This window comes from Colossoma macropomum, unplaced genomic scaffold, assembly GCF_904425465.1.
Source record: "Colossoma macropomum unplaced genomic scaffold, Colossoma_macropomum, whole genome shotgun sequence".
Classification (NCBI taxonomy): Eukaryota; Metazoa; Chordata; class Actinopteri; order Characiformes; family Serrasalmidae; genus Colossoma; species Colossoma macropomum.
Window position 1 is genome coordinate 33,254,886 of NW_023494804.1, and position 66,063 is coordinate 33,320,948.

At 38.8% G+C, this 66,063-nt stretch overlaps 3 protein-coding genes across 3 annotated transcripts; all 3 read left to right on the forward strand.

The window, feature by feature from the left end:
• Positions 1-10,571: 10,571 nt before the first annotated feature.
• LOC118824851 lies at positions 10,572-17,706 on the forward strand. The gene is made up of 6 exons (XM_036595289.1): positions 10,572-10,675; positions 11,268-11,381; positions 11,864-11,906; positions 12,092-12,159; positions 12,725-12,795; positions 17,151-17,706. Exons 1-6 carry the CDS (start codon positions 10,669-10,671, stop codon positions 17,529-17,531), a joined length of 684 nt encoding a protein of 227 aa, XP_036451182.1. The 5' UTR covers positions 10,572-10,668; the 3' UTR covers positions 17,532-17,706.
• A 4,652-nt stretch (positions 17,707-22,358) lies between these two features.
• timm10b (translocase of inner mitochondrial membrane 10 homolog B (yeast)) lies at positions 22,359-25,949 on the forward strand. Its single transcript, XM_036595815.1, has 3 exons — positions 22,359-22,532; positions 22,642-22,737; positions 24,287-25,949. Exons 1-3 carry the CDS (start codon positions 22,506-22,508, stop codon positions 24,941-24,943), a joined length of 780 nt encoding a protein of 259 aa, XP_036451708.1. The 5' UTR covers positions 22,359-22,505; the 3' UTR covers positions 24,944-25,949.
• Positions 25,950-28,769: 2,820 nt separating this feature from the next.
• On the forward strand, positions 28,770-58,966 carry ilk (integrin-linked kinase). The gene is made up of 13 exons (XM_036594618.1): positions 28,770-28,922; positions 31,721-31,978; positions 48,011-48,176; positions 49,242-49,337; positions 49,569-49,665; positions 49,772-49,855; positions 50,183-50,268; positions 50,365-50,474; positions 52,466-52,593; positions 52,770-52,891; positions 55,300-55,399; positions 55,995-56,125; positions 57,182-58,966. The coding sequence occupies exons 2-13, from the start codon at positions 31,890-31,892 to the stop codon at positions 57,329-57,331; spliced, it is 1,359 nt and encodes a 452-aa protein (XP_036450511.1). The 5' UTR covers positions 28,770-28,922; positions 31,721-31,889; the 3' UTR covers positions 57,332-58,966.
• Positions 58,967-66,063: the final 7,097 nt, after the last annotated feature.

Below are 66,063 nucleotides of genomic sequence, written 5' to 3' on the forward strand. Positions count from 1 at the left end.
TGGTATACTTTTCAAATTTAGTGGGTGACTATTTAAAAGTATTCTCCCAAAAATGTACTCAGAATACTGTTATTTCAACATGCAGATCCTTAATTTGTGTATTCTAAATATGTATTCCAAATACTGCTAATAATAATGTACTGGTAGTTTGAAAATTGTGGTAAGGCATGTAGTAATATTGCCCTGGAGCTTGGACTAGAATCAAGGATTTAGCCAAAGCCTTCCAGAATAAACATTATATACAGTGTCTTCCACAAACATTGGCACCCCTGGTAAACCTGAGCAAAACAGGTTGTAAAAACATCATTCATTGCTTATTCTTTTGATTCTTTTGATTGCTTTTAAATATTAACAAAATTCTAAACTTTATTTGAAGTACAATGACTGAAAGAAAAATCCTAAATCTTATCAGGAAATAAATATTTTTTTCTCAAATCTGTGTGTGCCACAATAATTGGCATACCTAGAAATTCTTTTGAGAAGTATATTCCCCATTATACTATATGTTTTTAAGTTCACCTGAGTTATTAGGGACACTTAAATGGCCAGCCATGACTTCATGTTTGACTGGAGAATATATATGAGATGAAACACAGGCCAAATTTCCTCAGTCGTCCATCACTATGAGAAGGACCAGAGAATACAGCAATGATCTGCAACAAAAGTCGTTGAGATGCACAAATGAGGAAATTTGCTACAAGAAAACAGCTAAATAGTTTAAAGTGCCGATTTCCACTGTCAGGGCAACAATTAAGAACTAAAATAGAAACTGGAGATGTTAGGAATCTGCCAGGAAGAGGATGTATGTCTGTACTGACCGCACCCACAGTGAGTCTGACGGCTTCAGTGGACAAAGAACCTCCAAGGATCACAGATGGGGAATTGTATCAGTTAGGTATTCCGGTCAGAACGTCTCCCAAATCACAGACAAACACCACCTATATAACCACAAATTATTTGCGGGGGTTTGCAGAAGAAAGCCTCTGCTGTCAAGCACCAACAAACTCAAGTTCCTACAGTTTCCCAAACATTACTGGAATCTTCAATGGGACTGTGTTCTATGGTCAGGTAAGACCAAAACAGAGCTTTTTTTTGGCAACAAACACCAGAGGTGAGTTTGTTGTGGACACAAAGATAGCCATGCAGAAACGTACCTCATCCACCACAGTGAAGTATGGTGGTGGATCTGTGATACTGTGGAGCTGTTTTTCTTCCAAAATCCCTGGGCAATTTATTTGAATACATGGTGTCACAGACTCCATCTAGTACCAGCAGAAATAAAATCAAAACCTGACTGCCTCAGCCAGGAAGCTTAAACTGGGCTGTAGTTTGAATCTTTCAGCAGGGCAATGACCCTAGGCAGACCTCAAAATCAACACAAAAACGGTTCACTGACCATGGAATCAAGGTTTTGCCATGATTATCCCAGCCCCCTGACCTAAGCCGCATAGAAAACCTTTAGGATTAGCCGAAGAGGAGAGTCCACAAGTGTGGACCACAAAACCTAAAGAAGGATCTGGAGAGGTTCTATATGGAGGAATGATCTCAGGTTCTTTGGCATGTGTTCTTAAGACTCATTAAGCCTTATAGAAACAAACTCAGAGCTGTTATCTTTGCAAAGGGAGGCTGCACAAAGTATTAACTGAAGGGGTTCCAACTATTGTGGCACAAAGAGACTTAAGAATGAAATTCAACTAATAGTAAGTTTTTTGTTTTTCCTTCGATCATTGTACTTCAAACAAAGTTAGATTTTTGTTAATAAATTGAATGGAGGATCAAAAGGTTAAGCAATAAATAATGTTATATATGTTATATATGTTTGTACACAGACATATAGTGCTGTGCAAAAAGTTTTTCCCCTCACTGGATTTCTTCTATTTTTGCTAATTTGTCACATTTAAATGTTTAAGATGATCCAAACAATTTTAATATAAGATAAAGACAACAAGGGTAAACACAAAATGCAGCTTTTCAATGATAAATACTTATTTAAAACCTATGTCACCCAAAACCTATATTACATTATTTTTGACTCATCAGTCCACAGAATATTATACCAAATGTCTTGGAGGTCATTTAGATGTTTTTGGCAAATGCAAGATGAGCCTTTGTGTTCTTTTTGGTCAGCAGTGGTTTGCGCCTTGCAACTCTAACATGGATGCCATTTTTGCCCAATGTCTTTCTTATTGTGGAATCATGTACACTGACTTAAACTGAGGCAAGTGAGGCCTGCAGTTCTTTAGATGATCGTCTGGGATCCTCTGTGACCTCCTAGATGCATCATCAATGCACTCTTGGCAAAATTTTGGTAGGCCAGCCACTCTTAGGGAAGGTTCACCACTGCTCCAAATTTTCTCAATTTGTGGATAATGGCTCTCGCTGTGCTTCGCTGGAATTCGCTGTTGTATGAAGATCAGTTCATTCATTACAGTTCTACAGTACATTACTGTACACAAATGCATTTGATGTTTACAGCTACCATGAAACTCACTTGCAGAACAGCTATGATGCAACCGGCACACTGATATAAGGGTGTGATTTCCAGGCAGCCACGGAAAACTGACCACAGCTTGCGAAGGTTACAATCTACAGATAATGTTAACACTCCCCACTACTAGTATTTACTACTATATAATTAGTAATAAGAACGATAAACACAACTTAAGTAAATTAAAAATATATTTATTAAGCAAAACAGGTAAAAACAGAACTGAACAGTGTACAGATAAACCTGTGATATTTACACATCAGAACACATCTCTGAGCGTCAGTTCAGTAAATATTACCATCATTATTATCATTCATGCTGTCAGTATCAGCGACTTTCAGTGTTTTTTCTGCCTGGTTGAAGAGATAGTGATACAGCTGACCAATGAAGGTGCACCACAGGCGAGGCTAGTGGACTCCAATGCTAAAAGCTAAATTGAGGCTAAAGGCTATCATCACATCAGGAGTCCAGTGGTTCCTTCTGCTCTTTCATTAACATTATCTCAGACTGTAAGTGGCCACACAGCGGCAGACGAGTGATTACTGACAGAAGCAGCTCAGCCGTTGAGGTAAGCTGCTCCGTTAGCATGTTCTTAACACCAAAAAGTGCCGTTACAAATCGTGCCATAAATGTTTTTACTGCTGCTTGTTGTCTCACACCACCTACGTGTTGTTAGGTTCTGTCTACTGGTGCGCAGGCACTCATCAGAAATTGATTTGTGGTGCCAGGCACAGGTATTGGTATCCCCACCACCAATACCGAGACTTCGTTTAAGTGCCAGCTCGGCGTTGATACTGATACAGTATCGGTATCGGTGCATCAGTAATTTTAAACAATGTGCTTAGTTTTCTGATATTATTATTTTTGGCAAGATTTCTGGTAATTCTGAGAATTTACAGGTACTTACTGTACATTCTACAGTAACATCTCTCACTAATAACACTACACATTCACTTGCACTTTGTCACATTTCCTCTACGCTGGATCTCTCTTCTGGCCGTGGGTGGGTATTTTTATGTTGTTATGGAAATTAAAGAACCGTATTGAACATACACTCGAGGCCTAAAGTACATGGACACCTGACCATCACACCTGTGTGAGCTTGTTTGACATCCCATTCCAAACCCATGGGTATTAATATAGAGCCCCCCCACTCCACTGCAGCTACCTCTACTCTTCCAAGAAGGCTTTTTTACAAGATTTTGGAGTGTGTTTGAGGGAATTTGTGCCTATTCAGCCAGTAGAGCATTTGTGAAGTCAGACACTGATGTTAAGAGAGAAGGTCTGGCTCACAACTGGTGTTCTAATTCATCTCAAAGGCGTTCAGTGCGGTTGAGGTTAGGGCTTTGTACAGTCCACTAGAGTTTTTCCACACTAAACTTATCAAACCATGTCTTTATGGACCTCGCTTTGTGCACAGGGGCACAGTCATGCTGAAACAGAAAAGGGCCTTCCCCCAAACTACTGCCACAAAGTTGGAAGCATATAAATGTCTAAAATGTTTTTGTATGCTGTTGCATTAACCCTTGTGTAGTGTTGGGGTCTGTGGGACCCATTTTCAATGTTTACCACAAGAAAAAATTATGTGATTTATTATTATTTCAACCGGAGTTTCCTTGGTCTTTGCTCATTTTCTGTGAAGAACATATAAAATAACCCATTTTCAGTGCCTTCACACTGTTCACCCCCCACAGATTTATATTACACGTGGTGTTGGGTGAACCCGTGGGGAATAAAAGTGTGGAGGTGCTGTATCCCTTCACTCTGTTCTCCTCCTACATGGCCTGCTGTTAGTGTGTGTGTGTGTGTGTGTGAGAGTGGACAACATGGACAGGCTGCTGACTGGCTACAGCTGCTAAAGGGAAATGCTACGCTGGACACTTGTGAACATTTTAAACGTGGTACTTTTACATGAATTGTTTTGGCTGTATTGATTTAATGGGTCCACCAGACCACTGAGTAACAAACACATCAACACCACACAAGGGTTAAATTTAGCCTTCACTGAAGCTCAAACCCTGAAAATCAGCACCAGACCATTATTCCTCTTCCGCCATGACACTATGCATTCATTAGGTAGCATTCTCCAGGCATCTGTTCATCAGACTGCCAGACAGTGAAGAGTGATTCATCACTTCAGAGAACACATTTGCACATTTCCAGAGTCCAGTGGTGGTGTGCTTTACACCACTCTAGGCAACTCTTGGCATTGCGCATAGCGATCTTAGGTCTGTGTGCAACTGCTCAGCCAAGGAAACCCATTTCATGAAACTCTTGACACACAGTTCTTGTGAGGATGTTGCTGCCAGAGGCAGTTTGGAACTCTATAATTTGTGATGTTTACAGTGTATAGGTGATTTTTGCACACTTACAGTTGACTAGGTTAAGGTGTATGTAACTTACAAGCTTCATATGATTTCAACTTTACCTTCCCTCCAAGTCTTCACTGTTAACAGTTACATATACAACTAGATATTTTCATAATTATGTAAAACTCTCTGAGATTCAAAGAAGAGAAAGAGAGCCATTGGTATCCCTCTTTACTTTCAGAAAAAAAAAAATGTTTGTCATTCATAACAAAGACCGCTTTACTCTCGTCCAGTTGGTTAAAAGCAATGCAGAGGCCGCAATCTTTTGCATAGGTTGAAATCTACAGAACTTTTTTAGCAGCATGATAAGGATTTCACAGATTTTGACACAATGCAATCTATCACACATCACGCGAAAGGGCAGAGCTCTCCACTGAAATGAATAGGATGTAACAAGGCCAAGTTGCAAGTAGACAGGTACCATAAAGAACAGACACTGGTTTCTAGAATTCCCAGCAAAATGCAACATACCATTGATTTCAGCAGTTCATTACAGAGCATTGACTTCCCAGCTCACATCTCAGAACGTTTGGTGAGGAGCCCCCCAGAAGGAGATGACTGGACCTCTAAAATGCCAGTCATGTAATGTAGAGTGCCAGTCCCATTCCCCATCCCCCTCGATTCTCTCCAGCTGGCGACTCATGTGAAGATACAGAGAAGGATTGAGAATCGAAGACTAAATAAAATGGAAAAAAAAAAAAACGCAGAGAAGAAAACCGTATACAAGATGACGAGACCTGTAGCTAATGCCGGCACTGAAACCTCAGGTTACACCTCAGATGGTGAAAGATGACAAAAAAAAAACAACCAAGCAAACCACATCAGAAAGAGTGACCAACAGAGACAGCTTGTTTCCTTTCTGTGACGGGTCAGCTGAGCATCATACAGATTCACAGCATTTAACCAACAAAGAATGAAGAAATGTTGTCTGCCTTGTCATGCTTTTGCTCTGGTATGTCCCCATGCATGATTATAGGGGTCGATTTAGTGATTCTGGGGCTCTAGACAAAAATAGGAATGGGGCCTTCAGGATGCATAGTTTCATATTAGTTGAGGCTCTGGGGCCATGAGTGGTGCAACCACAAAAAACTGCAAAAAATAACGCCTTGGAAAGTAAAATCTTCTCAAATTTGGTCAACATAGCTAATATTTCTCATTGTAAGATTGCTGTAAGATTATTTAACTTATTTCTAGACACTTTTTTACCTGTTTTAAGTCAATTTATTAAGTAAAACTACTCACTATATTTGCACAGAATTTTGCTTATTTTAAGAATTTACATGATGCAAGCAAAATAAGTAAACCACTAAATATAACAGCTATTTTCAAAATGTATACATGTTGGGATAGATTGTGTAACATCAGTATATCTGATTTCTATCTTCACAGACCTCTTAGCTTATAGGGGCCCTAGACAGCTGCCTATCTTTGCCAAGAGCAAAGACCACCCATGCATGTTTAGAAGTATTGCTAGTACTAAAACAATGGCAACATCCCAGATATCTTGTGGATGAGGACCGCTTCTGGCAAACGTATGGCATTGCTAGCAAAGTGCATGTGAGCCAAAAGTGGCCCACATTAAAATATGCTTATTTGGCCCTTAAATCTATCAGAAATATGGCAGTATGTTGAAAAGGTAGTCCAATCTACCTCACAACTAGAATCACTATCAAATACCCTAGTTAAAGTTAATTCAAATTGGTTTAAAATGATTTACAGCTAAATTTTGTGTTCAGTAAACACTGAATAGTAAGTTAATGACATCAGTCATTGCCATAGTTCCATAGCGGTATATGAGCCAGATGAAAGTAATAAGTATGGGCCAGAACTGGATTGCTATCTGGGATGGCTCAGAAGCCTCAGTGAGAATGAACACAAATTCAGTGTAGGAATAATAGACAGCTATCTGCAGTGATGATGTAATAATGTTACATTATCTTACAATGAAAGTCAAGAATGTTTTTGGCTTCTCCTGTAAAGATACCAGCAATGATATTTAGGTAGATTGTATGTATGTGCTATGTTTTATTCTGTTTATTGTGATCTTTGTATTATGACATTAAAAATGTCAAAATAATTATATCCACCGTATTTTTTACATGACCACTGCATTTCGAGATTATGGTGGAAATATCCAGTTGGGAACAAAGCGCCATTCATAAGTGTTTTAACTAAGTCAAGGATTGTGTGCTTACTTGTTGAATTATTGTTGTATGTCCCACTAAACATTTCTGGCACGTTTTGGGAAAAGCGCAGTTTGTGGTGGTCACTACAGCTGAAAATGTGGCAAGAATGGGAATGTTACGAGCATAAACCTTTCACGAAAGCGCGGTGCTTCAAAGGACCAATGAATGTGGCTTCATAATCACTGCTTGAAAAAGCCCAGTTGTTATTATTGAAATCTGCGGCCATTAACAACAAAATCCCAGGCTTATTATTCCATAACTACAGGGACTTCTGTGGGCCCTGGCCATTTAAGGGGTTAAAAACTGCTATGTAATGGCATTGTCCCATTGTTTTATGGGTTTATGGCTGTTGTAAACAAAAAAAGTAATTAAAATTAAAAAGTTGATATTAAATGACTTTATCGGTGTAAGTATTTTGTGTAGGCTATAGCTTCAGGTTCTGATTACTAACATCATTACAAAAGCTGTTTATATCCTGCTGGATGTTCTGTCCATAAGTCACTCAAACCATCATGGGGCGCAGGAATATGGTAGATAACAAAATTAACATTTTGAGATTGTGGGAAAATACTGGCAGTTTCCACAACAATGTTTCTAACACAAAAACCAAACTTTACACAGAAGCCAAACTGTCTTTTTTTGGTTATTGAGGTTAAGGTTTAGGTTACATTTAGCTGCAAAAAAAAAATGTTGTAGGTGCTCACAATATATATACATCTGTGGACATCCACAAAGTATTGACAGATATCAGAAAGAGAGAGCGAGCCAAAGAGGGAAACTGCACGCATGCATACTCTAGCCCATGTGTATTGTTAGAGAATGTGAGACTGTTTTGTGCCTTGTGGTTCAGTAACTAAAACAGCAGATACGAGTTTACCCAGAAGGACGTTTCCTGCCCTCACCCCTGTGGTCGGAAATGGAAAATTAAAAAGTAAAAAAAGAAAAATCGATTCTCACAGACTCCTCACTGTGCGTACATCCTGCAAACCCTAAACAACTAGGAATGTGCCATATGAAAATATACTTTATATTATTAAAGTTCTTTCTATTGACTCAGTTGTGGAAGACTGTTATATGGAAATGCACGCTGCTTCTACAAATACAGGTTCACTGCAAACATCTACAAAACGTTAAGGCCCTGTACCAATATATGGTCTTTGTTATGCAGTGTTGATTACATTTCAGTGAGCCATAACATATTGGAAAATGGCCTTAATTTGTTTTTGGTAGTTTGCAATGAACTCTAACCTATTATTCTATATATTTTTCTATTTATATAATTCCATTTTTTAAAATAGATTTTCTGTGTATTTCCAAATAGCATACACAACTGCATCAATGCATGCATTACAGTGTGGGATATTCAATAAGAGTGAACACTTTGAGAAAAGCAGTCAGCAGCAGTTTACTCGAACCCTGCTGCATAACTTTATCATAAACATGTAACAGCCAGATGTCAAATGATGTCATGAGGTGTCATGTCAGATTTGGTTCAGTTATATAACACTGTCATGTTACCATTAGTGATAATATGACAGCTTGTAATATATAATCATTCTTGCTAACAAAAAAAGTACTTTCAGTTTTAAAGTACTGTACAATTTAATGGTAAACTCCTGTTTTTTTTAAAACTAAGGTTACATGTAAATTACCTGTACATATATTGTATTTTAACACTGCTGCTGTTATGTTTCCAGAAATAGAATTATTTGTTTTATAAAAACAAATAATCACCTTTATTTCACAGACATTTGCATTTATTTTAATGACTGCTAATGTTACTACTACAATAAATAGCTCAACTAGTGAAACTATTGAACTACAGTAAAAGGCAGTATTTCTGAGAAATTAAATGACTGTAATTTTACAAACTTTTGAGATTACTGAAAAAAAAATTGTTACATTTTTATTTAGGTAGCAGCCAAAATGTAGACTGAACTGGTTGGCTTTAGTGTTAGGCTGGCTACTGTTAATGTTTGGTTTTCTTATTTAAGTTGGTTTCTCATTCGCTTCTTATTCCAATTTTCCATTCTACTTTAAAGGGTGCAGCAGTAACATTCACGCACTTGGTGAAAAAGAAGCCAATTTCAGCTTCATCTTGTTTTGGCATCATTAAGCCAAGGTGGCTAAGTATCATGCTCACTTCATGTTGGCACACTGTGCAATTGTTACCTTTTCTGATTGCGCTGTGTAACTTAAGAATATATAATTCAAGTTATATATGGTGGTCATTTGAGTTATGATCAGCTAGGGTACCAGTTCATACAGATATTTATTTACAGTCAGGTAAAAATTACACATGCAGTTCAGTTCAATGTAATGCTAATGCTAATGCTAATAGTATTGTCACTTTAAAATAACTAATTAAATGTTGCAGCAATAAAAGGTAGAAGAGGTTGGAGAGGAGTTTACCATAAAAAGAGCTGAGAGAGAGCTGACCATACAAGCAATGGAAACAGTAGAGGAGGTGGGAGCTGGTGCAAAGGTACAGAGAGAGACTGCACAAACTAATGTAATTTGCATATTTTTTATGTTTTTATATGGATGTACCAGCAGATACATATGTGTTTATTTTTAATCAGCTCATAATTATAAATTCATTTCATTCTTTTGTAGATAAAAGTATTGTTATGTTTATAGTTTAAACTGATTTTTACAGTCTATAGTAGAGTCACTATGGAATCTAGAGCACTGGCTCTGTAACCATGTGACCATGTAATACGGGCCACGGGCTCAACCCTTGATGTTGGTACATTCTAGGCAGGCCCATGGTTGTCATAACACTTGTTGAGGTGAAATGAGACCAAAAGTAGCAAAAGCAGCCTTTTTCAAAATAACATTGGTTGGAAAAAGTCCTTTTCAAATGTTTATCGCTGCTGTTTGAGCATTTGTCTCATTTTTTTCAGTTTTTGACATAATTTGAAAATGCCTGTTGCTCTTTACATTGTGTGTACATTTTATGAAGAATGGACCAAAAGAAATGGCCTAAAATGACATGGAAAAAAGTCTGGTTCCATTGACTTACATTAAAAGTCAAGCAAGTTTTTTCCTTCTCCTGTAAAGTTACCATTTTGGAGATACGAGGTTTTCTTCCAACAACAGTGATATACAGGTTTATATCACTTATGAAAGGCCCATGGTGTAGTCTTATAAATACTGCTCTCAGGAAAGTGTTTATCAACTATTATTTGCATATGAAAGTGATGAGATGATCATGACTGCAGAGCTCAAATGTAAAAAAAAGCAAAACATGCTTTCAGTTTCTTTATTTTAGTGTAAATTAAATGTACTGAGCAGAGGGACAACAGATTTAACAAACAAACAAAAATATCAACAAGACAACACCTTAATAAATGTAGGAGTCCAGTATGGATTTTCTGCAGTAAATGATGGAGGTTAAAAGTTCGAAACCCAGTTGTACTCTGGCTCATTACACTGAGAGACTCATTGTGTCTTCAGGTGACGTGAACGTTTGCATTAGGTATCCACCAGATTTCCTGTTTGTAACCGAAAAAGACGCTAGACTGTAAAAATAGAAGCAGATATGGTGTACCTCTTGAAGAACATGCGTAGACACCGCTAGGGCTTCTGTAGAAACGGACGGCTGAAGAGCGGACAATCAACAATGTCAGGTAAAAGCAGGTTTTTTTTTTTATATATTTCCCCAAAAACTGCTTTTTACCGAGCTCGCTCCGCTTCAAACTAGATCATTGTTAACTGCTTTTACTGATTGAGCGTTCTCCAATATGGAGGAAGTAATGTATATCTTTAAATGTTGCATAGTGTTCTAAAGGCATTTTTTCATTTTTTTACCGTACACTGTTCTTAGAAATTGAATCATTTTGAAAATATGACGAAATTTAACTAAAGTGGAAGTCATGAGTAACAGTACCGTACAATCACGTGTAGCGTAGTTAATGTATGTGGAAGCAAGGATGACTTTTTTACTAAATATGTCTTTCCTATTAGCAAAACTTGATATTTTATGTTGAAATACAACTTTTTTAAAATCATACAAGGTACATTTTATATACTATTTTAACTTTCACCTATTATTATTTTACAATGGAAGTCAATATCTTTCATTATCTCTCATGTTTTGCTTATTTGGAGGAAAAACTATTTTTGCTAATATATATAAAACTGGCTTGTATGCATTTTATCATTAACACAAAACAAAACAGTCAATATTAGAAATATGGCCATTCTTTTTATCCTTTTTAGGAAACTGCACGGGACCCTACACAGGTCTGGTACTGACATGCCTAGCACTGCTAATATCTGTATCTTTAAACGTACTGCTGTATTGGTTGAGAAGACGAGAGAGACAGAGCAGAGGTATGTTACACGTTGGTCTATATTTATGAACATCAAAACAATAAGCAGTCAGTAATCAGAGATAAGTTTGCATAAAAGCATTGCAGCACTGTAAAAAAAAGATTCAGTGTTTGAGTTCAGAAAGTAAACTGGATGCCTTTGAGTTTATTGTGATTCTAATAGTAAACTAACAGAATAATAATATGAGTTTAACATTCTGTTAACTTCATTTCAATTAACTCAAAGTTTTAAGGTAACCAGATTTCTAACTTTCTGAAGTTTAAACATTTATGAGTACGATGACCACTGTGACATGCACTTTCCCTACTGTATCATTATAGTGGTTACAGTACGTTTTTGCCTGGCAGGTGCTGTGAATTGTCAATACAATGGTGTTACATAGAAGAGTTAATAGTTAGTGATCAGCATCTATTTTTGTATTGAATTCCAGCATATTGACAAAATAACACAAATCCATTCATGTAATATGGCCTTTCTTATAGATGTGGAGGAGCCACTGTACCCTGATTCTTTTCCTGTTGACAGGTAGGATCTCTGCAGTTTTTTTGTCCTTATTATCTTAGCATGTTTTTCAGCATTACAGTTCGGGCATTGATACGTGAAGAATGGCTGTACGGTTCTGGTGCACACGCGGCTGGAATACAGAATAAATTACCAGTAAATTTTATATAAAATATATATGGCAAATATTTTTCTGAATGATCTCACAGGTTCCAGGAAGAGGAACGGCGCAGTCAAGAGAATCCTATTTATGGGAACATCTGTACAGAAGTAGGAGGTAAATTTAGCTGACCGATTCAAGTACCCTCTTTTATTTAGCACTGATCAAAAAAAATCTTCAGTCAACTGAAAGACTGTAATCTCATACTGCCATTCGTGTTGCGCTGTAGGACTAGTTAGTGTTCCAAAGCACATATCTACAAGCTTAGAAAAGTCTATATTGCAAAGTGTTACATAAACAAATTAGCATATTTTTGCTGTCCAAAAAAATTTGATTTTTTGACATCATTCGCTGTGCTTTACATTATGTGAAAATTTAAATGAATAGACCAATGGAAATACTCCAAAATCACCTGGAACTAAACTTCTTCACATTAACTTACATTATAAGTTTAGAACATTTTTGCCTTCTCCTGTAAAGTTACTATTTTTTTTTTCAGGACAGTGAAAATTAATAAAACTACTACAACCACTTATTGTGTTAAAGGCATATCATTTGTTTATAATATTATGTTTTTTTAGCAAATAATGCTTAGAGTTACTGTAAAAACATTTGCACAGTACTGTACGTCCATTAGGCGAATGCTTTGAAGATTTTTCCATTACCTTTTTTTTTGGTACAGGACCTGTGAGGACAGTCGATTATGGGGGCTTTGTGCCTAGGTCAAACCAAAGCGCAAGACGAGATGAACAGGTATTAACTGACTGACTTAACTATCGCAACACTGTGAAACTGTCTGAATTCCTGTTAGCAAATACTATGAATGATAATAGTCTCTCAATTAGTGTTTTAGGAGAGTCTTGAAAGTAGAACAGAAGCAGCTAAAGGGGCTTTTGTGAATATCTTGGTCCTCAAGCAGATTTATTTTGTAATAGACTCTGTCTAAACCCTCGCGCACACACCAAACGAAAATGGTTCAAATGGTCCGGTGGTCTTAAAAATGCTGCCCTACAGCCTTAGCCTCTTAAGCCTGAGCACTATTTTGTCTACCTAGCTTAAAATATTTGCGATGTGGAGCAAAGCACTTTTTGTAGCAATCGTTTTTTTTGTATTGAAAGCCAAGTAACTATTTTAAGCAGGCCATCCCACGCGTTTTAAAGAAAGCAGCCACATGCACAGAGATACTTCACATCGATTTCACACCGCTGCTGTGGTATTGAGCTCTTAGACCACCGCGCAACAAGCAAAGCCTTTAGAAACATGCATGGGGCTAAGTCATAATGCCAAAGCGTTTGGAGTTTTATGTTTTATACATTATATTAAAGTATCTTGAGAAGTAGAACAAGTGAAATGGTCCACAATGGCTTGGCATAAAATCTTGTTGCATTAATGCATATTAATTAAATTTTTTTTTAAAGTTACGGTTTTGCAGAAACAAGTTTATCTCATGACATCAATGTATTAATGAAGTACTTATAGTCAAATACCTGCTTTATTTGAGGAAATATTGCTCTTAAAGTGAAAGTATTTGACAGAGGCTTAATATTCAGTTATTAGACTAACCTGTAAGATAAGAAACTAAAGGGTAAGTTTTGGAGCTTTGGGTAACTGAAGTCTGGTCCCACATACAGACTCACAGAGCTTAAGGAGTTAAAGTATTTAAAGCCAAATATTAGCACAAAAGCAAATCTAAACTGTAGATATCAGCAGTAAAATTAAATGTACAGTGCAGCCCAAGAGACCACACTGAAAATCTGTGATTTATTTTCTTTTATTTGAACCTGGAAATACTTAAAAGAAATGTTATTAAGGGTAAAACGAAGTAAAAAAAAAATTCATGATTTTGCACTATTTTTTAGCTCACTATTCAAATTTAAGCAATTTTTTGGCACTGACCATGACCACAAGTTAGGCTAATCAACTTATTAGACATTATTTGACCTGCATGCTGTCATTAAAGCAAAAGAGGGGCATAAAACATTCTAAACATATTAAAGAAAAAATTCTAAAATTCATGTAAATCTTCCAAAGATCCTACCTTTCACTCAAATTGTTCTGCTGATAATATAATGTGTAATAAAAACTATATAATGAAATTAGAAAAGAGTGTAAAATAGAAGCTTTATCGACCCCTAGACCCCAATGTATGTACAATGACCAAAGTATTTGGACACTTTTTGAACCATGGTACCATTGGTCAACTTGTGAAGTTCTTTAGGTTACTACAGAAAATATTTAACATAATATTTGTTTAAAAAAAAAAGAGAAAAAAAAACTTTTAGGACAACATGAATTGGCTTTTAGCAGGCTTTTGTGAAGAAGCTTTGAGGAGAATTCCAACCAGACGACACTAAGAGTGCTGTGAAGCACAACAGTGGAAACGCCAAAGTCTGGGACTGTTTTTCTCACAATGGTGTCAGTGAACTTTGGTCATTGATGAAATCATGAACTCAGAGGTGTATAAAAGCACTTCAGATGCACTAGTCTGCAAAGAAATGATAACAATCTGAAACGCACCAGCCGCCTTTTGAAAGAATAGTTTAACAAAAAGAAAATTCACATTTTATTCCAAACACACTGAACTTGCATTTTTTAGTACAGCACAAAATAGTTCTTAGGGCCGTTATGTGGTCTACGTTAGATACGTAAAGCTTCCTGAGGTTTGAGGATGAATTTACATCACAGACACCTAAATATTTTTTTAATTTTACTGGAGTTAAAAATTGCCAAAATTGTGCAAATAGACCAGTAAATTACAAATATGCAATGTGGTTTCTAGAACACAGAAGATATAGAGAGATATTTCTACTCTATTCTTCTTGTAACAGTTGTGTTCTGTTTAACTCAATCATAATTCGCTTGGGTGCTTTTATTCAAAAGCATTGTTGTTTTTACATGTTACTTCAATGGAATGACACACTAACGTGTTCAATCAAGATCAAGATCAAGATCAAGATCAAGATAAAAAATTTTCTCCAACAGCGTTCTAGAGAAACACAGGCTGGTCTACAGTAAGGGAATAGATAATTATGTGTGGGGATTATGTGTTTTGATCATTAAGTAGGGAAAACTCCTAAAAATAAAGATTCCTGCATGATTTTTAGCTTATTTTTAGTTATGATTTTTAGTTCTACATTGATAAAAACAAATTAATTGATTAACTAAAAACAATTGCAAGTAGAAATCTGTTATATAACAGTAATTTCCGTAAATTACTTTCCGTAAATTACCTTTTTAGTTATGGCCAATCCATACCCGCTAGCTAGGACTACATCACATGGTGCGGCTAACACTCACTAGGTCCCCTACCTACAGATGGCATCACTGGGATCAAAGCTTACCATTTCCCAATGATGGAACCCTTTGACGTTTGCAGTGCTCAGTAACGTGAATGCTGTCACTGGGAGCAGTTATTTTAATGACACTGATTGTTATTCGGCAGATATTTCTGCAAATATAAAATTATCAGTCATTTGTTTTATAACCATGTGATTTATCCAATGAAGATGCAAGAGGGTTTGAAAAAGCAACTTGCAAATCATGAAGCAATATTGGAGAGAAAATGTGTATGAGTGAAAATGTGGAGCAGAAAAAAAAAAAACGTTTACATGTTTTAACTGAGTGAAAGAAAGAATGTGTCTGCATTCAAACATATTCAATTATTTGACTTAATTGTTATCAAATTTAATGAAAAGTTTCAGTGTGTCAACCGGTATTACTAGTTCTTGCGTGCAAATAAATTAGCATAGTTGCATTCTACAATGATATGAATTTGGTTGGATGTTTTAATAAGAACAATACAATCAAATGGGCAAGACCTTGACTGACTAGCAAGAGAGAAATCCTGGCCTTTTATTAAAGTTTTGGAATTTGAACTTCAGCTTGTGATGAGTTTTTCTCTTGGAAATAAAATTGAGTAAACAAAGAAAAATTTAATTTTAATAAGCTTCCAAATTAACACTTAATCTTTTAAAAATAATTAAGTACAATCCTTCAGTACAACTACTTAAGTATTTTCCATCCTTGATTGAACTTAAATTTGGTGACCTATTTGGCATTTTTTTAACCTGAACAATGAATTAGATAAATATTGGTTAAAAATGATAATTTTACTTAACTTTAAACTTAAACTTTAACCAAAATATTTACTTAACCAAAAAATTAAATATAAACTTAAACAATCTGCCTTGATACTAGTAAAAAACATAAAATACTTGAAACTTAATAAACTTAAATATCTAAGTTTTGCAATTCAACCTAATTTATTTGTGTCTGACTTATATATATATATATATATATATATATATATATATATATATATATATATATATATATATATATGCCAGTTGAGGCTTGAATCCATGAACTCCTAATAGTGGAGCAAGCTTAGACAGTTAAACCTCTTGGAGGTGTAAATATAGCCAATATAACTATAACTATATATGACGCAAGATTAAAAATGTGTAAAAATGTGAGTTGGGAGAAATTTCACATTTAAATTTTAGGTGATCTCAGGCTGAGTTAACTCAGAAGGCACTGTGAGAAGTTGTGTGAAGTTGACTTATAATTTTAAGTTGAGTTGACTTTTCATTTTTTACAGTGCATTCATGCTTAACGGATTAGCTGTTATCTGTAAAACCTAAGAATTAGATTATACTTAACCCTTTTTACACCATTGCAACATGATGAGAAAATATATCTAATTTTTGGCCTTTACAGAATGTTTCTAATTGTCAGGGTCTTCCGAGGTAACATAGAACAGCAAGCAAAATTACACACAAATACTTACTAACAGTAAAGAACAGTTTACATTTACTTTTTACTGCTGTTATTTTACAGGATAAACAGTCATTTTCTGTATAATTGGAATTTTCTTGTATTCTCAAAAAACAGAAAAACCCTTGACATTATGTGGAGTTTAAAAAGGTTTTTGACATGCACACATCTCTTTTACAAAAAGGTACTTCTTCAAAGAACCGTCATTAACAGATCTACAGAGAATTAAAAGTGGTTCTTCTTTGGCATCACTCCAAAAACTCTATGGAACCTTCATCTATACGAGTTTGCGAATGGTAACGTCTCACCTTTGAATCCTCTCTTTCTCCCAGGACGAGCCAGCTGACATCTCCTATGCCTCTCTGGATTTAAGTGTGGCTCAGAAGCGGAAGAAGAAGCGAAAGTATCAGCAGAAACAGGGCCAGACCCATCAGGCCCAGACTTATCCTCCACCCATGGCCCAGCAGAACTGCCTGGAGGCAGACGCAGACAGCGAGGTGGCCCTGCCGTCCCGCTCCAGCAGCCTCATGATGTCCCGCAACAGCATCTACCTCAACAGCCACCAAGTAGCACTGGAGACAGAGGAGAGGGAGAGAGAACGAGAGAGGGAAAGAAGAAGCAATCGTGAGAGAGAGATGGAGATAAGGAACATGCATGGCGACTATGAGCACAGCTTTGGCCAATCAGAGCTGAGGCATGAGCAGAACAACTAGAGACCGAAGAGCATGTAAAAAGTCCTAAAGTGGACTCATCAGAATGGCCAGTTATGCTGCTCAGCATTTAAACAGGTTGTTGTGCGTGTGAGTGATTACAAACATCCGTATGCAAAAGTGTGAACAAGCTGGTCAAGCTACATGTTTTTTTGTTGATTGTCTGAGTAAAAATAAGTTCATCTTATACAGGGAACACACTTTTCTGCAAATATTAGTGCATAGTTTCTATATGCTGAATTTAATATATTGGAAAAAAATGAAACATAAAATATAAAGTGTGCCATAAATTTTGCACAGGCCAGATTTTATGTTTTCTTTTTTCCCCAATATGTTAAATTCAGTAAATAAACAGTAACTGTGTATTTAAATGTGCAGAACTGTGTTCTCTGTAGAGGACGTGTGACTTATTTTCACTTAGAAAAATAATGAAACATGTCTTGTGCCCAATCTTTGGCTTACTGTTTCCGCCTATTCAGCCTACAACAGTTTAGCCCCGCCCACTCACACTGGGGTTATAAGGAGGGTTTCAGCCCAGACTGCTTTTCGAATGTGGTGCAATAGCCAATCAGAACAGAACTCACTTACTCATTCCACTGTTGTCGGAAGAAACCTTATATCTCCAGAATGGTAACTTTACAGGAGAAGGAAAAAACCTACTTTACTTGTAATGTAAGTCAATGGAACCAGAATTGTTTCCATGTCATTTTGGGCTGTGTCTTTTGGTCCATTCTTCATGAAATTTACATACAATGTAAAGACCAACAATCATTTTGAAATTACATCAAAAACTGAAAAACGACAAAAAATTGGAGATACAAGGTTTTCTTCCGATAGCAGCGATATTCTAGTCTTAAAAAAAGAGGTTGAGGTTGGAAATGGTCGTGCAGAAATGAGGTATGACTGTTTTTCGAACATGAAGCCACACAAACGTTATAACGTTAAATGTGTTTGGGTGCTTTAACAAAGCCATCTGACATGAGTCTGTATGAGATGTTGGCCCATAGAAACATACTTTAGTCGTACAATATGACATTTTCTGCTAATTTTAGTGTGCAGTTTCTATTTATTTGTTTAATATATTGGAAAAAGAAATCAAATATAACATATCCAGTCCACATTTTATGTTTTTATTCCAATACGTTAAACTCAGCAAATAAACCATAGTTGTGTATTAAAATATGCAGAACTAGACTCTCTGTAGAGGATGTGTCAAAACAACAAAACATGACCCGGGGTGCCCAAACTTTTGCATACGACTGTATAAATGCCCGAGCAAACATAAATGTAAATGGGGTTCTGCAATCCTTTCATGCCTCTGTTGTGATCTCTGCAATCGGCTGGTGCAATAATGTGCAGTAACAGACACCTGGAGGATATTGTGCAAGGCTAAGGTAGTTGTGTTGTCTACTGACGTCACAAGGTGGAAATCACCTCTGAATGCGTTTGTTTTTCATACACAAGCTGATCACCACAACATTCAACTGAAGTTCAATTAGCTTATCTGGGCAATAGGTGTGTTTTTGCTTATTTAGCCACTCTATACTATTACAATAAATACAAACAAACAATAATACAGTAAAATGTAACAAGACTTTCTCGTTGAAGATAAAGTAGTACATATATGAGCGGTTTGGTTCTAAACTTCACCTCGATTTCCCCAGAAAGTGCAGAGATTTGATCAATTCTATCAGCAGCACTCCTGATTTAATTTAATGAAGGATTAATGCTGTATAATAATACTGGGCTGCCATGAGGAGAAGTTTGAAAATGGTTAAACAAACACATTGACATACATAAATCACTACTTATGTATTAACAATTTTGAGTTTATCCTAATATTAGAGTTTTTCTGAGCAACAAAGTCTTATTGCCCAATTAAACGGCTTTTTACTTTTGCACAGCACTGCATATTAATGTCTCTGTAAAAGACAATATAAAGGCTTTTATTGGAAGTCTAAGCACATTTGTTGCCATTAAAGTCATTCCAAAAAAAAAACCCTATATGATACATGAATTATGTAATACATATATTATATAAATGATCACAGAGAACAATGAAAGGACAGCTGCCACCCCGCACCATCATTAATAGTATGTTAACTAAGTGATTTGACAAGCATGAAATGTTGATTCTGTGGAAAACTACTTTAATGCTGCACTAAGGAAAACGTGCTCTGAATTGCCTTAATGTAAGTGTGTTCATAATTTCCACTGGACATACTTTTCACAATATATGTGCTGATGCAATAGATGGAACTGATGTTCTCGTTCGAAGGAGTGCTATGAAACTGTTCCTAGGTTGTTTAAAGAGTATTTGTGAATGTGTTTCCAGTCTGTTAATCTGAGTATTTGTGAGTGCAGTGTGACTTCAGTGTATGTTTAATGTTTAAATGTTTAATTTAATTTACATTTTCCATTTAATTTACAAGTCTTCTACATTTTATTAAGTTCACAAGCCTGTGATTCTTTGCATGTTGGAAGTTAATGTATGTGTAGATATATTTAACTTTTATTACATTTGTTTTTTTAAGTTGCATTTTAATTAAATCTCACATTCAGAAGTAACTTTGTATTGTTTCCTTTTATCTAGTTGGTCTTGCATGCTGTCACCTATGTTGTTGTGGCTCTCGTATATGAATCATCTCAGTACAGACCTCATAAGCAATTATAAGAAATCACACCATATCAAAAGTGAAAAGATGATTTAAATGTTTCTAAATTATAAAGTGACAGTAAGCAAAGGTAGAGGATCCGTCTGTTTGCAGTAAAACTGTACCTAAAAGCTTCATACTAAGATTGCTTACCTTGTAAGGAACCTCCACTAGCACCCAACTTACATGACAAAACATCAAAGGCATTCTAGTCACTCACGTGACATAAAAGATAAGAGATCACTATGACATTGTTGCATGCACCCTATCAAGATGTGGAACATGCAGATGTATTAACAGGCCCTAAACCATGAATCATAATAACCATCACTTTTCTCATTAAAAGGAGCTGCACTGTAGAAACAAAACGAAGGTTGGATGATGGTTCTGTTCATTGGGTTGCATTTCTGGTGGCTATAAACTCTTTAATAGCAATGTGCAAAACAGTAAAGGGGAATTCCAGCGATTTTTCAAAATGTCTGCATAATTCAGTGGATGTAAGATAAAACATTAAGAGTGGTTTGATGTGAAACACTTCACTTGTAGAGAAACTTGACTCAGGTTTCTTGACAGCAGATAGGAACTATGTCTATTACACAAATATAGCCATTTTATTTACTACCCAAAATCACCTGTGAACCTGTATGTGTCTTCTGAGTTTTTATATGAAATGTTGATGATGGTAAAATAGCGAAAAATCTGAAATAAAAAGTTTTCTTTGGGGATTATTTTGTCTTAGAACACCCTTCATGTATTCATCCACCATTATTTTGATGAAAGGATTAAAATAAATTGATTAAAATACATTTTTTATCACAAAACCTTTGTAAAGCAACGTCTCAGATGTGTCAGACATCTGGCAGTGTGTTCAAAACAATTTCATGTAATAACTTTCTGTGGGGGAGCTTTTAGAGGTAGACGTCTGGTTCCTATCACCACCATTGTAAACAATTCTGGTTTAACTAGAACAAAGCATTTAACACCAACCACTCTGAATGAGTTCTCTTTAATAATGCAGACATTTTGAAAAATTGGTGGAGTTTCCCTTTAAGCTATTGTTAAACACTTAGAAGTGCTAGTTATTGTTAGCTAATGAATATAGCAAGTTTAACCCAAAGAAAAACTTCACTTTAAACGTGTAATCAGAATGTCAGCTAGTTCATCCATTGCATCCTAACAAAAACAAAAAAGAGATCATATCGCTCCTGTTTTAGAAGACCCGCACTGGCTGCCTGTATCATTCAGGATAGGTTTTAAAGTTCTGCTACTGGTTTTTAAAGCTCAAAATAACCTAAAACACCTGCTTACTTCACAGAGTGTCTGTCTGTTTATGTTCCGACATGTAATCTAAGATCTGCAGATAGTGGCCTTCTACAAATACCCTCTGTAAAATACAGAAAACATGGAGAGGCCTTGTTCAGTTATAATGCATCTAAACTGTGGAACTAAATTCCACCTTTTATTAGACAGTCAAGCTCAGTGCTCACTTTCAAGAAGCATCTAAAAACGTCTCTCTTTAACTCAGCATTTAATGAAAACTCCACGTCTCATGGTGTTTATCTTCTAATTTGATCTTTTTCATTTTCTTGCGATTCTAAATAAATACTAACAATTTCTTGTATAACTATGTTTTATCACCTGTCTGTAAAGCACTTTGAGCTGCCACCGTATAAACTATATAAATATATATTTTATTTTAAGAATACAGCTTGTCCTTGTCCCTTACACATACTGTCCCATATATATATATTATTATTATTGTTATTATTATTATTATTGTTGTTGTTGTTGTTGTCTCCTACAGCTTCAGAAGCATTTTGCTTTAACAGCTCAAAGTATTTTGAACTGCTACCTGTATGAAAACTACTACTACTATTATTATTATTATTATTATTAACTATATTGCTCTATGTTTTACAACAGTTTCAATCATATATCCAATATATTATTTCTTCATATATTTGAACAACAGGAATTGCGTTTAATCTACTGTTGCATTGTTACTTTATTGATTTAGGATTAATGCCTGTAGAACCATTTTGCTAATATAGTCATTCTAAAAACAATTTACGATTAAAAAAAGTCCATAAAATAAAAAATAAAAAAATCTTTTAAAGAAAATGTAAATCAACTCGGTGACGTATGGATTACGTTGCGAGTCGCCTGGTCACGTGATTTCAACATGGCCGCGCTCTTGTGAAAGTCATGCTACAGCTTGTCAGCAGCGTCGTTTTTTAAGCAGCTCGTGAAGGAAGTGTCTAAAACAGGCGAATATTAGCTTCTGCTCGTTTTTAATTGTGTACATATTGTAAAGTATATCGTCATGGATCCTGACGGACAACTACGAAATGTAAGTGGATTGAAGGCAGTGTTGGTCTCTGTACCTCTGAATCTCAGGTCTGTTTTCTGCATTTGTAATTTTTCTAATATTGTTTTTTTTCTACATTCGTGCTTTGTAGCTTCGCGATTTTCTTCTGGTTTATAACCGAATGACGGAGATCTGTTTCCAGCGCTGCACAACTAATTTCAACTACAGAAATCTTACAATGGATGAAGTAAGTTAAGTCAATCACCACTTCACTACACTACTACTTATTTACTCATTACTGTTATTGACTGCTGAGCTATCTGGGTCATAGTCCTGAAGAACAAGCCTTTATTTCAACAAGGGAATTATTAAAAACAGCCACCTTGCATGTTCAGCCACTAGCATTTCTCTGAGACCCATATCTGTAGCTATGTGTTACAGCTCCACTATACAGACAGGAGAACATTAACAGACTGTAGCCTATCAGTTGTATCTGTTGTCAGGAACAAACTGCCCTAAAATATCCAGGCCAGAGCGGCTCTGTGGTCAAAAACTGACTAATGAAGGGACACAGGATGAATAACACACATCGTGCATCAACAGATGGGCTGTACAGTTAAAGTAAACCTGTAGTTAAGTGGCTGATGAGGGTACAAGTGTGCAGGGTAAACCTGCTCTTTACCTCTTAATCACTGTTTTATTTTTCTTCAGCAGTCTTCTGCACTTAACATTTGTGTGATTGTTTCCTTTAATAACCCCTTAAAATCCTTGGTTTATTACATAAAAAAGCTTACACCGATCAGGCATAACATTATGACCTTGTTTCTACGCTCATTGTCCATTTTATCAGCTCCACTTACTATATAGGTGCACTTTGTAGTTCTACAGTTACAGACTGTAGTCCATCTGTTTCTCTGCATACTTTGTTAGCCCCCTTTTACCCTGTTCTTCAGTGGTCAGGACCCCCATGAACCCGCACAGAGCAGGCACTATTTGGGTGGTGGATCATTCTCAGCACTGCAGTAACACTGACGTGGTGGTGGTGTGTTAGTGTGTGTTGCGCTGGTACGAGTGGATCAGACACAGCAGTGCTGCTGGAGTTTTTAAACACTGTGTCCACTCACTGTCCACACTATTAGACACTCCTACCTTGTCAGTCCACCTTGTAGATGTAAAGTCAGAGACGATAGCTCATCTGCTGCTGCACAGTTTGTGTTGGTCATCCTGTAGTCCTTCATCAGTGCTCACAGGACGCTGCCCACAGGAGCTGATAAAATGGACAATGAGCGTAGAAACAAGGAGGTGGTCATAATGTTATGGCTGATTGGTGTATAATTCTTAGGTTATTGAAGTGTGAAAAGTTTGCTTTTGGCCATTTAAGGGGGGTGGGTGGTTAGCACTTAATTCCTCAAGATTAATTTTTTTTTTACTTTTAAAATAAAAATTTAGAAACATTAAAAATAGGTAGATGAAGTTATACCAAAACCCTTGTCATAAATCCTTGCAGATAATCTTAATACTCTGCATGTTGCATTACTTTGTCAGGCTTTCACCATTTGCACGTGTATTCACTTAAATATACATAAACTGACTGACCACTTCATTAGGTACACCTCCTTGTTTTTACACTCATTGTCCATTTTATCACCTTCATTTACCATATAGGATCACTTTGTGGTTCTACAGTTACAGACTGTAGTCCATCTGTTTCTCTGCATACTTTGTTATCCCCCTTTCATCCTGTACTTCAGTGGTCAGGACCATTTACTAGTTGTCTTGATTTTCTACCCCTATAGGAGCACTGTGTTGACAGCTGTGCTGGCAAATTAATCCGCTCTAACCATCGTCTCATGGGGACGTATGTAAAGTTGATGCCAGCGATGGTGCAGCGGCGAATGGAGGAGATGGAGAGCAAAGCTGCAGAAACAGCAAAGGCAGCAGAGGTAGCAGCCCCAGTGGAGCCACTGGCTGGAGGTTCAGGGACACCAGAGACCACAACCATGGTGTCTTCATCTACAGCTGAACATGTGGGGAGCACAGAAGCACTTGCTGGATCAGTATCATTTACACCATCAACTTCTGAGCCTACACTAATCAATCTGTCACCAGCTCCAGCACCGGCAGTGCCGCTTATGTCAGAATCTGTCATACAAGCAGCAGATTCAGCCATTTCATCTGTAACATCACAGGCTACAAATGTGTCATTGGTTCCACCACTTGTTACAGAACATGCACAAAGCACTGCTGCTGAGCTTCCAGCAGTCGTTTCATCCACTCAAGGATCTTCTTCTGTAAATTCCAGCTTACCTGCACAAGGTTCACTCTCAAGTGTAGTGGCAGCCATCCCAATAGAAAAGTTAGCTCTAAAGCAGGTTAGTGTAGACAACAGCAGCACTTCACCAGTCCCAGGACTTCAGTCTACTGCTGGGACAAAACAAGACAAGACATCTTGATGTCACTTGCTTAAAGGGAAATTTCTGCATAGTTCAGTTGTTAAGATGTAGAGTGTTTTCATGTGAAATGGTGCACTGGAGAACCTTAATGACTTTGATTTCTTGACAACAGTGGTGATAGGAACCAGGATTCTGTTCTGAAGTCTGTAACACAATACAACCATTGTATTTACTATCTAAAAAAACACACTATCTACACATGTATTCTGAGTTTGTATATATAATGTTGTTAATGGGGAATTAGTGGTAAATCTGACATTTTCTTTTTTGGAGGGAGAGGACTATTTTACCTTACAATGCTCAGCATGTACCTCTTTGCCATGAATGGATTTTAATACATTTTAGGCCAAAACCTTAAAACAAAACTACCATAAAACAGTGTCTCTGATATCAGCCAATGTCTTCAGAACCATTAAACGCACGTCTGGTTCTGATCACCACTAATGTGAAAAATTCTGTAAGTTTCTCTAGAATGGAGCATTTCACATTAAACCACTCTGAATTTGTTTACATCTTAAGATTTCAAATACATTTTGAAAAATAATTGGAATTCCCCTTTAAAGCTGTGTTCGAAAAGACTGAAAGGTATGATAACTTGATCTTGTTTCAGCATCATGGGCTGATGCGCAAACCGTTAATGACATAGATCATTTCTCATTAAGAGAAATGAATAGTCTTGTGTTATGCGTGCGCAGACAATGGCAGATAAACCCTTCTCTACAACTGTAGAGATGACAGTGGATTAAACTTCCTGTTCTAAAAATGGGACAGTATGTGTAACTGAAAGGACAAGCTGTATTCTTAAAAATGCAGCTTTTAGAAAGACACACAGTCCACATGAATGACTCCATGTACAAGAACATTCTAGCAGGTAGCTTTCACAGAAGGAGCTTTATAGTCAGTGTCATGAAACAGAAGGTAACAGCATTTCCTCAACCCTTGTACGATGGTGTTTAAATGTATAAAGTCTGAACTTTAACAAAAATAAAGCAGATGAAAATGAAAACTGAAATGCTTTTTTAATGTATCACACTAGAACATGTGACAGACTCCAGTCCTCGTGGGCCAAAACACTGCAGACTTCACCACACGGCCTCGTTAAAACACACCTGATTCAGCTCATCAGCTAATTAGCAAGGCCTTCATGAACTGAATGCAGAGTGATGAGAGTTAAGCTAAAGGTAAAGAAAATGGCTCTATGTAGAACCATGAACACTCAAAGAACGCTTCGCATTTTTAAAGGGTTTTTTTGCAAAGGGTTTTGAAAGTGTTCTTCAGATGGATAGAGAATGTGTTGTATACATTCTTAAAAAAGATGGTTCTTCAAGTGTTCTTAAGTAAAGAACCCTTGAAGAACTATTAATACTATTAATACAAAGAACCCCTTGCATGATTAAAGGGTTCTTTGCATCATGAAAGAGTTCTTCAGATTGATGGAGAATGGTTCTATGTAGAACCCTTTTTGAAAAGGTTTCTATATAGCACCAACAATGTTTCACTATTGTTACAAGCCAAAGAACCCTATGGATCCCTTGTTGCTAAGAATGTATGATTCTATGTAGAACCTTTTTGAAAATATTTCTATATAGCACCAAAAAGGGTTCTACTGTTACAAGCCAAAGAACCCTATGAATCCCTTTTTGCTAAGAATGTATGGTTCTTTATAGAACCTTTTTGAAAAGGTTTCTATACAGCACCAAAAAGGGTTCCACTACTGTTACAAGCCAAAGAACCCTATGGATCCCTTGTTGCTAAGAATGTATGATTCTATGTAGAACCTTTTTGAAAATATTTCTATATAGCACCAAAAAGGGTTCTACTGTTACAAGCCAAAGAACCCTATGAATCCCTTTTTGCTAAGAATGTATGGTTCTTTATAGAACCTTTTTGAAAAGGTTTCTATACAGCACCAAAAAGGGTTCCACTACTGTTACAAGCCAAAGAACCCTATGGATCCCTTTTTGCTAAGAATGTATGGTTCTATGTAGAACCTTTTTGAAAATATTTCTATATAGCACCAAAAAGGGTTCCACTACTGTTACAAGCCAAAGAACCCTTTGGATCCCTTTTTGCTAAGAGCATATGGTTCTATATGGAACCTTTTTGAAAAGGGTTCTGCTATTGTAACAAGCTTGTACTGTAACAATAGCAGAACCTTTTTTTGGTGCTATATAGAATCCTCAAAAAGTTCTATATAGAACCATCTACAGCACATTTTCCTCTCCATCTAAGGAACCCTTTTACAATGCCAAGCGTTCTTTGTGTGTTTGTGGTTCTTTGTAGACCCATTTTCTTCACTAAAGAACCCTTGAAGAACCATCTTTTTTAAGTGTGTAGGATAATAATTAGTCCAGGACAACTTGTCAGACATTGTTATTACCCTTTTTATTATATTGCATTCTTATGTTTTTAAGTAACACAAACTGAGTCGAGGCCTTGTTGCTTTAGCCTTTTCCTTCAAATCTGTGCACTCTTGAACGTCTGAAGAACACTTTCATGATGCAAAAAACCCTTTAAAAATGTGAAGCGTTCTTTAAGTGTTCTTTAAGTTCTTTACCTTTAGCTTAACTCTCATCTAACACTATGCATTCAGTTCATGAAGGCCATGCTATTTTTTTTATTTATTCATTATGTCACAATCTCTAACCACAGTGAGGAGAATGGGATTACAGTTGCACAGGCAGGTTACTGTGTGGTTAAGAGAAACCACAGCTATTCAGTTTCATGGCTGCTGACAGGGAGGGTGAATCACTACTACAACAATCAGAGGTGTGTAGAGTAGCCATTTATAAAGTGTATAAATTGGGACTACATCCATGTGAATTGTCATTACAGAGAAGCCTAGCATTTATTTCCGCAGGATTACAAATACAGTAACATAAATAAAATAGACATTTCAGCACAATAAACCCTTATAAATGGTTCTTCTATAAAAGGCTGTGGTCGTATATGCAGGGTGATTCAAAAAGAATTCATCCGATTTCAAAGTGCCATATTTTTACAACCTTGAGGTGCCTAGGAACCAATCACAATCCAATTGAAAGAGGGGGGTCATAGAGTTTCTGACTGTCAGTGGAAGAAGGCTCCCTTCACTCTGTGAGGAGATGCGACCCCTGAGCAGGAAGCGTTCTGCGTTCTCCACTTCAATAAGAGTGAGTCAGTCATATCTGTGCAGCGTGATTTCCGTGGGCAGTGAACCTCCAACAGCTCAGAGCGTTCGTCGTTGGTTCCACAACACTGGATGATCTCCTAAATCGCACTGAAAGAGCCGTGACTACAGAGACACCCGACATGCTCAATTGACTATGGGATGAATTTGACTTTGGCGTTGATGTCTGTACAGCTGAAGGAGGTTCATATTGAGCACTTGTAAAATTACATAATAAACTTTATGCTCATTTAAACCATTTACAATTTACAATTTACTGGCAACTTAGGATGTTTCTGTAATACCGTTTTCTTACTTGGAAATGAGATAGCATGATAGACTTAAGAACTGTTGTTCTGTAATGGCTTCTGTCCAAAATTCAGTCTTAAATGAAGCTAACCAAGACAACAAAGCAGATAAGACTTAGGCAGACTTAGGAATTTTGCACCTGGTTCCTATCACTACCACTGTGAACAGACTCAGTACATTTCTCTCAGTACAGAGCATTTCACACCAAACCACTGTTTGCTGACATTGTTTACATCTTAATAATTTAATAATGCAGAATTTTGTATTCGGTGGAAACGCCCTTTAAGTCCTAAATACTAATTTCTCCAGGGCAGAGTGTAAAATACATGACCAGAGGGCAGAGTTTTAAGCTGGTTCCCAACAGAGGGCGACGGAGCTTTGATTTCAGAAGGGAGCTCCTCTCTCCCTGCACAGAGAGGTGGACCCACAACCTCCTCCGACTAGGGTGTGGACATTAGTGTCCGACAGACTGCCCTTACCATCCCCGTTTCTTCACTCCAGCCAGAGTCGCCACTTCACCAGGTAATAACCGTACTTACTATTTTATTCGCCGTTCGCAGCTTTGTTTCCGTGTGCTAAGCTAACTTACTCGGCTACAGCTGCGTATCCACGGCGCTAGCTCGAGAGCTAACAGGCTAGCGTTGTATGCTAACAGGTTAGCTCAGTGAAAAACGCTAAAGCGCCGTTGTTTGTACACCAAAAAAGTATGTTTTATTGAAGACTGTGAGTTAACTACGCCACGGCTGGCTGCAGTACCTTTTCCAATAGGTGAAATTTTAGATTTGAGTAAAGGAGCCATGTTAGCTGTGTGTCTCTCCTTTTGACCACTAACCTTAGCTGCTATCTGGCTGGTGAAAACGTCACCAGTGCGGAGTGAACACATACCTGACTGTCTGGACAGTGTGGTCAAAGTCAGACAGATGCTCTTATAACAGTTCAGAAAACTGTGTCTGAACTATCACTCTCTTTTTATACGACCTCATTTGAATATTTAGTGTTTTCCCTGCAGTTTGGAGCTGTTAGATTGTGTTCTTGGACAACCGTGTAGCTTTATGAACAGAGTTGGGCAAAATAGTTTGAAAAAAGTAGCTGGTGGTGGCTGAATACTGAGTACAGTATCCTAAATATATGTAGTCATGTATTCCATATTCAGAATACATTTAGAATACATTTACGGTACATCTCAATAAGGCAAAGGGGAAAAATTCACACAGTTCCTTGCTGTTGCTAGTTGGCAGTTTTTTTTTGTCTAATTTAATATGTTAATATGTTTCATGATTAATTATTTATCATTTAAAATCAACTTTTTTTCTCTCTCGCTGCTGCTTCCACAATAACCCGAGCAGACGTCCAGTACGACACCAATACCAAACCTATCACTTCCGAACATGTCCACTACTGAGATTATTAGTTATTGTTAAATATTATTAGTTATTAGTATTGGTTATTTTTAAGAAGGTTGTTATTATTATTGAATCATTCAATTAAAAAGTTAAATAACATAGATTAATTACTTTTTGGTCTATTCAGGCTTTAGCAGACCTCAGTAACATTGAAATTAATTAACTGATTGTCTCATTGATTTATCAGTCTACTCAGGCTTTAGCAGAGCTCAGTAACACTGAGATTAATAATTGATCACATTGATTTATCAGTCTACTCAGGCTTTAGCAGAGCTCAGTAACACTGAGATTAATAACTGATCATCACATTGATTTATCAGTCTACTCAGACTTTAGCAGAGCTCAGTAACACTGAGATTAATAACTGATCATCACATTGATTTATCAGTCTACTCAGGCTTTAGCAGAGCTCAGTAACACTGAGATTAATAACTGATCACACTGATTTATCAGTCCACTCTGGCTTTAGTAGACCTCAGTAACACTGAGAAATGTAAAAAGCAACTGTATTCTGAATGATACCTTTACAAAGTGTAACTTGGACTGTATCCTTAATTCATATTCAGAATACAGAAATTCACACTGCCTGTATTTTGTTACATCCCAACGCTGTGTATAAATATGAAAGTACATTTAAGTTGATGTATTATTACGAGAACTGCCAGGTCTTTGCACAATCCTTGGCACACAGGTCAGAGTGATGCCAGGACAAGTATGTGTGTGTGTGTGTGTGTGTGTGTGTGTGTTAATGTGAGGTTGCCAAGGCAAAGCAGAGTTGTGGACTTTTTAAGGAATGAATATGTGTGGCAAGGAGAGGCCTGTGGTAATTACTGTGGGATTGGGGGTTCATTAGAGAGGAAGCTTCTGAAACATAGTCTCGGTTGTCGACTTTGTCAGACAAATGACCCTTTTCCTCTCTGGATTGTCGTTTAGAACTCCAAATGAGCAGTTTGGGCGTTTAACAGGCTTTATTTTTGTCTTATGTGTTTAAAGGGGAAGTTGAGAGGTGAACAGTCCTTCTGAGTGGTTTGATGTGAAATGGTTCATTAGGGAGAAACTGAATTAGGTTTCTTTACAGTGGTGGTCATGGCAACCGGGGATTACAATTTTGTTTACTATCCAGAATAACCAATGAAGTCAAATGTGTTGTATGTTGTTGGTCGGAACAAAATCTCCAAAATGATAACTTTACAGGAAAAGCAAAAAACCTACTTTACTTTTAATGTAAGTCAATGGAACCAGACTTTTTCCATGTAATTTTGGGTCATTTCTTTTGATCTGTTCATCAAGAAATTTACACACAATATAAAGGACTACAGTCATTTTCAAATTATGTTTAAAAAATGTCAAAAATTGAGATTTTTGTTCCGACAGCTGTGATGTAATGTTGATAGTGGTAAAATAGTGGCAAATCTGAAAAATATGTTTTCTTTAGGAACTATTTTGCCTTTTAATGCCCTGCATGATGCCCTTTAATGCCCTTCCACCATGAATATGCGTAAAAATATATACATAGTCCAACATCTTATCTCAAAACTACTATCAAATACTAAAATCATTGGTATCAGGCAGCGTATTTGTATGCATTTCACGTAAGGTAGCTTTTAGAGGCCTTAAATGCATTAGAAGTCTGGTTCCTATGATTACAACTGTCAACAATTCTGATGACTGATTGTCTAGAACAGAGCATTTTACATCAAACCTCTCTGAAAAGACTGTTTACATCCTAATGATCAGATTATGCATAAATGTTGAAAAATCTGTGGGATTCTTCTTGATTTGTAGGACATTCAACTGATACTGCTTCCTTTTCTTATGATACAAATTGTGAAGCTAATAACTGTGACTTTCTGTATATAAATATAATTTTTTTTTTTTTATAAAAAAAAAAGTTTACTGTGTGTTCTGTTACTGTAGATCCCACCCTCAGCTCACAGGCCCCACCAAGCCCACCTGTCCTGTGACTGAATGTTCCACTGCTCTCCACCTGTGGCATCCAGGTACCGCTGCATCACACCCCTCTCCCAGGGCGCTCCTGGTAGGGGACGAAGGATTCCGCCAGTACGAGGAGTGAGGGGGCGCTGCAATGGATGACATCTTCACCCAGTGCAGAGAGGGCAACGCAGTAGCTGTCCGCCTTTGGCTGGACAACACGGAGAATGACCTTAACCAGGGGTGAGTGGACTCGCAAATATGCTTAAATTTAGTAACGTAAACACTTCAAAAATGAGCTGAAACAGAAGTTTTGCTGACAATTCATTGCCATTTCTATGATAAGTCACTGAAAGTATTATCATTAGTCATTAGTGACTTATTATAGCCTGCATAATCTCTACATTCATCTAACAGCATTTCTGCTCTGAGCTTGAACTCTCTACAGAGTTTTTTGTCATGTCTAGTTCTATGGCTTATTTTTCACACTGTTATCTTTGTTAGAGGTGGACGGTTTGGCTAGGGCTTTTTTTTTGTTTGCCTTTATCAGATTTTGGGAGTTTGAGGTTTGAGCCTGTTTTGACTCAACAGATTAAGTCAGTATAGCCTCACTTTGGTATGTGATGGTATCTGGTACAATGTCACTTGCCTCCGAGGTGGGTTAGTTTTAGTTTAATGTGAATTTTAGTAGTTATTTTTGTGTGACACAAACTCAGCATTAGTTCTGTTTTCAGTAGTCAATCACATTCCTCTTCAGTCTCTCCTGGAGGGAGAATGTTTTGTGTCCAGATGTTATAGAGGAACTTCTGGTGGCTGGATCAAAGAGTATTGTACATTTGCCAGTCCCTCGCACTCAATTTCACCTTTGCACTAGAGATGTTACTGTTTAACCGATTAGCTGCTAACCAACAAAAACATCAATATTTGTTCAATGTTATCGGGTTGAAAAGTTAATTTAATTTCCATTAAACAGTTGAATAGGCAGATTTTTCATTCAACGTTTTTTGAATGGTGCGCATGAGTCAATGGAACTGCCTCCCACTTCATTTTGACCGGTGGTGCCAGATCAGTTGATAAAGGGATATAGCAGAGGTTAAACCATCTTTAATGTAGTTTGCAGCACTATTACAGCTGGGATATTCACTACAACTACAACTAAATCTTTTATTGAACATCGTATTGCTTATTGCATGAACATCATGCTGCTGTTGAGTGTAGCCTTAATCTATAGCCTACAAAGGTATTTGTTAGTTAAACATTAGCTGAAGTAGACAAGCTTAAAACCCCTGTCAGTATCGTTTCAGATGTTTTAGTTTTTATAGTAAAGATTTGGAAAAAGTGCTTCTCAGTGTTATGTTCAAGAAACATATATAAAAAATAAATTACTATTACTAAATTACTTGCTTTTATACAACAGTTAAATAGATAAAGTAATAAATAAATAAACTGGGCTGTGAACATGGTGTTTAATATGTTTTAATGCAGTTCCTTCCACCAAATTATAGTTCCTTAACAAGCAGCTTGTTGCTACGTCAGAGTAACGAACTCTGCTCACTCGCTGCACAGTCTGCTGTAAGCCTCACCTTTTGAAGTTCAGACTAAGCCATAAAACTGCCGCAATATCAAGTTTAGCTCAGTTTTGTCAGTTTTTGCCAGATCAGTATTAATGTTTTTTTGTTCCAGCCAGTCTGTAAAGCATCTTACAGCCCATTTAGTTTGGTGAATGGTGTTGGGTTCATTTCTGGCTGATTCCAGGTTGTTTAGCTGTTCTTCTGTCACAGCTGAAAAGCTGCTGCCAGGGACTGAAAAGCTGCTCAGTGGTGATGACAGTTTGGGAATTTAGTGTCGTCTCATCTTCAGAGTCTGACCAAATCAGCTGTCGGTCAAATGCAATCTTAAAAGTGTCCATTTTCTGTTTTTGTGCAAAGTAAGAAGTAAAAACGTTCAAATGGCTTGAGCGTCTCCTACAACTGTCAAAATTGTTGCTTAGCAACGGCTTCTTGGCGGAGTGATACAGTGTTTGTGAAAAACCCGTGATGTTATGGCGAAATAACGCCTCTCAACCAATCAGCTTGCGTGGCCGGAACTAACAGTTGTACAACAGTAGATAAATGCTTCAATACTTCCGAGCTGCTGCCTGATCTTAACTGTGTGGGCGTGTCAGAACACAAAATGATTGACAGTGGCATCTCCCAGGAACCATAAAGAGCCCGGCTCCAGTAGTAGTGCTGAGCGACGCTGCCAATCGGTGTGATTTAGCCCTACATGTTTGAACCTCTTCCTGAGAAAAATAGACAGCTGTGCTCCAATTGAAACCTCTCTGAATACTGAATAAAAAGTGCAAAATGGAGAGCGAGCTGTCCAGTGGCCATTCTAGAGATTACAGTTTGCAGATAATGTTGGAGTTGTGGAGTTTTGTCTTGGACTTGGAGTGATTTTATGTGAGGGAGAGGAACGTGAGTAGCTGATGTTTACATATTGTTAATTCTGACTGGTGCTTTTGGAAGATTTGACGTCATCGTCGCCAAATTTTTTCTCACCTAACTCAAATCATACAGAAGAAAACAGCAGATAATGTAATTTCACGAATCTCTCAGCGCTTGCATAATTCTTTCTCTGCCAGTTCATAGTAAAAACACCACAAATCTATAGATGATTGTTACAAGAAAATTAGGAAAATGAGTTGATGGGAGCTTTAAAAGCAGTGAGCAGCTGGCTTTATGTTGGACTGTTGTTTATACTGCGCATATGAATTTCAAGATAGCGCCAGTCAGGCTATATATGTTTATTAACTTGGGCCAAAATATGTACCAAATGTAAATAAATACCCCCTTCCTGTCATAGGTTATGTTCAGCTGTGAGTTTTTTCATTCAATAAAATCTAAAACCTTATGTAAAATGCAGTGCTGTTGTTTTCATGGATTGTGTCTGTGATATTAACAATGAATTACTAACTAATAATAGTTGATTATCAGTCAAAAGAATTAGCCTAATTTGCACTCATTCTTGGTGAAATTCCCTGTAAGCACATAAAAGAACCCACCTAGATTCTTCAGATAAGTTACTTGACAGTGACAGTCAAGTTATTGACCGATGAGAGGTCATTACTGGTAGCCAAGGTACAGTTAAAGCTGCTCCAAGAAGGTGACATAGTGGAAAAGGCTCTGCACGTGTTGGAGAAGAGAATTGGAAATATATCCCTATATGGTACAGAGAATACGCAGTGTTGATCCATGACTCTCTCTCTTGAAATACCTCCCCCCCTGCCAAACTCTTGCTCACAGCAGCCTTGGCCTCCTGTCTTTTCTGCATTCTGGTAATGTGTTCCAGACAACTGGTGCAGCAGAATGACTGTGTCTGCTTTCAAACAGGTAGTCAAATCATTTTAGTGTCTCATAAGCCGATTTTTACACTTGAGGGTTCAGTTCAGTTCACATTTATACTCAGTTTTGTTTACGTTTTCTGACCCTTTACCGAAGTTTTGTATGGGTAAGTCTAAGCCGAAAAATTTGAATCTGAGCTACACTCGATTGTTTTGATTCTGATCTGAACTCATTCCTCTGCTTTTAATTAGGCTCTTTACTGCAGGAAAGAAGTGTGTAGTTAACACTCCCAGTGGGGAGTGTTAACATGCCGGAGCGCATTCGCTGTCTGATCAGCGGATCACAGGCACCAGCATGCTCGCAGCAAGCAGCGCTAACGACTCCTAAGGGTAGGGGTGCAGTCACGTGAGGAGTTTGGAGAACCGTCACGTCCGACGTAGATTTCATCTTGGCATTTCCTGCACGCTTCAAACAGTTCAAGTCACTGAAACAGCCAGCAACCGGGCTGCTGCTAGAGGCAGACCAAAAAAGATTCTGAAATGGGAGAATCCCCACTGATAGACAGCTCGGATGCACACCAGGCTTGCTCTGTTGCTAGGAATCCAGCCGTATGTGTTTTACAGTGTGACTAACGTAAGGGATGTGTCGCCTTACGCGTAGCTTCTCGCTCTGTACTGAGTCAGAGCAGGGAGTGGGAGGAGTAGACGGACTGTGCAGGGACAAATAGTTTCCATACTATGAGCTCACTAACCAGAGCATGCTGACTTGAGCCCTACCAGTCCTTTCTGACATCTCTCCTACTCTCTCCCCCTCTCCCTCTCTCTTTCTTCGCCCTTTCTTCCTCTCTTGCCCTTCTCCAGTGTTTTCCTTCTCCCAAAATCGAACGGCGCAGCCAAGGGTTTTGGTTTTCATTGCTGTTCACTGACACCTCTAATTATACAGTTTTGGACCTCTTCGCAGAGCACAGCCATGAGGAGCGTATGATGTGCAGTTCTCCTTCTATAGCTTGTTGGGCTTTAGCAGGCATCTAGATGTCATGACCCTGAGCTGTTGTGGGAGGGAACAGGAAATGGCAAACACACAGTTGCCTCATTTATGACTATAGCAGCTATGTGATTTCAGTAGGGGAAGCAGACTTGACTGAACATATCTTATCTAGAGGCTGGTCTTATCTGTAAGAATACGGTACACAAAGGCTTCTCAAGCGATAGTTAGGATTCGGTCCTCCGTAGAGATGGTCCGAATAATTTGAATACTCAAGTATTTCTTTGTTACTTTGCTATTCGATTCTTCAAGCTTTGGCTTTTGCATTAGTAATGGATTTTAAAAAAGATTTAAAGTGATAGTTACTGTGTGGAAAAGGTTAAAAAAAAATGTACATAGTTGGTTTAATTGAGGCATCCACGTTGTCTTGCCTCAGAGTGCACCACTTTTTTTTGCAGCCACTGAAGCTAAAGGAGCAAAGAAGCCTGAGGCAGCATGTGTAGGAACACTTAAAATCAGGGGTTCTCAACGTTTTACACCTCGAGGTGCACCAATTTACAACCCCAATTCCAAAAAAGTTGGGACGCTGTGTAAAATGTAAATAAATGTAAATAAAAACAGAATGCAATGATATGCAAATCTCATAGACCCATATTTTATTTACTATAGAACATAGAAAACAGATCAGATGCTGAAAGTGAGACATTTTACCATTTCATGAAAAACATTAACTTATTTAGAACTTGATGGCGGCAACGCATCTCAAAAAGGTTGGGACAAGGCCATGTCTACCATTGTGTAGCATCTCCTCTTCTTTTTTTTCTTGTTGTTCCTGAGCCCATGCAGTGGTTTCCAGTACAGAATCATGCCTGTTTTTAATGCAGTGTTGCCTGAGGGCCCGAAGATCACGGGCATCCAATATTAACCGTCAACCTTGTCCCCATTGTACAGGGATTTCTCCAGATTCTCTGAATCTTTTGATTATATTATGTACTGTAGATGGTGGGATATCCAAAGTCTTCATAATTTTATGTTGAAGAACATTTTTCTGAAATTGTTCCACAATTTGTTGGATGCAGTTTTTGCAGATTGGTGAATGCCTGCCCATCTTTGCTTCTGAGAGACTCTGCCTCTCTAAAATGCTTTTTTTATACTCAGTCATGTGAGTTAGTTGCAAATTGCTTCTCCAGCTGTTTTTTATTAGTACCGCTTACTTTTCCAGCTTTTTGTCGCCCCGTCCCAACTTTTTCGAGATGCGTTGCTGCAGTTCTAAATGAGTTAATATTTTTCATGAAATGGTAAAATGTCTCACTTTCAGCATCTGATACGCGTTCTGTGGTCTATTGTGAATAAAATATGGGTCTATGAGATTTGCAAATCATTGCATTCTGTTTTTATTTACATTTATTTACATTTTACATAGCGTCCCAACTTGTTTGGAATTGGGGTTGTACTACTAGAAAGCATTAAGGCCCACAGGGAAACAACTCAGCGTTTTTGCTTAAAATTATAGTTTTTGGGAAGTTTTCAGCACAGCTGTTTTTGCCTGCCAACCCCCACAATGCTGGATGCCTATCAATGAACATAAAAGACCAACAGATTAGGCTAATGTAAGCTTATTTTATGCCATTAATCAGGCTGAATGGTGGCAAATTAAGTGGAATGTCAGGGGGGAGAGCGTTTCTAGTGGCAAGGGTCAAAAAACTGACGAATCTGCTTTGCCGTACCATTTTTGCAGTTAGTTAAGTCAGTTAGTTTTTTTTACTGATATGAAAAATTGCCATCAAAGCTCACTATGGACCACAGGACCCCTTAGTATTGGCCTGAGGACCACCAATTAGTGCTTTATGGCCCACAGGAACCCTGCTTTAAATTATCAGATGATTTAAAAAAAAATGCTTGGTGCAAAATATACAAAAAGAAGTTGGTATGAAGGTACGAAAAGAATCATCTCAAATATGTAAGTATAGTGATACTTATCCGAGTACCATTAGCCTCTGGTGACAGCAACACTAAAACAGAGGAACTCAAAGCCTTTGAATCTGTTTGTTGTGGTGAGCTCTGGAAGCAGATGAGTAGGGGAGCACTGGCATATCTACGTCTGCCTCTAGGATGGTCCTCCTGTCATTCAGGTGTTCTTGTAGCTCAAAAATGCTCCAGTTTTCCACTCCATTCCTTTAGCTCTGTTATGGCTGAGCTGAACTCAGCCTGCGTATCATCCTCACTGCTGCTTTCTATGAAAAAAAAAACAACTGGCAAACTAGGCAAATACTCAATAAAACAAATAAAACAACCAATTAAAACTATAACCATAGTGGAGATCATCAGTCATTCTGATTTGTTACACCCTTGGTGTCTCTGAAACATAAAGCCTGTTATTGTACCAGGGAGCTACATTTGCAGCCTCTACAGCAACATTGGCTTCAGCCTGACAAAACATACTTACAGTTAAGGTTAATTATGAAGTGTAAATATGATGATAATGTTTTTTTTTCAGAATAAGTATTTGAGTACTCACTCAAATACTATAGTATACTAATACTAAGTATTCAGAGCCTGTAAAATGCTGTTTGGGCCACACCTAGGCCCAATCCCATTTCTTATTTTTACCCCTACCCCTTGTTTTTGGGTGTCTTCTTGCCCCAAAAACTGAGATATAAGGGCGAGTGGTTGAAATCTTCCCTCTGAAATGGGACCCTCAAATGAAAAGAACATTACTTCATTAACAGCTACTAGAGCTGCTCTGTGGGCGACGCTGCCAGTCTGCAGTGACAGCAGAGGAGGGTAAAGTTCAGCTCCTCACTGCTGGGCTTTAGTTACATTTAGGGCATCATATGCTTTCAAAGAGGGGGGCAATTATTTATTATCACCCACCCCCAATTCTTAGGTGATTTGAAACTGAAGTTAGCTATTCTCAAGCTTCTCGTTCGAATTTTCTTGTTCTACCTTAAGTGGAGCAGCAGCAACATTCTGGCACTTCAGGTAGCTACCGAGACATCGGCATACTGTTCGAGATTTTTTATGCTTGTTATGAGGAAAAAGACCAAAATACATTAAAACAACATTAAACTAAGATAATACAATGGTTATCATAATTATTAAGGAGAAAATTCTCACTTTTGAAATGAGGTTATTAATTAAAAAGCAGTGAAGTAAGCATTCCAGTAATTGGTGTAAACCTGTAATTGGTCCATATATTATCCCCTGATGTTTATATAGGTTCTAAATGCATTTGGCCTGTAATGGCACACTGGAAAAGGTCTCTCTCTCTCCTGGACAACACTGGAGACTAGCATGTTGACATGTACTGTAAATAACGGAACGGCTCCACCTTAAATAGAGGCACTGTTTGCGGTATTGGCAGTTACTAAGAATAGTGCGGTCTCCTCTCACATCCTCTTTCATATTAGCTCTAAAGCACAAGGATGCTTGAAATTACTGTGTACGCTTCTGTGTTTAGTTTAGCACTGGACGCTCAGTAGCTTTTATCTTTTACTTTCACTTTCCTGTTGTATGCTTCCTGGTAGACAGAGTTCCTCATCAGCCCCACTCATTCAGCAATTTATTATATTTATTTATTTTCTATTGGTTATTATACAGTTTCACAGTAATAAAGTTCAATTTCAGCTGTATTGAAACAGCAGTTGCTCCAGCTACCAACAACTAACAGTCTTACTGTTACTGTTATGCTAGGAACTGGTGCGTTTGGGGAAGTTATAGTTGGTGACACTGCTGTGGTGCCTTCTGGCTTTTCAGCCTCTTTTAAGTAGCGTTTTAGTTCAGACCATTAAAAGCGAGACGGAGTCGACCAGGATTAGGCAACACTGGATTAAGACCAAAACCAGATTAAGATTTTTTTTTTTCTCAGAATATTAAAAATAGAAAATTGAAATTAATTTGTAATTTATCTTAACTCTGCATTCTAAATTTTAGAATGTGGCATATACACCGATCAGCCGTACAATATGACCACCTCCTTGTTTCTACGCTCATCATCCATTTTATCAGCTCCACTTGCTATATAGGTGCACTTTGTAGTTCTACAGTTACAGACTGTAGTCCATCTGTTTCTCTGCATACTTTGTTAGCCCCCTTTTACCCTGTTCTTCAGTGGTCAGGACCCCCATGGACCCTCACAGAGCAGGTACTATTTGGGTGGTGGATCATTCTCAGCACTGCAGTAACACTGACGTGGTGGTGGTGTGTTAGTGTGTGTTGCGCTGGTCCGAGTGGATCAGACACAGCAGTGCTGCTGGAGTTGTATTATGTGTCAGTAGTAACACTGACCGACTACATGTTTGTAAAACGCTATAAAAATCATTGCAGGTTTAGGTTTTTGTTATTCTTATTATTATTGTAGCTTTTCATGTGGCCCAGCAGGTTCTACTTTGTCTGTTACATAGAAAATATTTGCCGTAAGACCCACCCTAGTGTTTACCTTACAAGTAAAGTCAGCATATACAGACTACAGACGTCACATGGCATCAGCTATCAGTGCGTTTTTTTATGAGTATGAGTAAATGAGCATGGTATCGGACAGATACCCGATACCAGTATCAATATTAGTGCACAGTGCATCCCTGGTAATAATGAATCCATCGAATATTAACTGGGACAAAGTTATCATTTTCCTTTTATCCTTTGTGGCACAAAGACACAGACACTGGGTAACAGCCCATTCTGCTAAACAGAAAAAACAGTCCAACTCACAGCAGAAACCCTACAAAGAATGCACTGTCTGTGTGAGTGAGAGCATGATATTGAACAGATACCTGCTACCAGTATCAATATCAGTGCATCCCTAGTAATAATGCTGTGCGGCTGTGAGTTTGAGGCTCAGCTTGGAGCTTTGAGCATTAAAAGGAGTGAACAGACCACAAGCGACCAATAGTTCTCTGAAATACGGCACGAGTTATGATGTATATGTTTTCAAAACGCAACTGGGAAGTATCCTAGATATACAGAATGTTATTTAGGCAATAGAACACTCGAGGGAGCGTGTTATCATGAAATAACATCACGGCTGTGATTTGGTCGCTGTAGATCATCACAGCCGTGATGTTATTGGCGATAACACACTCCTCGAGTGTTCTATTGCTTTTATACAACGGTTAAATAAATAAAGTAATAAGTAAATAAACTGGGCCATTGATATGTTTTAACGTTAGCAGTTCCTTCACCAAATTATAGTTCCTTAACGAGCAGCTTGTTGCTACGTCAGAGTAACGAGCTCCGCTCACTCGCTGCACAGCCGGCAGTTCGTCCTCCAGCTCCACACAGACCAACTGACAGTTTGGGAATTTAGTGTCGTCTCATCTTCAGAGTCTGACCAAATCGGCTGTCGGTCAAACGTGATCTTAAGTGTTTCTGTTTGTGGCAAAGTAAGAAGTAAAAACGTTCAAATGGTTTGAGCGTCTCCTACAGTTGTCAAACTCGTTGCTTAGCAACCGTTTCTCAGCAGAGTGATAGTGTTTGTGATAAAGCCGTGATGTTATGGCGAAATAACAGCACCGTTAGAACACTTCTCAACCAATCAGCTTGCGTGGCTGGAACTAACTGTTGTATAATGTAAAGTGTATGTAATTTAAAATAATTAAACTAATCAACATTTATCAGGTTTTTTAATTGCGTATCATCCCAGCCCTGTCTGTTAGCCTTTGTGTCTTACTGTAAGAAAGATCAGCTGTAGGGATGGGCAATATGGCAAAAATACAACATCACACTTCTTCAGGAAATTTTCACGATGCTCAGTGTGTCACAGTATTTATTATTTTGTTTATATATCCGTATAAAGAACCTTTGGTGCCACATTTTGTTTATGCCACGTTTCACATACTGCACTGCACTAAATCCAATTGCATGTGACAAATGGAGGATTTTAAATACACGTTAACTTAAGTTTTAATTTCCTTTTTTTAATCAGGAAATTCAGTACTGGAGTATTTGTGATGACTCCAGTGGCTTTGTGTACTCCTGCGTCGTGGTTCCCTGACGTGTTTCTGAAACTAATATTTGTGGATTGTGTCAGTGTGAGTGCTCGTACACTGTTGGTATGGGTGTTAATGATGTAGGCCTTCGGACTCCCCACATCCTTACAAGGACAAGAGAAACTCTCTTTCTGCGAGCAGACCACAACGCCCACACACACTAATAAGGCAAGGGGAGTGGGCAGGGGTCTGGGTCTGTGTCTGTGTAAGGGAGGGAGGAAAGGAGAGAGAGAGAGAGAGAGACGGAGGGAAGGAGGGAGTATTATTTCCTGTCGCTCCTGCTCTCATTTCCCCAGTCCAGCCCTCGCTCTCCTCGATACTGTCAGTCTTTTCCATATTGCAGCGCTTCTGAGAACCGCTTGATAACTACTGGATTCTGAAGCTTCATATTAAGAGGAAGTGAGATAAAAGCTGAAAAAAAGCTCTTTTTTTATTCCTCTTTCTTTCTATTCTTTTTATCTTTTGCCCTTATTCGTATAACAAGCCGAGGGAGAAGAGCACATCCTTTTAAACCCTCGCTGTTTGAGCGAGCACGGCTGTTTGGAAAGCTGCACATAAATGACATTCTGAAATTCCCACCGGGAGGCTGAATATTCCTCTCATCAGTGTTTCCGTTTTTTTTAAAATATCCTGTTTATTCCTCTTCTTGACAAAGGGAGCTGTCAGATGAATTATGTTTTAGTCATTACTTCTTACATGGTAGCTGTGTATCCAGGGAACTTTAACCTCCCGGACTGTAGCCAAACCGCAATTCTCTCCTCGCTTCTCTTCTCTTTTTCTCTTTGTTTTTCTATATCCCTCTCTCTCTCTGTGCTGTGGGTGTGTGGTCTGGACAGTGGTGGTCATGTGGCAGTGCAGTGTGAGAAGCTTTAGCAGCTGTCTGAAGGTTAGCTGCGATAAGTTAACAGTAGCTAAGCAGGAGGAACTGCGGAGGCCGGTGTTTACATCGCTACAGTGAATTTACAACATTGCACAGTTACCATAGAGTGACTCAGGCAGTAAAAATAGGCCTAGGCATCATTTTTTAATGATTCCATTAGCAGTTTGTACAGTAAAGTGTTCATTCTTACAGCAGGAATAGTTAAACTAACTATACAGTAAGCTTTGATGCGCACTGAAGCGTATTTGCTGAAGTATTAATATTAATCACATTCGCTTTTCGCTCTAGCCCAGACGACTGGGTGCCTTTACTCTGGCTGTAAAAAGGAAATGGATGGCCTGAGAAAGAATCCTGCACTCAAATATAAATAAAGTATGGTGCTGAGTGAGGGAGTGTGTTGCCCGCACATACACATACACACAGATGGGGGAGGGAGGATGCGCTGTGGACAGAGGGAAAGGGCCAGTTAACTGCTGTTTATATTTAACCCATCGGGGAGCCTTAGAGACAGACAGCTGAGACTGGGATCACCCTGTGTGCATGTGTGAAGAGGAGGAGGGTTAAACAGTCTAGTCCAGAGGTCGGCAACCCAAATGTTAAGAAGAGGCATTTTGTCCTTAGAACAAAAATCTAATCACATTGGGAGCCTCAACATTTTATGTCCATTTTACCATCTTGGCTGTAAATATGTCTCAGTATGTACTAATGTCCCAATAATATAGGCTAAAAAAATATAATATAAATGAAAAAACAGACTTACTCTGCTCTGCTTTAACCTTCTAGGTCTGCTATAGCCGCTTTTCTCGCATCTCAGGCAGGAAGCTTTTCCGCAAAAGTAGAGTTTCTCAGCGTTCGACTTTTTACGAGGCTGAAGTCGCTTCTCATTCGCAGCTTCTTGTTTAAATTTCTCCGTTCCTCCTTAAATGGTGCCTGAGTGTTGTGCCAGAATGTAACTGCTGCGCCATTTAAGGTGGAACGGGACAGTTCGAACGAGAAGCTGGTGAATGAGAAGCTTTTTTAGTGTTTGGCAGTTTCTCGCTGCAGACTAAACGTATCAGGAAGCCAGCTGGGAGCTTATAAATGCAAATAGGTCCGTTCGTCTCCAAATTATCGATGTTTTTCTTAAGTCTTTCTCTCTGCCTTTTCGTTAGCTACTAGCTAGGTGAGACTGTTGTGTGCATTGCTGTGTGACCAGCTATACGCGTGTCAGTCTTCAGGGTTAAAGGGTGAATTAGCAGATGTATGCCCAGCATTTAAAAGCCACATGTCGCTGACCCCTGGTCTAGTTTGTCAGTGAATTCTTGATATCCATACATGCAAACTCGTCGCCTTTGGCTAAGATTTGCCATGGTGAATGTGCCATTCACTGTGAAATGTGTGGATTTGAAGAGTACCCCAAATAGGCGTGGGCAATATGGCAAAAATACAATATGAAAATTCAAGAAATTTTCATGATGCACAGTGTCTCCTTATTTTTTGCCCATATAAAGAATCTCTGGTGCAACTTTTTTTTTCTTCTTCCGTGTTTCACTGCACTAAATTCAATTACATGTGACAAATTATCCTCTTGATGTAACATATGACATAATTCATCACTGTAGCGATAAATATCGTCATATTGCCCAGCCATGCCCCCAAACACAGCACAGCAGCAGTTCACTGTCATTATTCAGCCAACCCACAGATGTAGTATTTAGTTTTTATGAGCTAATCAGAAGATAATGTTACCTGACTGCAAGAAGAGAGGCACATTTCATGAGCGGTGAAGTTGGTTTCATTTTCACATATTCGAGTTTATTTCTTTAGTAGCTTTCAAACGATGGGCAGAAAAGGTTAATGTGTAAACTGCCATTATTAGCAACCAAGACAACAGTGTTCGCTTAAGTTTGCGTCTGAAATTGATGTAAAACAGGTTTATTTCTGTCATAACAGCTACGAGAGCTAAACACCCATCTGCAGATTACATTGAGGGCAATCATCAGAATGCTTTTTGGGGCTCAAAATATATGCGTAATTTCATATACATGCAACATTTTTAATAAATAAATTAAAATATCCACAAATCAGTACAACATTTGGACTAGGGATTGTATCATTTTTACCAGTCGACGAGTCATTCAAAAAAGTCGTCGGCTCGTCATCATTACTGCATTTAAAATAAAAAAAATGCTTGTTCAGGATTTGTTTTGTTAACAGTTAATAAGGGCTGGTTCTAGTGGCAGATGCTGCGGTTCGAGGTGCGAGATGAGCACTGCAAATGTTTTTCTGTTGTATTTCAGTAAGTTTCAGCCACAGACATGCACAGACTAGACTGCACGCCAAAATCACCACAGCTCTCTGATACTCACCACTCATAGAGAATTAAAACCGGCTCTGTTCTGCTCCGTCTGATGGGAAAGAAATGACTGTTAAATGCTTGTAGCGTCAACTTACCAAGAAGCCTTTCAGTGCGAGATATGGGTCTAGCCGCTGAACCAGGAAGCAGTCATGATGTCCCATTTTAAAATATTATTGCTAAATTGAGCTTTGAAGCCATAGATAGCAAGCAAGCAATATATCCTCATGCGTTTGCTGACCGGTACTCGAAGTCAAATGGCCCTTTCCTATCATGGTTCTCAAAACCTGCCTGGTCTGGCCTACGAGCCCCTATTTCAGTGCAGCCTTACGCAGCTTGCAGTGGGATGGGTTTGATTTTTGTGTAGGATTTTCACGCTAATAAAGTACTTCGTGCTTTATTTAACAGGAGAAACTCATTTCTGTTCTCTCCTCTTGCCTCTTCACTGCAGCTTTTACCACTGCTGCACTGTCCTCGACAGGTCGGCTGCTGCCCACAGTGCCAGCTAGAGGATTTATTGGTCGACTAGTCTGTGCAGCCTTAATTTGGTCATGACTTGTATTTGCATAGTTGTTGAACTAAATTATACAGCAGTTACCCCTGTGTTTTAGTCTCCAGGTGCAGCAGAACCTTTCCTAGGAAAAGTTTTCTCATAATATTCTCTCTCAGGAACAATATCGCCGGACCCTACTAGAGGGGACTGGTTTTCAGATCTTGTCACCTTTTTTTCCACTGCTCATGAGTTCTGCGTAGCACTACTTGTGTTGTGCAATATATCAAAAGATCAATACTTTTTCAATACTACAATGTGGTAAACAATCTGCAAACTTTTTAGCTACGTTCACATTACAAGCCTCATTGTTCAAATCAGATTTTTTGGTCAAATCCGATCTCTCTGACTCAATGGTTCTCACTCGTTTAGGTAAGTGATTCAAATCTGTCATTGATGTGACGAACCGGCGTCCTGAAATGACCCGCATGCGCACATCCTACTCAGTAACGTCACGTGAATGAATCACGTTCATCATCAGCACAGACTAACGAGCAGAACGAGCTTCGCTGAGAAGATAATTAACTCTGATCAGCTCTCAGCTTCATTATTAGAGCGAGACGAAGGAGAAAAAGGTGAGATGTGTTGCTTTTCCACCGTTTACAGGCTTTAACTTCTGTTCGGCGCTGTTGCCATGGTAACGCTGAATGATGGCGCACGCGCAGTGGAAAAAAAAGCACATGGATTCTGATCTGAGCTTCACATTAAGGTTGCATGGCCACGAATCGGATACGTATCTGATCTAGGACCACATATGAAAGTGGCTCAGGTCGGATTTGAAAAGATCAGATTTGTGTCTCCACGCAGCCCTGAAAACATCAGATCTGAGTCACATTATGGCAAAAAAATCATCAACCTGGTAATGTGAACGTAGCCTAATGCAGATCACATTACTTTTTTGAGTAGTGCTTCTGGCTGCGCATCTCTCTCTATCTACGTAACAACGACAGCATGGCTGATAAGCAGGGTGCTGCTAGCAAAAACAAGCTAAACGTAAAAACATAACCTTTGTTTAGTTTGTGTCATGCTAATTGAAGGCCCACCTTACTTTTGAAGAGATTGGTCAGCACAGAAAAAAAAGCACCCGTAACGTAGGCTGCTTGACTGTTTTGAACTCAGGGGGCTTGCAGCACTCTGCACAAAAGACAGCTGTGCAAGGCACATAAAACACAAGCTGCCCAGTGCGTAAGTAAAACGTCACTCTCGCACTGAAAACAATAGAAAAAGGAGCCTCGGTCTGAAAAAAATGCATGCAATGTGTTGGTGTAAGCATACTTACTGTACAAGCACACTGACGCTTATTGCGCTTCATGTGTCAAATGTAGTGTGAATTGTTTTAACCTCTTATTCACCAGGGTATATTTAGGTTTTTCCATCTGAATTTACATGACCAAATCGTAAGGCAAATTATTCAGTAACTGCATGAAATAAATATAAATTATTTATTCTTTGTAAAAGCTCCCCTCAAATGAACAGAACATGTGTTTTATGATCACACATATTGATATGTACAATTCACTGCTGAAAGCCAAAAATCTTAGACGCTCTTTGTATTTTTTTATAAAAATAATTTTACAGAGCAGATCACTGAAGAGACGCCATCTGTTTATAGTTTATAGCCCAGATTTGTAGGAAAAATGGGTTCAGCTTCTTTTATTATAAGGGTTTAAAATCACATCACCCATCTATTTGACTGGAAAGAAGACAGTGACAGCTCTCATACGACCCCCACCTTTTGAATGTAGCTTATGAAGTATGAAAGTTATGAAGAATATGACGAAGTGCGTTTTGGAACCACCAGTGGTCTCCTGGAGTTGAAAAGGTTAATATGCAAAGAGAATAATGTTCAGTTATTTGTATTGTTATTTAGCAGTAGAAATTGTGTATTGGTGCCTTCCTAAATCAGAGATACCCACTACATCATGGCTGTACTAGCAGTAATTGTGATGTTTATTAGTATTAGACTAATGACCTTAGCTCAGCACAGTGGTGACAGGCCTAGATAACGTACTGTGCACAAATAGCTGCAAGTGACCTAAGTTTTGTCAAACCACCGTTGCTTCCGTTTGGGACTTGTAAAAAAGGAAGTTTAAAAAAAAAGGCCGCTCTGAGAGTTGCATCGAGATTGTGGTCAGTTGTGTGTTGAATGTGTCCGTTTTCTGTTCTGTTTAGTTGATGTTCTCTAACTGCAAGGCATCTCTCTCCATGTTTTTCAGAGATGATCACGGCTTCAGTCCGCTGCACTGGGCGTGCCGCGAGGGTCGCTCCGGAGTGGTGGACATGCTCATCATGAGAGGAGCACGCATCAACGTGATGAACCGCGGAGATGACACCCCACTCCACCTGGCTGCCAGCCACGGACACCGTGACATTCTGGGCAAGGTGTGAAAACGCTTCACACAAACACACACCTGTATCTGGTAGCCTGTTATATTCTTCGTGAGGTATGAACCAAAAAACTGATAAACACACAGACATGCATCTGTTGGCCAACCACAGCCACCAGTATCATTCTCAGAAACAGCCCCTCCCTTAACACACACACACACATTCACACTCATACTCAGACGTGCACCTGCAAGCCGACAGTTTGCTATTTCCACATTGTTAATAAGCTTGAAACATTTTCCACTCATTTTTGTTTGATTGTAACTGATGCATTTTCCCTCGAGGATCAATAAACCACGTGTATGTATCTGCTGAATGTGACTATGTACCATATAAAATGTCAAACGATCACAAACTCGATTTATTTAAATGTTTAGTTTACTGCACACCATTTTGCAGAAAGACCGTATTTAATAACTGAGATGATTTACATTTGATTCGCGCTGGTGTGCAAAAATTTGGCCACCCCTGGTCACAGATTTTCATTTTCAGAAATAATTTTTCATAGATTTTCTAAAAAATTTGATTTGCGGGAAATAAGTACCAGTCCTCTACTGTAAACTGGGATGTAAAACGTACACTTTTAAATCAGTTAAATATTTCATGTTTAAATTCATTTTTAGATAGCATTAATCAAATAAAGTTGTACTGCAAATGTATGAGGCAAATATAGGTGTATATCAAGCTGCATTCAAGTACAGCACAAGTGCACCTTGACATATTTACGTCATAGAATTGCAACACCGGTCTGCCAAAATAAAAACAACACTGCTGATTTCCTGATTTTGATCTTTGTAAGTTCCAGTTATGCATCCTTAGTGTTTTTCCTTTTTTATGTTAATTTTAATTGTGCATTAAAATTTGCAAAAAATGACATGTTTAAGTTTGTGTCCTGTAGAGGGTGTGTTAACTTTTTCTTAGCATTTGACTGGGGGTGTTCAAACTCTTAAGAAATACATGCCTCTAAAATAAAAATGTGTGTGTGTGTGTGTGTGTGTGTGTGTGTGTGTGTGTGTAGTCAGACAAGCCAAACATATGTTATGTCATCTCCTCCTGCAGCTGATCCAGTGCAAAGCCGACACCAACGCAGCTAATGAGCATGGCAACGCCCCACTCCACTATGCCTGCTTCTGGGGCCACGACCTGGTGGCTGAGGTGAGTCTTCTGCCCCCTCTGCTGGACACAGTTTAGAACTACAAGCCTTAGACACACGCTGGTCATCGGTCATTACTTTAGGTCTGTTAATAATGTACATTTCATAATGAATAACAGTAATAACAACTTCATTCATATAATACCTTGTATGCCTTTTTTACCTTCTCCCAAATTTTTAGACTGTAAAAATGACTTCCTCACCTGTCTGTTCTGTCTCTCTCCTCCCTCCAGGATCTGGTCAGTAATGGTGCTCAGGTGAGCATCTGCAACAAATATGGTGAAACTCCACTGGACAAAGCCAAGCCACACCTGCGTGACCATCTGAAAGGTGAGCAATTTAAATGCGACTCGTAAGACATCAAGGATCAAGGATGTAGTAAGTGTTCTGCTTGCTTTGCATTGTGTTTGCCACATAATCGTGTTGCTTTGTTCAGAAATGGCTGAGAAGCAGGGACAGAGTCTGACCAAAGTCCCTTTCAAGGACACCTTCTGGAAAGGCACAACCCGAACACGACCACGTAAGCGCCACCACTTACAGTCTGTGCCTGTGAGAAACACAGGACTTCCTTTTATGTACTTCAAATTGCATCACAGTATTACACGCCATAGCTTAGACCAAATGTGTCACACTCTTGTTTTCACAGGCCACAGTACTACATACTTCAGCATTCTGCCTCATCGGCTAATTAGCCAGGCCTTCCTGTGAATTAAATTTGGAGTGTTAGATGAGAGAAAACACTAATCTCTGTGGAGTTGAGACCCAGAATGAACCCTGTTTGACATGGCTAGTTGAGACTGTGGTCCTTCTTTAATATATTTGTGTACTGTTGGTTTCATGACTGTAGGCAACGGCACACTAAATAAACACGCTGGCATAGACTACAAGCAGCTCTCATTTATGGCCAAGATCAATGAGAACCACTCTGGAGAGGTGAGCTCTTCTTAAACTGCACACTACGCAGCACTTGTAGTCACTAAAACTGTTATGAGTTTCTCTTAACACACATTATTCTCTGTGTGGTGATAGTTGTGGAAGGGCCGTTGGCAAGGCACTGAGATTGTGGTGAAAGTGTTCCATATCCGGGACTGGACCACCAGAAAGAGCCGGGACTTTAACGAGGAATATCCCAAACTAAGGTACACACACAATTTCCAGTAGATCTGTGCCAGGTAATGATATTTATCGTTATACCAAATTAGATATGATGTGGACTTTTGGATATTGAATAGGAAATAAGGGTAGAAAACAGGTCGGTTTTGAAAGCAGGTCACTTTCAAAAAAAAAAGAAAGCCGCTTTCTTGTGCTACTGTCTTAGCTCGCTTTCAGTTCACACAGAGAAAGGAGCCTAAATACAGACTACATGCTGCTCTTTAAACTGACAGACAGAGGAACCTCTTCCTCTGTCAGCATCTGTGGTACCGTTTCAGCACGGCTGGGTGTGTGGTAACACCACACTACCTGCTGTACCTGCCTAAACCTGAGAAAATAAAAATACTTTCTGGTGAAAAGGTCAATTTGTTTTCGGCATGGTTTGGTATTTTTGCTGTAAGTTACAAGTTAGATGGGCTATAGTACAAAATTAGTTCAAATGGCCGCCCCACAGTAAGAAAACTAATCTTAATAAAGATCATTTAGTTAAAGATCATCTTAAAAAAAAAAAAACAAGTGTTCAGACATTAGATATTATAAAAGGTTATGTTATGATCTATTTGAACCCAAGGCATTGATAGAGATAGTAATAAGCTAAATATATACAAAGTCATCGTTTATAAGGAGTTTCCATTGGCAGGTGTCTGTCCCAAACCCTAACTCTTAAATTTCAATTTGTGAAAATGACACAAAACCTCTTTGGAGTTTTTTGCATTTTTTTAACATCTTTATACATTTTTAACTGAAATATTTGGCTTCTTCATGAGTTTTTGAATAAAAAAAATTTTGTCAAAAATAGTGTACTACGTTTTCATGTCACTGCCAAAACACAGGGAGTTTTAGTTGGTATTTTAGCCACACCCCTGCATTTTAGAGCAGGAAGTGAGACTGCATCCTTGTCCCTCATAGCCACATGGTGGGCCATTAGATAGTTAGATCCCATTGTTTTGAAGTAAATTTGTCCCAAAGACTGGAAATCAGTGTGTAAGACTAAGAATTGTCATATTTTCTGCAATTAAGTAAATTTTTTTGTGTTTTAGTAAAGGTTTTTGAGTTATACTCAAAATGGTCATTACCGAAACAGTCACTACTGAAGCATTTGGTAGCGTTTTGGTACTGCTATGATTGTCTTATAACAATTTGCTTTTATAAATGAACATATAAACATAATTAAGGTGTAGTGTCACTCAATACAAAAGGATTTTAGTCTGAAGTTTGTTTTGAACTCTTGACTCTTCACCAGTTTGTTAGAATGATCCACACAATCTATATGTTTATATATTGTTTTGCTGTAAACCGTGTTTATAGCCCAGAAATCGCTTTTTGTCAAAGTAATAAAATGGCTAAAGCTTGTCCGTGTGGAATACTGTAACTGTAGCTGTATATTGTCTTTCTTCTTTTTTTAATAACTGATGTAACTACAGTGTAGAAATCTTTTAGAGCCCGGTTCATGTTTCATTAAGGAAGCCATTCTGTTTGTGGAAGGCTATTGCACAGCTATCAGCTATAGCAGTTTAACAAACATCTTAAAAAAAAAAAAAAAACACCTAAATACCATCTAAAGGGCTGATTCGGGACGTGGAATAACATTATGCATTAAAAGGAAATTCATTAAAACGAAACAGATTGAGAAACAAATTGTACTTTGTGTATCTTCGAGCCATTGACACTTGACTGACCATCGCGATAGATGGAAACTATCAGTGATTGATGAGGCCATTGTCAATCAGCTCAAACCTACTTTCCATGGCGTTCTGTTGTACATTTTCAGTCATTTGTCCTGTCACTACTCTGTGGTGTCTTGTGTTCTGGGCAAAATTTTCAAAGACAGCATTACGAACAACTCGAAAATCATGTAATTGTTAGGATAAGCTTAATTTGTGTCTGTGAAATTTGCCCTTAAACATTTGTCTGCACATTGTCATATTTGCATCATATATTGTCTACATATATATGTGTGTGTCTCACCCTGCTGTAGAATCTTTTCCCACCCCAACGTGTTGCCCATGTTGGGGGCATGTCAGGCACCCCCTGCTCCCCACCCCATCATCATCACACACTGGATGCCCTACGGCTCCCTTTACAACGTGCTGCACGAGGGCACTAGTGAGTAATGCTGTGTTGAGTTGTATTGTTGTTGTTTTTTTTGTTTTTTTTTTAAGGAACTGCTGTTTGTTTAATTTAAATGTTCCTGTTTGGTGCAACCAACTTGTTTGCTGTTTCACTGATATTAATAATATTACAACTTAAGTCTCATCATTGACTATTCTCGGTTTCTGCAGACTTTGTGGTGGATCAGATGCAGGCGGTGAAGTTTGCGCTTGATATTGCGCGTGGTATGGCCTTCCTGCACACTCTGGAGCCCATGATCCCACGCCACTATCTCAACAGCAAGAGTGTCATGGTAGGAGCACAATTTTCTTTTATTTATTTATTTATCTATTTATTTGTTTGTTTATAGTAGCAGTAGCAGCTGCTGTTGGAAACACCGGACCCCGAGACCACGGTGCTCACAGACAGGCGGGGCCAGTGGACACACTAGGCTTTCTACTGGGATGTTATGCAAAAGGCTAAACCAAGGCTAAAGAATATTGTTAGCCCAAGAGACCGGCTGTTCTTTCCTTATGTGTCTCTAACGTTTGCTCCCTTGACAACAATCTGGACTAACATTAGCTCAGACTGCAACTCACTGCACAGTGGGAGATGAGTCACTACTGAAAGAAGCCTGACTCAGCTTGTTGGCATGTTTTGCGCTGCTTTTACGTTGCATTATCTGCCTTATTTGTAGCATATCGGTAAAGCTAATACCTTAGGAAGAAGTCTAACTGGTATATGACCCACTACTTCTGTCTCCCCTCGTAAAACTGGTGTCTTAGATTTTGCTCCAATACTGTTACAGAGGCTGTGTTTGCATGCAGATATTTTTGCCAACTCGACTGAATACTTTCCGATTATAGATTAAGACTGAGGTATTTATTTGCTCACTCTGCTCAACAATCTGATCAACACATGCACACTACAAGTAATTAGACCCAAAATTATGCGCATGTGTAGAGAACCGCTTAGTGTAGACGTTACAAAGACAACAAGCATCGCGTGAGTCCAGTCAGAGTGAGATGAGTTTTCAGTTGGTGACCGTGTGTTTTTAATTGCTTTATTTATTTATTTTTTATTTAATTATGACAGACTCCGAAAAATTATCTTCACATGTACTTATTAAAGAAGCGGCGAGAGGAAGACGTCGTGTTCTGAGACGCGTAAGCTGGACGTCCGTTCCACCGCCATCTTTTAAAGATCAAAGCATAAACCTCGTCTCCTCTGCAGACCAGTTTCTGCTCCGCCATGTTGAACGTTATAAACTTTCACTATGACGTGACGAACATAATCAGAACGGACTTAAACTTTCCGATTGGGAATGTAATCAGATACAGACGTTTACATGGGGTGTGTCTCAAAACTAGTGAGCTCTCTGTGTAGCCGCTGTCTACATAGGCAGCTGTCTAAGTAGGCAGCGTTCCAACCGTCATCTATCCTTATAAGATAGATAAATGAGACGCTCTAGTTAGACAGCAGTGACGTCGCCGCTTGTTCCCGCCCACTGCACGAGACCGGCGTTTACTGACCTCAGCCGTCAGAATCACATTTAGCCAACATGGATCCTGCTCTGGCGGTTGATATAGCGATTTTAATTGTATTTGCTCTGAATGAAACAGCAAAATAGACAATAGTTGTGGTCAAACGCGGAAAGTATAGGCTATTTGAGCACCTTTATGACTAGAAAACAGATAAATACCCTAGAAAATCAGAATAGCTTACATTTGGAGATGACGTTGCTGCTCGTCGAAGCGCTTCTGCCCGCCATCTTCAAACAAAAGTTGCGCCGCGCTGCATCGCGGGATTGCCTCAGCGGCTGAGGAAACATCCGATGCTCTCTTGATATTTGGCCAAAATGACCTCAGTAGGCAGCATATTTGAGATATCTAAGAATTGGGACAGCCTTCTTGTCGGGAGCGCGCATATTGTGACGTAAAATGCTGTCTATGTAGAGCTCACTAGGTTTTGAGACACACCCATGGTTATCATTCTTCTATTGAACGGATTATTTACAGAATTACCCACCTTGTTCAATCAGATAGAAATTGTATTCCGAATGGCCTCAATCAAACTAGTCTATTCTGATTGAGGTGTATACACGGACGTATTCTATTCCGATTGAGCTATTAGTTGGATTACTAACGGAGCATTAGGCTGTATGTAAACACGGCTACTGTCTGTATTGGTGCAACTCTACACGTCAGTCTCCTTTTATTGTTACTCTGAAGCCCTTAGCGATTTGAATACTGTTTTGCATGTGTGAACTCACTCGCTCAGAAACTTATCACAGCCCACACCCACCAATAAAGGCAGCACGGTGCTCACATGCACGTGTACAACTACTTTGAAGGCATATTTTCTCGAAATGTGTCACTGACGACGTGTTGGGGTTGATAGGGTTTTACCTCACATTAGACAATCAGTGTTCCTGTGTCAGGGCACATACATAATCAGTATCTTTCCTGATCATCACACACTCAGAATAAAAGTCAGTCTCTCTGTTCCGTGCAGTCCTATAAGTCGGCAGGAAACTGTTGAAACATGCTGACTGAGAAGCTGAAACATGTCAGCTGTGAAACAAGACTATTACAAACAAAGAACTCCCACCATGCACTCCGTACTTGACTCAGATAGTGTCTAACGTTGTACCCTTTCACTGCTTGCATCCCCGTGCAAAATATATATATTTTTTTAATTTCCTGTTTGCACTCAAAACAGATTGATGAAGACATGACGGCCAGGATAAGCATGGCGGACGTGAAGTTCTCCTTCCAGTGTCCTGGCAGGATGTATTCTCCAGCATGGATGGCCCCTGAAGGTAATGCTCTTGCACTTATCTCTCTTACTTGTTCCTTTTAGAATTGAGCAGCTGTCTGGATCTCTTGAATGTGTTCCATGGACAGTATGCTTTCCTGATCTGTTCCCACAAAATGCTAATGACATTCTGAAACTCCCACAGGGAAGCACATTGTTCCTCCCTTGTGGTTTTTCCTATTTTTTTTATAATATTCTGTTTATTTCTCTTCTTCACAAGGAGACTTGTGCTTAAATTGATTATATTTTGTACATTAATTATTATGTGCTTATGTACGTTTATATACGTACGCCTAAATATGTACGCTTATATTCTTATGTACGTTTGACACACTTTCATCACTCAAATCTCCTTTTTATTAGACATGAAAACCTGCTACGACTTTGATGTCCAGTCAATACAATATTTCCCTGTGTTAGAGTAAATATGGTTTCCGAATCCTTTTTTTTTTTTTAAAATATGTATTCATATTCAGTTATCAGTTGTCTTGTAAAGCCAGTAAGATTTGCACTGGAAAGTTGTCCTCTGGCATAATATATTGTAACCGTTCAAGTATAAACCCAAGTTCTCTCTCTCTCTGTTGCATTTGTTCTTTCAGCCTTGCAGAAGAAGCCAGAGGAGATAAACAGACGTTCTGCAGACATGTGGAGCTTTGCTGTGTTGCTCTGGGAGCTGGTCACCAGAGAGGTTCCTTTCGCAGACCTCTCCAACATGGAGATTGGCATGAAGGTAAGAGGAAGTTTCAGACTGTTTGTGTATGCTTACATTTATCTTACTTGTGAGTGCTTACAAATGTTCTCAGCCGTATCAATACAAAGTTAGGGTTTGTTTTTCTTCACTTATCCTCTTCTCAAGTGAAGCCAGTTCAAAGTTTATTTGTCATACGTCGATTGGACGTCTGTACATCAAAATGCTTGTGGTGAGTCTTGTACTCTCTACAGCTCTACAACGCAATTTATACAGAAGAGAAGAAGACAAACAGAACTAGAAATGCAAAAATATACAATATATGAACAAATATGCATCTGTGCAAATATAAATGTATAGGATTGGAGATCCTGTACATTTATATTTGCCCAGATGCGCAGAGTATCTATAACAGTGTCTATATCCATGATCATAAAGTGGCAAGTGAAAATCGCCCATACAGTGACAACCGAAAAAAGTAACAGCAATGACAGTAATTTAACTAACGGGGAATTTCACTGCTTTTTTGAAATTGATTTATACAGAAATCACTGAGATGTAAACAAAGTGATGTGAAATTGTTTATTGTAGAGAAACTTGTCCAGTTAGATTTCTTTACATTGGTGGTGATGGGAACCAGAGGTCGCAATGTCTACAGTGCAGATACAGCCCTTACACGTGTCTGCTGACTTTTTAGATGTGATGTTGATAATGATAAAACAGCGGTAAACCTGGCTAAAATATGTTTGGGTACCTCTCTACTTTTTGCATAATGGAATGAAAATTGTGCATAAAACAATGTCTCAGGCATCAGGCAGCATAGTCTTAACCATTTCATATGATTACTTCGTATGAGGTAGCTTTTAGACACATTAACCACTTTAGACATCTGGTCTACCTATCACTACTGCTGTTAACAATTCTGGCTTGGTAGGTTTCTCTAGAACCTTTTCACCTCAAACCACTCCAAATGACTTTGTTTATATCTTAGACATCTAATTATGCAGAAATGTAAAAGAAAATCAGTGGAATTTCACCTTAAATGTATGATTTCATATTTCATATACTCTCCTCCTTCTCTCTCTCTCCACTCACTAGGTGGCACTAGAGGGTCTGCGTCCCACCATCCCTCCTGGCATCTCGCCCCACATCTGCAAACTCATGAGAATCTGCATGAACGAGGATCCGGCCAAGAGGCCCAAATTCGACATGATAGTGCCCATCCTGGAGAAGATGCAAGACAAATGAACGACCCTGCCTGAGAAACCACCACCCACCCCCAACATATGCACACCTCCCCTGCTCATCTAACCCCCCCTCTCCTTCCACCACCACACCCTCCTCAAATACTGAGCTCACCAGTATTGCCTTAAACTCGCCATTCACCAAAGTGCTCTGTGCCACTGTAACCTTTCAGCAATCAAAAATGCGATTATACTTTACGCACCGTTGGACTGTTTAAGCGTTATCCTCCTGACCTCTCTCTCTCGTAACGTGCTTTGATATGCAATCAGTGGATGATTGTGAGTGTTTGTGCGTGTGCATGTGCGTGTGTCTGCCTGTTTTCTCTCTGTAAAGGGGATTATGGAGCTAGCCCCATTTATTTCAATGCCTCTACACAGCCATTAAATCAGTGCGTGCTGGTGATGATGAAGACGCGACGCAGTGAATGTACTGTAGCATCCAAAATTTTAACTAACCACTAGTCCCTCCATTTCATCACTCATCATCATTGTAGTCCTTCCATAGGGCCATATTTCCTGGGTGTTGCCTGTGCATGCTCCAACCCGTGCTTTAAATTGTGTATGTTTTCTACCCCTTAAGCCACAAAGGGACTGTTTCTGTATTAACTACACGCAAATGCAATGAATATTAAGTCATTGACGTAAGCTATCACACCAGCCTTATTCCGTTCAGCAGCTTTTTAGCAGGTTTCTTCCTGCCAGGCCCAAGTTTTTTTTTTTAATCTTAATTTAACTTTTACATACGCTGAATGATTTGCGGAATGCAATAGTTATTGCCAGTTTTATGCCTTACCATGCGACGAGTTCATGCTAAAGTGGCCGCAGCGTCATGGTAGCAGTCGTTACTGTATGCCTTCACTTATTTTAATGGTGGGATTTCCTGTCGTTTCAAGCGATTGCCCTAGGCAGGGAGGAAAGAGGTGTTTTCCTGCTGCAAAGAAACAGCGCTCTGAACCTGTTATCAGTGCATGATTTTCGCCCTGCTGTTTCCTCTTTCACTAATGCGTCCACGTCACCTAATCCACATTGTCCATGTTGCGTGCTGAAGTGTAACGTCCTATACATTTTATACTGTATTCGTATATTGTATGTTTTTAGCATGGGGGAGATCAGAGAACCCATGCTGCTGTATCTTTCTGCACACACTACATCTATGAACTAGCTTCTGCTCTGCTTGTACTGTCGTCCACAATCAGCTTGTCGGTATATAAAGAGCCAGAGAGAAGAAAAGATGATAAACATCCCACACAAAAGTTTTAAATGCATATATTACAAGAATAATGACTTTATTTTTTAACTCTCTAGGTTAAAACAGCTGTCATGGAGAAAAAGACTTTTATCTTTTAACTTAAGCTCCCTTTTTCTCTGTTTCCCCCCTCATCTGAGATCTTGAATTAAATCTGTGACCTTTTGTTTGTTATTTTGGAGATTTGGGCTGTTTATATTTTATTCATGTTAACAGACGTTTACTAAAGGAAGACAAGAACAAATAAAGTGTTTTGGCCTTGCTTAGCCCATTGTGTTTGGTTAATCAGGAGACTGAATTCTGATTATATCATATGTAGTAGTATTATTAGCTGTAAGTGAAAGTCATTCTTGCTAGAGTGCTTATTCAAAAGGTAGATGGTGGGACAAAAAACAAAAAAAATGGAAATGATTCATGGTCATCCAGCAGTAGGTTTAAAGGCCCATACCACATATCCATACATTTGTCTTGTAATTTATTCCCCCCCGAGGTCCACTTGTGACATAGACTACATTATACAACAGTTAGTTCCGGCCACACAAGCTGATTGGTTGAGAGGCGTTCTAACCGTGCTGTTATTTCGCCATAACATCACAGGTTTTTCACAAACACTGTATCACTTTGCTGAGACGCCATTGCTAAGCAACGACTTTGACAGCTGTTGGAGACGCTCAAGCCGTGTGAACGTTTTTACTTCTTACTTTGCCCCAAACACAAAACGGACACTTTTAAGATCACATCTGACCGACAGCCGATTTGGTCAGACTCTGAAGATGAGACGACACTAAATTCCCAAACTGTCATCACCACTGAGCAGCTTTTCAGTCGGCAGCTGTGACAGAAGAACAGCTAAACAACCTGGAATCAGCCAGAAATGAACCCAATACCATTCGCCAAACTAAATGGGCTGTAAGATGCTTTACAGACTGGCTGGAACAAAACAACATTAATACTGATCTGGCAAAAAATGACAAAACTGAGCTAAACTTGATATTGTGGCAGTTTTATGGCTCAGTCTGTACCTCAAAAGGCGAGGCTTACAGCAGACTGTGCAGCGAGTGGGCGGAGCTCGTTACTCTGATGTAGCAACAAGTTGCTTGTTAAGGAACTATAATTTGATGGAAGGAACTGCTAATATTAAAAAATTAAATGCCACATTCACAGCTGGATTTATTTATTTATTATTTTATTTAACTTGTATAAATGCAAGAACACTTGAGACTGTGTGTTATTACGAATAACATCATGGCTGTGACGATCTACAGCGACTAAATCACAGATTTATGTCACAGATTGATGTTATTTCATGATCACACACACCTCGTGTTCTGTTGCTTAATTATATACTTAAAACAGTCATAATTCATTTTTACGGGGACGTTTTTTAACCTATGCTTATCCCTTAAACGGACTGTTTTTGATACTGTTTCCTGAAGACTGATGTATGTAAATGGCCTCTATTCTGACTCTGGCTTACCTGTATTGAGCTTAATTCAAAACACAGTCAAGGCTGAAACACCCCTTATAATTTCAGCATGAGTGGGTGGAGCTAAACTGTAAATTACTTGTTTTGACATTACAAAAACAGTAATTCAAAATGCTGATTTTGTTCACATACTTCAACTTAGTGTTCCGAAAATGAAGGACAATTTTGTCTCCGTTATGTGGGCCTTTTAACAGCTAAAATCAGGGACTTACCTTTGGAACTGGGAGATACATTGTCTTTACTGGGGTGTTGATGTGTCCTTGCTTTTTGTCCCTGACAGTTAACTCAAATAAATGTATGCCGTTTGCTGAGTGTTCCAGATTTTTCGGACTAAATGAGAATGCACTCTGAGAATGTTTCTTATTTAACATTTTCAAACCTGTGAAGAAATCAAAAACCTAAACAAGCCCCGTCTGGTTTATAAGACATTCTTTTAGGATGTCATGAGCATCAGGGAGTCATCGGTTCATTAACTTTAATAAAGCGTACCTAAATATCATCTTGATGTCGTGATAAATGTCATGGTACTGAATTGTGCCTAGATCACTCAGCCAAACTGGCCCTTACAGCAGTGATTCACGACCTCAGGTTTTCTGTACTCGACTCCGACTCCCGACTCCTGTCCAGGGAATCAATCAGCGGAGTCGACTCCTCGACTCCACGTCATTTAAACCGAGAGCCGGTGATGAAGGGACGCGTCAGATATTAAACCATACCTGTTTTAAGTAACTACAGATTATAGTGATGTAATATCAGGTACAGGAACCTGTGCTGAGAAAATCATAAGTGTAGTCACTCTATGAAAATGAACCATTATTAGCCAGTTCACCAGATTTGAAGCAAAGCTTTTCAGAGCCGCTGAATACCGCGGTGAAACTGGTTTTATATTCGAGATTCGGCGCACATTCGCACTTCCGATGTCAATAACGTTGAGAGCACATGACGAAATGTTTGCTTACATATTCTCCACAGAACACAAGCTCATGTCTACACTATTTATTTTTTTCTGTAATTGCTTTTTAACAGAAATTGTGGACACATTATCCAAAACTGAACAGTGCATTAAGCGGATCCTCGCGTACAAAAGTAAGGGACCATCAACCAAGTGCGCATCCTCGTGTACAAGTCTTGTTTTGAATGTCAAAATGTCAACAGCGTCTATACTGTAGGGCCAGCTGAAACCCAAGCAGCTAAGACCTTCCTGTAATTGTAACTTGGTACCAGTAATGCTAACCATTCAGCACTCAGTAGCAGTAATGTTAACCAATCAGCACTTAGTACAACAACGTTAACCAATCAGCACTCAGTGTCAATAATGCTAACCAATCAGCACTCTGTATCAGTAATCCTAACCAATCAGTACTCAGTAGCAGTAATGCTAACCAATCAGCACTCAGTATCAGTAATCCTAACCAATCAGCACTCAGTAGCAGTAATGTTAACCAATCAGCACTTATTAACAGTAATTCTAACCAATCAGCACTTAGTAATGCTAACCAATCAGCACTCAGTGTCAATAATGCTAACCAATCAGCACTCAGTATCAGTAGTGCCAACCAATCAGCACTCAGTAGCAGTAATGCTAACCAACCAGCACTCAGTAGCAGTAGTGCCAACCAATCAGCACTCAGTAGCAGTAATGCTAACCAATCAGCACTCAGTGTCAATAATGCTAACCAATCAGCACTCAGTATCAGTAGTGCCAACCAATCAGCACTCAGTATCAGTAATGCCAACCAATCAGCACTCGGTAGTAGTAATGCTAACCAATCAGCACTCAGTGTCAATAATGCTAACCAATCAGCACTCAGTATCAGTAGTGCCAACCAATCAGCACTCAGTATCAGTAATGCCAACCAACCATCACTTGGTAGCAGTAATGTTAACCAATCAGCACTCAGTATCAGTAATGCCAACCAATCAGCACTCAGTATCAGTAATGCTAACCAATCAGCACTCAGTGTCAATAATGCTAACCAATCAGCACTCAGTATCAGTAGTGCCAACCAATCAGCACTCAGTATCAGTAATGCCAACCAACCATCACTTGGTAGCAGTAATGTTAACCAATCAGCACTCAGTATCAGTAATGCCAACCAATCAGCACTCAGTATCAGTAATGCCAACCAATCAGCACTCAGTATCAGTAATGCTCAATAATGCTAACCAATGAGCACTCGGTATCAGTAGCAGTAATGCTAACCAATCAGCACTCAGTGTCAATAATGCCAACCAATCAGCACTCAGTATCAATAATGCTAACCAATGAGCACTCAGTGTCAGTAACGCTAACCAATCAGCACTCAGTATCAGTAGCAGTAATGCTAACCAGTCAGCTCTCAGTATCAGTATCAGTAACATTAGTGTCTGTTTGCTGTAGAAAAAGGAAACATACAGGTGAGTTTTCTTTGCTTTTTCAGTGAAATTCATTCTTCTACTTTCTACAATTAAAGGAAAGTTCTGTGTAAGAGATTAGAAACTACTTTAACTTATCGGTTTTAGCCCTTTAGCTCCATTCACCCCCATTCACTGAGGACTCGCTCTGGACACCCTCTGCTGTTTTAAAGTGATATTTTTGATATAACAGGGAAACAGCAAGAGACCAGACTCCCTTAAGACATCCTGTGTTTACTATACTAAAAATATACATTCACCTAAAAATGAACTACAAGGCTAATGTGGCTAAAAGCGAACGGAAGTCTCTGTCACACGGAATGATTTTGGGGAACATAGGGCTGATTTTCCAGACAGGGATTAAGCCTAGTGGAGGTTCTCCACTGAGAGGAAGAGGTCGTCCACAAACATCCTGTTTACAGTCCTAAACTAAGATCTGACGGTCAAGATGAGATTTTTCACTAATTCATATTACAGAAGAAAATCTTACCTTAATTTAGGACTTTTATCTTATCTTACAGCGTCTTATCTCAAATTAGGAAATCTTAATCCGCTCAGTGGAAGTGGAGAATCCACTGTTATGTCTTTTACCGAGCAACCGATGATGCACACACGGCTGAGCGAGAACATGTAATCAAAACAACGTAAACAAACCGTCAGATACAGTGCAGAGAGGGACTGTGGGTGAAAAAGTGTGGGAAATAAAGTGTGATGAACTGAAAGCTTTAGAAAACTGAAGTTGAGAACAGCGTGAGTGCGCCCCCTGCTGTTCACCATTAACATTACTGCCGCTCCAATCAGAAGATCTTTCAGACTCTATAATTATAATGTACTGTAATCAAGAACTGTGTGCAGTTAATTCCATGTTGTTTGTTCTGCAGCGTTTATTCACGGCCGTTTGTCCGATAAAGAATCTTCTTCTGAATGTGTCAGAACAGGAAGAACTGAGTCAGTCGGAGCTGAAAAATTCCACTGTCTGAAACCTGTGTATTTTCCACTGGAGTGTATTGGATATGGGAGAGTCAGATGTCGGCTCTGGGACACTTTAGGGTGGTACTAAGAGCGCAGCTGTCTATGGGCATCACTAACCCACAGTCTGAATCTGGAGAAGATTGGAGAAAGTCAACATTTTCACCCACAAATCCTCTCAGAGGACCCCTTTGAGTTTTTTAGAGAACATTTTTGACTTTGTCCAATCTTCTCCAAACTCACACCCAGAGCTAGGGAGACCCAGACTTAGACAGTAGTGCTCAGTTTAATTCGATTGTGGTGGGAAACAGTTCGACCTGAAATAAAGCCAAATTAAAGACTTTGCCTGCAGGGGTTCAGTCCCGAAGTGGCATCTGGCAGCAAAGACGGCGTGTGCCTCTCAAAACAGGCGCATACTAACAGCTCCTGTGAGTAAAGCAAAGACTCAGTAAATGGCTGGTGCCACTCACAGGAGCTGTTGGTATTTGTCTGTTTTGAGAGGCACACGCCGTCTCTGTGTGGCAGGTGCCACTGGCGAGTGCCACTAACCGAGTGTGGTTATCGGTGGCAGGTGCCATTCGATAAGTGGCACATGCCAGTACGTGCCATTTCCAGACGGCGGAGTTGCCACTTCCTGCTGCCAGATGCCACTTCGGGACTGTCATTATGATGCGATGGATTGTGGTGGGAAACATTTCGATCTTAAATAAAGCCTTATTTTTAAGTCTTAAATAAAGCATCAATTTTACGTTTGGGCCCTACGGTAAAGAAGCTGTTTTTTTTTTTGTTTTGTTTTTTATTTTATTTCGTGAATTTAGAATATTAATCATTAATCAACACAAAAGTGAAATTAAATTCTGCTGCAGTAGTAAATTACAATTACAGGAAGGTCTTAGCTGCTTGGGTTTCAGCTGGCCCTACAGTGTAGACGTTACTGAGATTTTGACGTTCAGAATAAGACTTGTACATGAGGATGCGCACTTTGACAACGGTCCCTTACTTTTGTATGCGAAGATCCGCTTAATGCACTGTTCAGTTTGAGGTAATGTGTCGACAATTTCTTTTAAAAAGCAAAAAAGAACTAGTGTAAAAACAACTTTACCGCGGTCCGCTGAATGTTGTTCTTTTAACAAGGCTGAATTTGGCTTATTCGCCAGTTTCTTTCTCGAATTTTCCGTTCCACCTTAAATGATGCTGTATTTACCTAAATACCAGACAGGCGCAAGGATGACCCAATCCCATTCCCCTTTTGACCCCTGCCCCTTATTTTCGAGTGTCTTTTTGCCCCTTGGACAATTACAAGAGGTGGTGGTTGAAATCCTCCAGTACAAAATGGGATCTTTAAATAAAAAGAGCATCACTTCATTAACAGCTACCAGCGCTGCTCTGTAGGCGACCCTGCCAGTCTGCAGTGACAGCAGAGGAGGGTAAAGTTCAGCTCCTCACTGCTGGGCTTTAGTTACATTTAGGGAATCATATGCCTTCAAAGAGGGGGCAATTATTTATCATCGCCCACCCCTAATTCTTCAGTGATATGAACCTGAAGTCAGATATTCTCCAGCTTCTTTTTCGAATTTTCCCGTTCCACCTTAAATGGAGCAGCAGTTATAATTCTGGCGCTTCAGGCGTCAGAACTGCTGGACTTTTTAAGGTGGAATGGGTAATTTAGCTAGCTAGCAACGAGACATTAGCATACTATTAACACTTTTTATGCTTGTTATGAGGAAAATGATCATAATGAATTGAAACCACATTAAACTTATCATAATTTTTAATGGAGAAAATTCTCACGTTTGTGGGTTTTTTGTGCAGCCATCTTGTCGTTTTTCTTTTTTTCTCATAACACTCTGTTTGGAGTGTGTGTCTGAAAAACCTCCGATTGAAGGGCCTCAACACTTCACCCTACCTCTCTATCTCAACAACAATCGGGACACCCTACCCCTAGACATGAATGGCAAAATGGAGGGCTAAGAGGTAGGGGCGAGGGGTGAAATGGGATTGGGCCAATGTAACTGTTGTACCATTTAAGGTGGAACGGTAAATTCTAAAGGAAGCAAAGACAAAAAAGAAACCAACAATATTACGTTTTCAAAATATCAAAAATCTATTTGCAGAGCATATAATCAAAATAAGCGCCTTGCTGGTGATCCTGAGAATTTGGCAACAATGCCTTAATAGCATATAAATCTGTCGCCAGAGGAGAGACGGCACTGCATGCTTAAGTGCAGTGAAATGCATCAGCACATAGATGCTTTCTGAGAGCCACTGTGTTTCCTATCACTGTATAAAAGATGCACGAGACTTCTTTTATTGCTGGATTGCTCACTCAGACCAATTTGGATCAGTAAGCACTTATAACAAATTGTTAGTTTGTTTATTCCGAGTAACAATAAAACATGCCTAATGTATTAATTACTTTTCTATTCAAGTGTTTACTTGTTCAAAAAAAAAAAAGCCAAATAAAAATATCAATTTTCAGATATCAGATGTCAGATTAATGCAGCAGCGGCATTCAGGAACCACCTTATTAAACAAGAAAAGCAGATTAAACAGATTAAACAGCCGTTGTTGTTTGGCCTTAAAAGGTTGTTCACTGAACTGCTCAGTTTGCTCTGATAAGAAGTTGGTGCTGTGAGGCTCT

Excerpts from the sequence above, each read along its gene's own strand:
- ilk (XM_036594618.1), top strand. The coding sequence starts at position 31,890 with ATGGATGACATCTTCACCCAGTGCAGAGAGGGCAACGCAGTAGCTGTC. Across the intron at positions 31,979-48,010 it reads GAGAATGACCTTAACCAGGG|AGATGATCACGGCTTCAGTC; the intron begins GTGAGTGGACTC and ends CATGTTTTTCAG. Across the intron at positions 49,666-49,771 it reads CCTGCGTGACCATCTGAAAG|AAATGGCTGAGAAGCAGGGA; the intron begins GTGAGCAATTTA and ends TGCTTTGTTCAG.
- LOC118824851 (XM_036595289.1), top strand. Across the intron at positions 11,382-11,863 it reads ACGAGAGAGACAGAGCAGAG|ATGTGGAGGAGCCACTGTAC; the intron begins GTATGTTACACG and ends CCTTTCTTATAG. Across the intron at positions 12,796-17,150 it reads GCGCAAGACGAGATGAACAG|GACGAGCCAGCTGACATCTC; the intron begins GTATTAACTGAC and ends TCTTTCTCCCAG.
- timm10b (XM_036595815.1), top strand. The coding sequence starts at position 22,506 with ATGGATCCTGACGGACAACTACGAAAT. Across the intron at positions 22,533-22,641 it reads CTGACGGACAACTACGAAAT|CTTCGCGATTTTCTTCTGGT; the intron begins GTAAGTGGATTG and ends CGTGCTTTGTAG. Across the intron at positions 22,738-24,286 it reads GAAATCTTACAATGGATGAA|GAGCACTGTGTTGACAGCTG; the intron begins GTAAGTTAAGTC and ends CTACCCCTATAG.